We start from the raw sequence: 64,846 nt of genomic DNA on the forward strand, positions 1-64,846 counted from the left end.
AAAAATATATCAGCACAAGCCCCATCAAATGTCAAAGAGACCGTTTTTATTTGCCGTCAAAATAAAGATGTAAATTGGGGGAAAAAAAAAAAAAACAAACCAAAAACCCAAACCAAAAAAAACCAACCGAGGTCAGCTCAAATGAAGGCAGAAGAGATCCATGCGCCATGAACCGCGGGAAGAAAACAAAGAAATATAAAAAAACATAAATCAAAGAGGAGGAGGAGGAGGAAGGCTCCATCCCCTTAAGAGAATGGCTGAGGCTGAAGTGTAGAAAAAATAAAGAGCTGGGGAGGGAGAGCAGAGGAGTCCGGCGCGGGGTCACAGCTCACCCGATGTCTTTATGACGTGGAAGAGTGTGACGTTGTAGATGACCTGGTGACCGTTGTTCCAGGTGTAGAGCACCCTCTCCCGCGGGTTGTAGTCCAGCATGGATATGTGGGAATACTGGTTGTGGAAGGGAATATCCGTGTATTCGTAGCTGGAAGTGTTTGTGTAGTAGGCAAAATAGATCTTGGCACCGGCAAGGTGGGAGTTGGTGACGTAGAGCGTGCCGCAGATCATGAAGGATTCTCCAGCGCTTCGTTTGGGGTAACCCGTGTCCCAGCTCCGCAGGACCTCCAACGTCGTGGGGTCCACCCGGCTCACCACGATGTTGCCGGCGTTTTGGTTGGTGGTGTAGACAGCCCACAGCCCGCTCTCGTCCACCATGAAGTCGATGTCAGAGAAACCACCCCAAGAATAAGGGAAGGTGTTGTTGTAGCCGGCGCCGGCGAGGCTGCGCTGCACCAGCACGCTGCGGGAGCGGAAGTGGTACTTCACCGCGATGTTACTCTGATATTTGTTGTAGTAGAGGGACCCGTTGAAGACCACGTGGCCGGTGCCGGCCCAGGGATGCGGCAGGAGATGCTGCACGAAGTTCTGTCCCGTCACGAAGTCGTTCAAGGTCCGAAACTCCAAGACACGGCGGCCTTTGTAGTAACCGTCCATGTACCACACCTGCAGCGGGCTCAGGTTAGGGATGCCCGGCCAAAACGGGGTCCCCACCCCCACCAAGATTGCCTCCCAGGACAGACGGACGACCCATGTCCTGCACAGCCCCCCCCGCCGCACGTGCAGCCATTTTCACCGCTGCCACGTGCTGGGACACAAAATTTTTCTGGCTTCCCCTTTTAAAGACTTTCTCTGCTCTTTCTGCAGATCAAATCCTTGGATAATTTTTAATAAGAGGGCATGCTTCGTTAGCAACACCCTGTGCGATTGAGTTCCCAGCCTGCAGAGGCTCCGAGGAAGCTCCTGCCCCGTTTCCTTCATTCGCACTTGGCAGAGCTCCGCAGAGGCAGCACGTGCCCCGCGTGCAATGGAGCAGGGGGTTTGCACCCTGGCGAGCGTGCACGAGGGTGCACACACCCTGCGAAGCTTGCACCAGGGTGTATACACCCCAGCAAGTGTGCACCAGGGCACACGCACCCTGTGAAGCTTGCACCAGGGTGTATGCACCCCAATAAGCGTGCCCTGGAAAGAGTGCATGAGGGCACACGCACCCCAGAAAGCTTGCACCAGGGTGTATGCACCCTGGTGAGCATGCACAAGGGCACACGCACCCTGCCAAGCACGCACCAGGGCGTATGAACCCCGGTGAGCATACACGAGGGCACACGCACCCCAGAAAGTGTGCACCCCATGCACCTTGCATCATGGAGATCATGCACCAAGGTGCATGGACCCCAGGAAGCATGCACCCCAGGGTGCGTGCACCCCAGGAAGCGTGCATTAAGGTGCATGGGCGCCTAGCAGCGTGCACAGGTAGCGTGCACCCCCGAGAGCATGCAGCGAGGTGCATGGACCACAGCAGCGTGCAAGCACCCCAGGAAGGGTGGTGCACCAAGGTGCATGGGCGCCTAGCAGCGTGCACGCATAGCATGCACCCCCAAGAGCATGCAGCGAGGTGCATGGACCACAGCAGTGTGCCCGGGCAGGGTGCACCGCAGGGACGTGCCCCCGGGGAGGCACAGCCAGGAGGGGACACGGCAGCACAAACCAGACGGGTTGCAGGGGACATGGTGCCCAAGGAGTGCTGGGGTGTTGCAAAAAATTCAGAGCCTGCCAAGAGAGGAGCTGCCCACCTGCAAAAATCCACCTCTGCTTGGGCCGGGGAGAGTTTTGGGGAAAGCCACCCAGAAAAAAGCCACGCAGGAGCCATGGGAAGCTCAGGCAGGGCTGTCGTGTCCCCCCTGCCCCATCCCCATCCTCATGGGTGCCTGTGCCACTCACCCGGCTGTCGGCGCTGGGCGTCATCGTGTCGGTCATCCACGACCCAAAGCGGGAGCCCGATGCTCGGATGGTGATGGGGTTGCTGACACCCGTCAGCTTCCCACAGCCTGGGGGTGGGGACCGACAGAGTTTGGGGTTAGGGGGTGGGCATCTGGCACCATGACACTGCCCACCTCCCCGCGGTCCCGTGAGCATCATGCTCCAAGCGGAGAGGAACCAGGGCTCCCCTTCACCCCAGGGACCCCCCAGGAGTCTTGGGGGGATGGGGCAGCAGGATGGAAGGCACTGCTGGGCGCCGGCAGCTATTCCTGAGCAAGGAAATGCGGCTCCTGCACGGGGTCCGGGGCCCAGCTGCACCAGCAAACACCCCGTCGGTGCATACTGGAGGATGCTGGGCTGCCAGTATTATTATTATTCGGAAGATATCAGCAGTGCAGCAAAACAGGAGGCCCCGCACATGGGCAGAGCGCACGGCAGCTGCAGGCGGCGGCGGCTCGTGTTCTCTCCAACAGGAAGCATCGGCTGCCTGCGCAGGGAGGGACCCCGCGCTTCCCTGCATGTGCAGGGATGCTGCTGCGAGTGGGGCAACCTGGGTGCCCACCATTCCGGAGCTGAGGTTGGAGGAGGGGGGGGGACGCTGCCGTACCCAGTTTTTGCATGCAGGCGTGCAGCCGTGCCTCCAGCATCAGCACCCGCTGCTGCAGCTCCTCGTAGTCGTAGGCGCCCATCTCCTCCTGGATGGCCAGCAAGCTCCCGGAGAGGTTCCTCACCTCCTCCTTCAGGTGCACGATCAGCCTCGTGTCCGACTTGTACTGATCCAGGACGGGCATCAGAGGCAGCAGCTCCGTCATCTTGTCCTTGAGCTCCTGTTTAAGGGATGCAAGGGGAAAAAAAAAAAAAAAAGCAACACACCACCCCCACCTTAAATTAAGCCCCTTTGCCTGCTGTCCGTCTGTCCATCCCTCCGGGGGGTAGCAAGGAGCTTTCCAGCACAGATCGCGGAGCGCAGCCTCATTAACACGCCAGAGACGAGCCCTATTCCCTGGGTTGGTAATTAATAACAATTACAGGGCTTTGCGTCTTCCAAGAGCTTGGGGAGCTAATGAATCGCCTGCAGCCGGTGCGGTCGCCTCGCCCTGCAGCGCGGGAAGCAGGCAGGATCCAAGAGCAACAGGCAGAGTTATACACCAGGGCCAGGGTTGCAAAATCTCCACTTATTTTAGCACAAGGAGATGGTTAAGAGGTGTTTTGACCTTGGCCTGGAAGCCCCTAGGAAAAGGCTTCAGCCATCCGGCAGGCAAAGGCTGAGCAGATCCCCAGTGTGGGAACGGGGTGCAAGGATGGCACGGGGAGAGAGTGCCAGGGATGGGTGATGGCAACGGGTGCGTGCACACCCAGCACCCTGCATGCTGCAGGGATGCACGGGCCCTGGGACCACATCAGGGATGCTCAGCCACCCGGACCACCGCAGGGATGCTTGCCCCTGGGACCACCACAGGGATGCTCAGCTCTGGGGCCACCACAGGGACACTTGCCCCCAGGACCACCATAGGAATGCTCGGCCACCTGGACCACCACAGGGACACTTGCCCCGGGACCACCACAGGGATGCTCAGCTTCAGGGCCACTGCAGGGATGCTCAGCTCTGGGGCCACCACAGGGACACTTGCCCCTGGGACCACCACAGGGATTCTCGGCCACCTGGACCACTGCAGGGATGCTCAGCTCTGGGGCTACCAAAGGGACGCTTGCCCCTGTGACCACTGCAGGGATGCTCAGCTTCAGGGCCACCACAGGGACGCTTGCCCCCAGGACCACCGCAGGGATGCTCAGCTCTGGGGCCACCACAGGGACACTTGCCCCTGGGACCACCACAGGGATGCTTGGCCACCTGGACCACAGCAGGGATGCTCAGCTCTGGGGCTACCAAAGGGACGCTTGCCCCTGTGACCACTGCAGGGATGCTCAGCTTCAGGGCCACCACAGGGACGCTTGCCCCCAGCACCACTGCAGGGATGCTCAGCTTCAGGGCCACCACAGGGACGCTTGCCCCCAGGACCACCACAGGGACACTTGCCCCCAGGACCACAGCAGGGATGCTCAGCTCTGGGGCCACCACAAGGACGCTTACCCCCGGGACCACCGCAGGGATGCTCAGCTTCAGGGCCACTGCAGGGACACTTGCCCCCAGCACCACCGCAGGGATGCTCAGCCACCCGGACCACCGCAGGGATGCACAGCACGGCACTGGCGTGGCAGGGACACGGTGCGGGGGAAGCACAGCGACGAGCTGGCCCTGGCTGCAAGCCACTCCAACCGCGTCTCCTTCGCTCAAGGACGCTGTAAATCCACATCCAGCACCTCTGTCCCGCTCCAAGGCCCTGGCCCCGCTCGCTGGCCCACGGCTCAGCAGGTTTTCCCGGGAACAAGCCTGGCTCACCAGCACCTTTCCTCCCTCCTCGCCTTTCATTTCAGGGCGGCATTACCGGGCCAGCGTTCTGGGATTGCATCCCGACGGAGGGGCTCAGCACCTCCTGCTGTGATTAAACCAGCCGAGACATTTGCTGCAGCTCAGATGTTTAATCAATGTCTCGTCTCTCCAACTGCCACCCGAGCATCCTCCGGCCCCTTTCAGTGCCAAGAACCAGCTGCTCCCAAACTAGAAACTCTCTTTAGCTGTCAGGATGAAGCCTTGAGGCTCCCAAAATAAACCAGTGCCCTGGCAGGGGGGCAGGTAATGGGATTTCTGGGGGGGTGCAGAGCCGCTGCAGCACGGGCAGTGTTGACTCGCGGGCTGCATCGATCAGCACACGGCGCTGGCGGCTGCCACTCGTCAGGTGGAAATTGTGGCTTTGCCGGGGGAAGAGCTGTGTTTTGTTTAATTAAAGGTGTTGATTCGCAGCCAGATGGGCTAGGAATTGGCCATCTCTGCTGTCCTGTCACCGGCACGGCTCCCCCTGCGGCACCCAGGAGGCAGCAGGATGTGGCCCCTTGCACTGCACCCACCCTGCACTCAGTCGACACAGGGATGCTCAGCCCTTGGACCACTGCAAGGATGCTCAGCCCTTGGACCACTGCAAGGATGCTCAGCCCTTGGACTACCACAGGGATGCTCAGCCCTTGGACCACTGCAGGGATGCTCGGCCCTTGGACTACCACAGGGATGCTCAGCCCTTGGACCACTGCAGGGATGCTCGGCCCTTGGACTACCACAGGGATGCTCAGCCCTTGGACCACTGCAAGGATGCTCAGCCCTTGGACCACCACAGGGATGCTCGGCCCTTGGACCACCACAGGGATGCTCGGCCCTTGGACTACCACAGGGATGCTCAGCCCTTGGACCACTGCAAGGATGCTCAGCCATTGGACCACCACAGGGATGCTCAGCCCTTGGACCACCGCAGGGATGCTCGGCCACCCGAACCACCGCAGGGATGCTTGCTCCCGGGACCACTGTAGGGATGCTCAGCTCTGAGGCCACCACAGGGATGCTTGCCCCCGGGACCACCGCAGGGATGCTCGGCCACCCGGACCACCGCAAGCAGGACCCTTCCCAGGGTGCCCACCCATGTAGTGGCATCACATAGAATAGAATCATGGAATCGTTGAGGTTGGCAAAGACCTTTAAGATCACCCAGTCCAACCATTGACCTGACACTGCCAAGCCCACCACCAAACCAATTAAGGGCAGAGTCATAATTAATTTCATGATCTTGGCTTGGTGGCTGCATTATTTTTTCATGAAAGTCAAAACCAGGAATCATGGAATCGTTGAGGTTGGCAGAGACCTTTAAGATCATCGAGTCCAACCATTAACCTGACACTACCAAGTCCACCACTAAACCAATTAAGGGCAGAGTAATCATTAATTTCATGTTTCCTGGCTTGGTGGCTGGATTATTTTTAATGAAAGTCAAACCAGGAATCATGAAGGTTGGACAGGACCTCTAAGACCACCAGTCCAACCATCAACCCAACACCCCCATGGCCATGAAACCACGGTCCGTGCTTGGGGAGAGCTGCCAAACCCAGCAGCTGGCCCCACGGGGCAGGAGAGTCGTCGAGGGGCATGGGCTCACCTGGAAGCTCTTGGCATTGAGGCTCTTCTGGCTCTCAGCAGCCACTTTGAGCCTGGAGTCCAAGCCCTTCATCAGGGACTCGGTGTTGCGCACGTACTGGAGGTCCCGGTAGGTCCGGAGATCCAGCACCTCCATCGACTGGGAGATGTTCTGCACCTGCGTGGTGGAACGGTGTGGGGAGGGGGCTGATAAAGCCCTCAGTCTAATTAACACAGCCCCCTGCCCCGTCTCTGCCGCTAACGAAGAGGCTCGAGGTGGGGAAATTTGGGGTGCAGAGGCAGAGAGGGGATGCGAGAGCAGCCCCCAAGGCCACCGGTGCTGGTGGGGACACAGCCCCGGGAGACCCCAGCCCTGGGTCCCCGTCCCCAGGGAGCCGCGGGATGAGCAGCTCCCCGCTCCAGCGTTTATGTAAACGCTTGCGAGAAAACTCTTTCCCCTGCAGCTTTAATATATAAAATAATGCATTTTACTCATCCCGCTTTCAGCTGTTATTTGTTTTTTTTAAACCACCCGAGCACACATTTCCCAGCCCTGTCTATGAGCTTTCATTCTTTAATTTCATCTGCCGCAGCCAGCGAAGTTATTTTGTTTCCAACGCTTTCAAATGACGTGAACGTGGCCGTGTTCCTCAAACGGTTATTTATTTATTAGCGCCAGCCCCGCTGGTATTTACGGTGCCGCCACCGCCTCGGAAGGGAGCCGCTTAAGAGGTGTTTTTGCAGCACATTATAATAAAAGTTTAATCGGGTTTGCGGTGCGCCTGCCCATGCGGACGTGTAAAAACCGAGGGGGAAATTAAATGAGCTCTGCTCAGGCACGCGGCTCCCCGCCACGGCGAGGGGAAGGCTAATGGCTTCTGCCGGCATTTCTGCAGAGCCCACGGGGAAGGGGTCGGGAGCGTGGAACCCCCGCCGTGGGAAACCACACGCCCCCCCGTTCTGCACGGGGAAACCACACGGGTTCCACGAAACATCGCTTGGCTCACGGGGCTGCAGGCTAAAGCACACTTGGGATTTCTCGCTGGGCTGATTTCATCCCTGCGGCCCCGTGGCAGGCTCAGTTTATGCCATGAGGGGGTTGCCAGGTGCCGGTGGCACCACGGATGCGTGGCGGCGCGGTGATGCCCTTCCAGCAAAGCTAACGGCAGCGCAGGAGGTGAACGCTCCTCTTTGCAGCGGGGGGAGCGGTAAGGATGCTTGCACCGGCAAACAATTTGCCCGGCGATGGTACGCAGGGAGGGAAGGAGCTGTGGGTGTCCTCGCCGGGACGCGGCCACCAATGTCCCAAGGGAAGGGACGAGCCCGTCGCACCCCACCGCGGGCTGCACCCATGCTGGAAGGGGCTCCCGCACCACGGGGGTCCGCGCTCCTGGGCAAGGCCATCCTCCCACCACACAAATGAAGCGCTTCGTTAGCAGGCTCGGCCGGTAACGCTGATCAGCGCCAGGCCGGCCAACGCTCACCTTCTCCATGAGCTGGCGGAGCTGGTGGCTGCGCAGGTCGCGGGAGCAAGTGCCCTGGACGGGGATGACGGCCGTGCAGAGGCATTTGCCGTCGGGGGCTTGAGCCGAGGTGTAAACCTGCCAGCCTTCGTCGGGGCTCTGGAAAAGGGTCTGCGGGAGAGAGGAGGGGAGATGTCAGGGTCCCAAAGGATGCCAGAGCCGCTCGCCCGCCCGCGCCAGGCTCCCCCCGTGCGTGCCCGGGCTTCCCCAAAACCACAGGGGCTGGGGCAGGGCTGGCAGCACGGCATCACCTTGGCAAGACGCCGGAGAACCCTTCCCTCTTGTCGTTGCCTGGCTGGGGACAAGCCAGCAAGGGAGCAACGTCCTGGGGCCAGGATGAGCCCACCAAACCCTTCCCAACCCATCCCCATCCCTGTGTGCTGCCGGCAAAGCCCGGTGCCGAGCGCATCCTGCCCCGGCGCAGCCGTGCCCGCTGCCACATCCCATGCAGCTCCTCCAAAGCCCGTTCCCATCCCGGGTGGATCTGAGCCGCTTTGCATTTTTCCCTCCTTTTAGATTTTTATCCAGGTCATTTAATTCCCCCCCCCCCCCCCAAGACCCATTTCGCCACAGCGATCTGCTCCAAATATGGAGATTTCAGCTTCCTGGCAGGTCCCGTGCTCCTGGGCCAGCCACGAAACGACAGTGGGATGGGAGGGAACGACGAGGAAATGCTCTTCATCATCTCCCACCAGCCAGCTCCACATCCCTCCTCCTCCTCCCGCGGCCCCAGCCCAGCGTTACTCCCCAGGAATAGAGTTGATGAGGCGGGAATTTCCTCCGCTGCGGCTGGCTTGCCCCTGGAAGGGAGCGGAGCTACAAGTACAAGTTGCTAATTCATTCCCCTTGAATTTCGGGTCCCTTTGACAGTGGTGGGGAAATACCAGGTGGGTCCCCGGGTGCGCACCCAGGCATCCCCAGCCCTGCCACCCTTGGAAAGCCGATTTTTTGCATCCAGCCGCAGCTTTTCCAGGTGAATCCAGGCTCGGGGGTTTTGCTTTTGGTCTCCCAACGCAGCCAAGGACGGGGGTGAGCGCTGCAGGCTGCTGCTGCCCCCTGTTTTTGGCTGGGTCGCATCACGCGCGCCCCGAAAACCAAGCAGACAAACATCCACCACCCGCCGCTTCCTCCCCTTCGCCTGATTTATTCATGCCATAAGCCGGCGTCTTTGCGCTGGGCCATTTAGCATTGCATGGGTAATTCATAATTATTAATTATGAAAATCAAGAGCAAACTCATCGCTCTCCAAGCGCCTGCTGCACCGAGCCAGGCGAAGATAAATGACCCATTCCCTGTAACAAGCCAGGGACGATACTTTACTTTACACGCGGCGGTTTTAACTTCATGTTTCACATCAGAAGGGATTTATTGGATACGGCGGTGGCTAAACACTATTCTCCAACCTCCAGCGCAACGAGGATAAATTAACCGACGGCGGCGTAAAACTTGCCCTTAACCGAGTAAATTCCTGAATTATCGCAGGGGGAGGTAAATAGAGGATTTATTCAGCCCAGCTCCAACGTGCTGGTGGAGATGGAGCCTGCTCAGCCCCAGCTGGTGACAAGCCACACTGCGAGTCCTTAGGAAGGCACCGGCGGTCGGCGTTGTGCCGGCAGACGGCGTCGTGCCGGTGGACGGCGTCGTGCTGGCTGCTTGCTTGCTATGGCAGGTGAATTAATACGACAAACAATTACCGGAGATGCGTGTTGGGAACGACTTAATGCATGGTGTTGTCTGCTCCTACCCACCGAAATTGGGGTCCCCATGGCAGGAGGGGTTCCCCCCCACCCCAGCTGCTCCGGGCACGGCACAGGGCTGGCATCCACGGCACAAACACCCGCAGCCGGCGCAGGTGCCTCCCAATCTCCCACCCCCAGGATCCTGGGAGCTGTGCACCAAAAGCTTCATTTTTATCCCCCCGCCCCCCCCCCCAAAAAAAAAGCTACTGAAATGAAAGAACCCAAAGCAAACGCGGAGCAACCCGGGCAGAGCATCCGCAGTCACCGAGGAACCATTTCCCTTTACCCAGGACCCTTCTGGCCACGGCTGAGCAGCAGGCAGACATAAATACTTTATAGAGGGCTAATGCATAATTAATGCCAGGCAGCAGCCCGTGGCAGGCAGGATGCGTGCAGGCAGCGCTCGGAGCCACCAATTTGGAGGCTGGCAAAAGCTCCTCTGCCTGCCAGATTGGGCTTCACACAGCACGGAAAGCCTGGGGTCCATCCCGAGCGGCCCCGGGATGCGGGCGAGCATCCGTGGGCGAGAGCCAGATCCGGGGAAGATGCAGATCGGCGGCCGCATCCAGTTCCCCCCCCCGCTCCCCACACTCCCTGCGGATAACCCCCAGGGATGGAGGTGGAAGGCAGCCCTGCCCGCGCCTGCCCGCTGCGGCTCCGGGGCCTGGAGGCAGCGGCTGCCACTGCTGCTGGCGGTATTATTAGGTTAAACGCAGCCTGTGCAATCTGTCACCGGGTTATTAATTAGAGCTCCCCGGGAAAGCTGCCTGCTCGCAGCTCGGGAGAGGAGAAACTGCTGACACCCTTGGCCGCGGTGCAGCGAGCTGCCAGGGAGCCGGCGCCCGGCACAGCGGGGCTGTCACAGCACCCCAACCCCTCTCACAGGGGGACACGCGGGTCCCCAAGCTTCCAGGAATCCCCGCTCAGCCCCTTGCTTCGGGCACGGAGATCCGACAAAGCGCCCTTCGAAGCCAGGAGACCCCGAATTGGCACGGGGGGTAAAGGCAGGAGCCCCTCCACGTCTCTGCCTCCTCTTTCTGCAAAGCGACGGTGCCGGGGCAGGTGACGGAGCCGCTGCAGAGGATGCTCCGGTCTCTCCCCATCGCTGGCTGGAGCATGGTGCTGCTTCTCCATGGCACGGCGAGAGCCGTTGCTTGTTCCAGCGCCGGGGTCCACAGCAATGGTGTCCCCAAGAGCCGGCGTCCCGCAAGGCCGAGCTGATGGGAGCACCCGGACCTGAGCTGCGTGAATCCAGCTCTGGACCTCGGAGCGGAAAAGGAACGGCTCTTTTCTAGAAAGGGGCTTCGAGAGGCCCCGAAAAATGGCAAAAGGCCGTGCCGGGCATCACCGTGCCTGGAGCCGAAGCCGGGGAGGCGAGCGCTGACTTTTGGATAAGCCCGGCTCATTTCAGCATCCAGGAAAAAAGCGCTGCCTTGCCAAAGCCAGGTGGGAGATCAACTCCGCAACCTGCGCGCCAGCTCCCCGCCACGGCCGCGCCGGCAGCCCCTCGCTCCCCACGGTCCGGCACGCCATCCCAGCGACTCCTGTGGGTGGTTGCGCCAACCCGTTACGGCCGCATTAGCTGCGCTCCTTCCCGGTGATTAATGATTTTCTGAGGAACACCAAAGAGTGCCTAATGATTAGCCAATTATTGCAGAGCAGTGCCTGCTTTACCCCGAGCGCCGCTAATTGCCTTGCAACACGCTCGCTGATTTGGCGGTGCCCGGTGAGACCTCCCGCCGCAGCTGCAGCGACGAAGGCCACCGCGCTCACCCTCCGCAGGAGCCCGGCTGGGAATGGTCCCCGCCAAAAAAAGATCCCTAGGGATCCCCTATGGAATGGGCCGCAGGGAAAGAGCCTCATGGCTGGGACTTGCACCAGCCCAGGGCAGAGGCAAGGTTGGGGGATCAGCCCGGTGACCCCCAACGGCTCTGCCGGTGACTCCGGGGGGACTGGGGCACTCGCTGCCGGGAGCGGGGGGCACGGGACATTGGTTGGCGACTGCCGGTGGGCAGCACGGCTGCCAGCCCAGCTGCCGGCCGCTTCCAGACGGGCTGTGCCAGCTCCTTCCTCGAACACCCCCAAACCAGATCACCCCCCCAATCCCAGCCCAGATCGGCGCTGGCAACAGCACGAAGCACCCGCGTTGGCAGGATTTCCCACCACGCCCCAAAACAGGGTGCCCGGTCCCACGCGGGAAGGCTCCGGCTACTGGCAGGGTTTTCTCATGATGAAGGACGTGACTCCACATCGTGGCCCCCCCAACCCACCCACCCCGGCGTTACCAGCTACACCTGGGTGCCAGCCAGGCCCCGCGGCACCGACCGGGCAGCCCAGCCCTCCCCGGGGGCTCGCTCGTGCCTGCGGCATCACCCAGAGCCCAGCCCAGCCCTGTCGCTGCCCTTGCAGCTCCCCAAAATACGTCATCGTCGTTCCCCCCCCCGCAGCCCCCCAAAATGTCCCCTGCCACCCGCTCCCAACTTGTTTTCACACCGTGCACCCAGCCCCGCTCCCGCAGGGGTTCGCACCGAAGGGCTGACGCCAGCCGGAGCCTGGAGACTCCCAGAGAAAATTTGGGGGGTCCCTGCTTGGGGAAAGGGGGGGAAGAGCCCAGCCTGGGGACAGCCACCAGCTCCCCAAGGTCCTGTGAATGGAGGGGGGCTCAACCACCTTCCCCAGCCAGGACCCCCCCCCAGGAGCCCCCCTGGAACTGCCCAGTTCAGGGCTACTGGGGGGGGAAACAGGGGGTCAGGAGCCCCCCAAAGCCCCGCAGGGGTCCGCTCCATCGGATGACCCCAGCCCCAGGCTCTCCGGTGAGAGCAGCCCCTGGCGGGGGGGTCCCCAGTGTCCCCTGCCCCGGGGGGGTGGGGGAAGCAGGGAGGGGGGATCCCGGTGTCCCGGGGGGGTCCCCGGTGTGTCCTGCCCGGGCTGGGGGGGAGTGAGGGTCCCCATGGCCGGGGAATCCCCCCCGGGGGGGGGGCATGTCGGGGAGAAGGGGGGTGCCTGGTGCACCCTGCCCGGGAAGAAGGGAGGAAGAGGAGGGTGCCCATGATTGCGGGGGTGGGGGGGGGGGAGGTCCCCGGTGCACCCTGCCCGGGAGGATGAGGAGGGGGGTCCCCGGTGCACCCTGCCCAGGAAGAAGGGAGGATGAGTAGGGTGCCCATGATTGCGGGGGGGGTCCCCGGTGCACCCTGCCCGGGAGGATGAGGAGGGTGCTCATGATGGCGGGGGGCGGGGGGTCCCCGGTGCACCCTGCCCGGGAGGATGAGGAGGGTGCTCATGATGGCGGGGGGCGGGGGGTCCCCGGTGCACCCTGCCCGGGAGGATGAGGAGGGTGCTCATGATGGCGGGGGGCGGGGGGTCCCCGGTGCACCCTGCCCGGGAGGATGAGGAGGGTGCCCACGAGCGGGGGGTGCCCGGGAGGAAGGCGGAGGGGGGTCCCCATGCCCGGGGGAGGAGGAGTGGGGGGGGTCCCGCTGCGCCTCATCCCGGGTGCCGGTACCGGTGGCGCAGCTCCGCGCCACAGCCCGGGCCCCCCCCCAAAACCCCCCAAGCCTTCTCCCGCCGTAGCCGCACCCCCTCCCCGCTGCCCCCCCTCCCCAGTACCGGGCCGACTCACGATCTTCTCGGAGGTACCGGCCCGTGACACGGCGGTACCGTTGAGCCCCACCAGCGAGGGCAACGTCTGGGACATCCAGTTGGTGACCATGGCCATGGTGCTCAGCACGGCCCCGATCTTCAGCAGCGGCACCGTCATGTCGCCGTCGCCGTCGCCGCATGCCCATCACACCCCCCCACCCACCCCCCCGCCCCCGCCGCCGCCACCCCGCTCCCGCTCCCGGTGCCGGTGCCGGTGCCGGTGCCGGTGCCCACCGGGGCGAACGACGAAGCCCCCCGCACCGCGCTCGCCCTTATAACGGGGCCGGAGCCGCTCCGAAGTGACGTCGGCGCCGCTGGCCCCGGGCCAGCCCGGTCCAGCCCCGGTTTAGGGCGGGTCTGCCCGGCACGGTTTGGTAACAGCCTCCGATTTTAGGGGTGGTGTCGGTTTTGGGGGGGGGGGGGGGGGGTGGTTCTTTCCGGTCACGGATGGGGTTTACGGCCCGCCCCCCCCCCTCCCCGGTTGGTCTCACCCGGTACGGCGCGGCACCGTCCAAGCCAGCTGCCTTCGGACGTGGTCTGGGCGAGCGGGACCCCTGGAGACCCCCGGTTTGGGGGAGCAGGGCTCCCAGAGAGCCCTGGTCTGGGGGAGCGGGAACCCTGGAGACCCCCAGTTTGGGGGAGCAGGGCCTCTGGAGACCCCCGGTTTGGGGGAAGAAGACCCCAGAGGCTCCCGGTTTGGGGGAGCAGGACCCTTGGAGACCACTGCTTTGGGGGAGCAGGACCCCCCAAAGAGCCCTGTTTTGGGGAAGCAGGGTCCCTGGAGATCCCCAGTCTGGGGGAGCAGGACCCTTGGAGACCACTGGTGTAGGGGAGCAGGACCCTCAGAGAAACTTGGTCTGAGGGAGCAGGACCCCCAAAGAGCCCTGGTTTGGGCGAGCAGGACCCCTGGAGACCCCCAGTTTGGGGGAGGAGGACCCTAGAGACCCCCGATTTGGGGGAGTGGGACCCCTGGAGACCACCGCTTTGGGGAAGCAGGACCCCCGGAGGCCCCTGGTTTGGGGGAGCGGGACCCCCGGAGCCCCCTGCTCTCCCTTACCCTGGTCCCAGCCTCAGGGACCTCCGCACCCGTCCGGAGGCCGCAGCCACCCCCGAGCACCCATCACCCCGTGCCCAGCCCCCCCAAACCCTCACCACAGCCCCCCCCTCCCAGCGCACCCCCAGCAGCGAGCTCCCTGGGGTCCCCCCGCGACACCCCAAACCCTCTCTGCCAGTGGGTGCCCACCCTGAGCCCCCCCCACGGGCCCTAACCCACGGGGTGCAGCGGGACCCCCCCCCCCCCGAGGCTTTGAGCCTCCTCGCCCTGTTTTGGCCTCCCTGTCCCGAGTGGCGGTCACACAGTGCCACCGCGTGGGGACAGCCACGCACAGCACACGGGCGACCACGGGGAAAGCCCCCCCCCCCCCCCGATACCCCCCCTCTCCCCACCCTAACCCCGCGCCGCGGGTTTCGGGGTGCTCCGGGGCTCCCCCCCCGCAGACACCGGCTCGGCCACCACCGTGGGAGGGGGGGACGGGGCAGCACCCGTGGGGACAACTGTCCCCAACGTCCCCAAAAACAAGGCCCTGGGAGGTGGGGATGGCCAGGAGACCCCGGCAGGGACTGGAGGGTGGGTGCTCCCCTCAGAGACCCCAACGCCAAATGCCCAGGGATCCCCAAAGTGCGGATCTGACCCCCACGGGGGATCCACGCCGGGTGCAGCCGCCACCCGAAACACGTGTGTCCCCATGCTCGGGCCCCCAGCGATGCAGCCGCCGCGTTAAGGACCCATTTTTTGGGGGGGGTGACCCCACAGCCACGGGGCAGGGTTTCCAAACCCCCCCATCTCCCACCCGCCGCGAGCCCTGCGTGCCACGTGCCCCCATGGGGACACCCACGGGGCGAGCGTGTCACCAGCACGCCGGGCGGGCAGCTTCACCCGTGGGGCTTCGCCAGGACAGAGTTGAAAAATGGGGGAAACCCCCCCGCCTTGTGACCTCCAAACCTCCTCCCCACCTCTTCATTCCTCCATCGCGGTTTTTCCCTCCCAGCCCAGGAATCTGCCTGCAAAGAGCTCGTTAACTCTGGCTCGTTAGGTGGGGCTGAGCGCAGCGCTGGGGAACGGGGTGCAGACGCGGCGGGGCCTCAGTGGGGCCATGCTCCCACCCCAAAACCCACCAGGGTGGCGGGAGCAGAGCACCCGCTTAGCCGGGGGGGAAAAAAAGGGAGAAATCCGGATGCGGCTGTGAACCCCAAGGCCCGCCCGGAGCTCCCCGGACCCCAACCATCCCCGGTTGGGTCCCCACATCCCGTCCCTGCCCTGTCACCCCCCGGCTGGGCCCCCCCGGATTGGTGACACCGGGAAGAGGAGGCTGGTTTGGGGTCCCACATCAGCCCCGTCGCCCACAGCTTGGGGACACGCAGGGGACGTGAGCAGGGTGGTGGCAGGGCCACGCTCTGGGTAGCCCGGGGGACAGAATTCCTGCCTGGAATTGGCCCTGGTTCCACCCCAGCATCGCCCCGGCACCCCACAAAAGCACACCCCAGAAAGCGGCCGTGGGGAAAACCCAGCCAGGCCAACGCAGCCTCCAGCCTGGCAACCCCAGCTCATGCATATTCAACAGGCTGCACAACTGCCACTGAATATTCATCGGAGCCAGCTGTTAATAACCAACCGCTTAATTACAAATAACGCCAGGCCCGGCACCCGGCTCCGGCCGCTGACCCACGGGCGCTGCCAGAACCGGTGCGTGGGGCTGCGGGGAGGGACCGGGGCCGCCGCAGGAGCCCCCAAACCAGCCCTGTCCCCGCGGCTGGGGTGCGGCAGCCGCTGCGGGTTGACCCCCCGCAGCCCCAGGGATGGGCCGAGGCGGTTTGGAGGACAGAAGCAGCCCCAAGGTACGGGGACGGATGGACAGAGGGACACGGAGCTACGTCCAGCCTCGCGACCTCACCCCTCGGGACCTTCCCGCCTCGCCACCTCCTCCCCAGCGCAAGGATGCCGCCGGCACGCGGGTGCCGGGACAGTGCCGTCCCGGGTGGCACTAAGCAGAGGGTGGCAGGTGGCAGAGCCGCGCTGGCCCCTGGCCCCGCTGGGACACGACACACGAGCCCGCGACGCCCGCCTCGGTGGGCACCCGCGCAGCTGCCGGCACCCCGGCGGTGCCGGGCACAGCTGGAGCACAGCTGGCTCCGGGGTGCCGCCAGGGAAGCTGGTGCCTCCCGGTGCTGCCGTGGGTGGCTGCTCTCAGGGGACCCCCGTCACCCGTCTGTCCCACCGCGGGCGGCTCCTGGTGCAGAGCCAGCACCGGCTCCAAGCCCTACCGGGGTGCACCCATGGGTGCCTGCTCCCCACCCCGCCAACCCACTCACAAACCCCATGGCGGGGAAAACACCAGGGTGGGGACAGCCGGCACCTCACGCCTACGCCAGTGTCGTGGGCCAGCCCGGGGCACGTGGCACGGCTCGGGCGAGGTGGGCCGGATCCAGGCCGTTGCCTTCCCTCGTCCTCGGTGGCCACGTGCGAAGGAGCTCCCGCACCGGTCCCACCAGAGCCGCCTGTCACCCACGTGTCCCCAGCACCGCGTTGGCACAGGGTGAGGTCCCCAGCGTCCCCCGGTTCAGTCCGGGCACCCACCGGGGGTGTCTGGGGAGGGGACACGCCACTGTCCCCGCACCCAGGTGACCACGGGCAGCCCTCCGAGGCCGGGAGGGTGGGGGGACACCGGGGTGAAGCCCAGCACCCACCCTGGACTTGGGAAGGACCCCAGCACCCGAATGCCACCCGCAACCCACCCCCCCCACCCCGAACGCATCCCTCGGTGGGCATCTTGGGGTGCCTGGGGTCCCCCATCCTGGGGACACACCCGGGGCAGGTCCCTGGGATCCCCACCGGTGCCGGTGCCAAACGGGCATCCCCGGGGGGAAGCTGAGGGCTCGGCCCGGCCCCCCGTGAACCGGCACCCCCCCCCCGCTTCTCCGCGACGCCCCCGCCCGCCCTTACCTGCATCGCGGGGGAACCGGTGGAGAGGAGGAGGAGGAGGCCGGGGAAGAAGCGCATCCTGCAGGCACCGACCCCACCGGGGCCGCCCCGCTGTTACCGGTACCGGGAAGCCCCACCAGGTCGGGTCCGTCCCCGGTCGCTACCGGAGCCGCTCAGCGCCGCCGCAGCCGCATCCCCCGGCCGGGCCCCGCCGCCGCCGCCGCCGCCTTTGTCCGCGCCGCGCCCCCGCCCCGGCCGGGCCCCGCCGCTACCGGCTGCAGCCGCGGCACCGGCCCGGTGCAAGGGGCGGCGCGCCCGGGAACGGGGAAACCGGAGGCTCCGGATCGGACCGAGCCGGACTGGGCGGAACCGAACCGGGCTGAGTTGGGCGGAACCGAACCGGGCTGGACCGGGAGGGAGGGAGGCGACCGAGCAGCCCCGGTGGGTCCCCGCAGCCCGGGCGCGGGGGTTGGGGGGGAGCGGGACCCCCGGTCCCCTCGCCGGGGTGGCCCCCGATGTCTCTCCGGGGTCCCTGGGGATGGAGGTTTGGGGGGTGAGGGGCAGCTGGGGTGCCCCGCTCCCGTGGGCTCGGCTCCGGTTGCCACCGGTGCTCCATGCCCAGGTCCCAACCCCCTTTCCCGGTGCCCCCCAAAACTGCCCCAATGGGGACACAGCGATGGGGCGCCAGGGTGGGGGCAGCTCTCTGGGACTCGGGGGGCCGGGGGGACAGGAGGGGCCCAAGCCAAATCCCGGTGCACGACAGCCTCGCACACCCTCGTGCGAGTGGGGACACAGGGCCGGCAGCCTCCAGGTGCCACGGACCCCAGTTTGGGGTGTGCAGCCCCCCTGCCCCGCAAAGGCTGCCCGTTTCCATGGAAATCGGCAAGGATTTGGGGTGGGAGACGGCTTCGATACAGTCGGTTTATCGTACAGTAACCGCAACGGCACCGGGGCCGAGCCTCGCGCGCGGCCCCCAGCCCCGTCCCAACCTCCCCGTGTCCCCTCTGCCGTGTGGGACGGGCTCTGCCGTGAGCTGGGGCGATCCTCACCCCCCCCCAAAAGGGGCAGGGGGGCTCCCCCCGCCCCCCGCTCCCCCCAAGGGGGGACAGAGCATTGTGGGGGCGAAGGGGGAGGTTTAACACCCACCACCAAGACCCCCCTCCGCCGGGTTGTGTCCTGGCCTGGCACGGGGACACCGCGGCGCGCCGAAAACGGGGCTGAATCTGGGCTCGTCCGCTCCCCGCGGGCATGGGGAGGGGGCTGGCGGCGTTGCTGTGCCGAGGGCACGTCCAGTGCTTCACTAAGGGGGCTCTCGGGGAGCTTTGTAGCACCACGGGGAGGGGGGCTGGCTCGAACCCCCTCCCTCCAGTCCGGGGCACCCTGCCCCAGCTTCCCCCCCACCCAGGGAGCCGGCAGTATAAATAAGGGGGGGGCCGTGCAGGCAGGAGGGGATGGCACTGCGGCGGCTCCGAGTCCTGAGTATGCCAGAGCAGGCCCCGGGTCACTGTCCCTGGCGCGGGGGATGGCAGAGGGAGCGGAGAACCCCCCCCAAACCGTCCCTCCCCGCGTGCTGGCCGGGGCCGCGCTCAGCCCATGAAGCAGACGGGGCCCAGCTCGAAGCCGAATTTCTGGTTGGCGTCTCCGAAGTCGACGACGGCCACGTCCGTCAGGGGCAGCCGCTCGACGCGGGACGAGGTCACCTCCAGCACCGTCCGCTCCTGGCCATGGCGTCCCTGCGGGAAGGCGGTAAACGCGGCGTACGGGGCGCCTGGGTGCTCTGTACGCAGGCTGGGACGCGACGGGGGGGGACGCAGGCGGCGGGGACGGAGATACGGGGTCTGTCATGGCTTTGTGGACTCACCTGGCAGCCGTCGTGGAGGGCACGGATGGGCGCAGCCGGGTGGTCGTGCGCCAGCTCCTCTTCGTTGGCTCCGCGGAAGCGCAGGGCGCGGGCAAAAGTGCCGGCGTGGGCGTCGTACCAGGCGGCCGCGTGCTGGCAGTTCAGCGTAAAGTTCTGGTGAGCGCTGGCACTCAGGAGACGCAGGAAGGTGAGCTGGGTCACGGGTACGGCATTCCCGTCTGCATCCACGTAGGAAAACTGGGGAGAAGGACAGCACAGGGGCTAAGACAAAGACACCTGCACCTGGCGTGCTGGGATGCCGCCACGCAGGGGGTCTGGCTTCCCCCCCCAGCCCAGCCCGGAGCACAAGGACCTCCCATGCTCCCCACCTTCTTCCCCCTTTTGAAGGTGCTGTACCACGTCCCCGGCTTCTCCCTGTTCCAGGCGGCCAGTCGGACCTGGGGGGGGACAGAGACGATGACGGGGTGCAGCCTCTCCGCCCCACAGAGCTCGGGGGAAAAGCGAGTCCCAAACTGCCCCCGGCGCGTCCCCACGGGGAGGGCTGCTGGGGGGGTGTTTTTGGAGAGCCGGATCCTCTCCGCCCTCACTCAGACTCACAGCCTCAAACTTCTTATCGGGGAAAAGACAGGTCTCGCCGCCAGCTGTGAAGTTACAGAAAACCCGGAAGGCATCTCGGGAGCAGCCCTGGTTGGGGTCAATCCAGTACTCACCTGGGAAGGAGGGCGGGAAGGAGGGCAGGAAGGACAGACAGATGGGACAGAAAGTCTGGCTCCTTGCTGGCTCTGGCCAAGCCTTAGCCAGGGACACACCGCACGGGCACTGCCTGGCATGATGTAAAGCGTCCCGTCCCCCACCTCGGAGGGGGTTTTTGTGTCCCCTCTCCCTCCAACTGCCCCCCCCAAAAAACCCTCACCGTCCTGGAGGTGCGGGTGGCAAATCTGCAGCTCCCTGCAGACCCGCGCGGGGCTCTCGGGGGTACCCAGGGGCCGTCTCAGCTGCTCCACCTCCGTGCGCAGGGAGCTGAGCGACGCGTACACCTCCTCCAGCCCCTCATAATCTGGGGGGGGTCCCTGCTCCCCCGGAGTCCCTTCGGTTGCCCGCCGGTGCCTCCTGCTCCGGCTCAAGGGCAGCGGCTCGAGCAGCTCAGCCGGGCGGCCCTGGGACAGACAGGGATGAAGGGGTGAGAGCGGCAGACGTGGGGGCAGGCAGCAGCGTGAACGGACAGTGGAGCCCTCCTGGGAGGGGACGGACATGGAAGTGGTGTCTGTCCAAAGCATCCCTTACTCACCGGTGGTCCCGGGGGGCCGGGGGGGCCTGTGTCACCTCGGGGACCCAGAGCACCCTGCAAAAGAAGAGGACTCAGAACCGCGGTGCTTGCTCCCTGCGACGGGGCCCCCGGGTTTTTCTCTGGGAGCACGTTAGGAACTGCCTTCCCCCGTGCCCATCCCTCCCCAGCACTCACCGGTGAGCCTTTGGAGCCCTTCTGGCCCAAGGGTCCCTGCGGGGAAGAGAAAAGAGGGGCACTGGCCGGGCACGCTGGTGATCCCATGGCAGCTGCCCGCCCCGGACCCTTCCCTGGGGCTTGTGGTCCCCCCTGCCCCTCTCACTCTCCTGGGGACGAAGCCCCCAGGGGTCTGCAGGGGAGTTAAGGGCAGGCAGGAGACCCTTGGTGAACGCACACGGCGCAGGCAGATACTCACCGAGAGCCCGGGGGGGCCGGGGGGTCCAGTGGGGCCAGTGGGTCCAGCCAGACCCTGTGGGTAGAGCCAGCATCAGCCCCGAGCTCGAGGGGGGCTGCACCCCATCAGCCCCCATACCTTGTCTCCCCCCACCTTCACCCAGCCCCTGAGCTCAGGGGAGACACCCAATACTCACAGGGTCTCCTTTGGGTCCCGGGGGGCCCTGGATACCCGGGAGCCCCTGGTCTCCTTTCTCCCCCATCTCTCCTGGTGGTCCGATGAGCCCGATGAGGCCAGCGTGGCCCTGGGGGCGAAGGGCAGCGTCAGGCAGCCCCCTCCCCAGGAGCAGGGGGAGCTCGGGGATGGAGGCTGTGGTGAGGGACCCCCGCTCCTGCACAACCTTCATCTCACCTTATCTCCCTTGTAGCCAGGGTCTCCCTTCAGACCAGGCAAACCCACAGGACCCTGCAAGAGGCCAAGAGGATGTCACGCACCCTGGATGGTGCCCAGCTCACGTCACCCGTGCCCAGGGCTCGCTCATCCTCACTTACCAGGGGGCCAGGTGGTCCTGCTTGTCCCGGAGCCCCCAGCAAACCTTGTTCGCCCTGGAAGAGACTTGGTGTGGGCAAGGGGCCTGAGGCTGAGCCCCTCCAGAAGAGCCCTCCAAGCTGCGATCCCCTCAGGCTGCAGCCATCGTGCCTGAGGGGACGTCCCCCAGTCCCAGCTGGCCGGGACTTTGGGGACACGGGCAGCCCCACATTGGCACGGGAACATCCTCCCCGCAGCCCCCGACTCACAGCAGGGCCGGGGATCCCACGCAGGCCTTCAGAGCCCGGCCGTCCTGGTGGCCCCTGTGCCCCCGTGGGGCCCATCTTCCCGGGTGGCCCCTCTGTGCCAGGCTGTCCCTGGGGACAGAAGGACAGACAGAGCTGAGGCTGGCACCCCTCAGGACCCAGCCCCACCTCTCCGGGCGGTGGGGGGGGGTCTGGTCCTGCCCCAGGCTGGAGGAGGCTTCTGGAGGGGAGAGGATTTGGGGAGCCCTGGGGCGTACCAGCCACCGCTCACCTTGGCACCCTTCTCGCCCTGATGGCCCTCGCGCCCCATCGGTCCCACGGGTCCCTGGAAGAGGGGACAGAGACAGCAGGAGCTGAGCGCTGGCCCGGGGCTGGCCCCACTCGCAGTCCCATTTCACCCCGCGCTGTCCCTCCCCATCTCACCCTCGCCCTTCCCCTACTCACCCTCCGTCCGGGGGGACCTGGGGGACCTGGCTCCCCTGATGCGCCTGGCGGACCCTGAAACGAAGCCAGTGGGATTTTGGAGTGAGGGGAGATTCCCACAGCCGGGACTGGGGGGAATCGTGGAGGGCAAGGAATGTGTAAGAGTCCCAGGAAACAGCACAGCTCAGCTAGAGCCCCTCGAGCCGCCCAGCCCAGGGTGGTCCCACTGGGAATGTGACCCCCCTTTTGCAGCCAGGATACCCCCAGCTGCCCCACTCACCGGCAGACCGGGGTCCCCGCTGTCGCCCTTCTCTCCAGCAGCTCCGTCCAGACCCTGTGACACAGGGGAGGGTGAGCACCCACCTAGCCGAGCCCCCTCCACCCATCCCCAGGCTATTGGGACACCGGGAAGCAGTGGCAAGGCGGAGCAGGTAGAGAATCGTGGCATCCTGGCACCTCCCAACCCCATCACTGCCCCACGGTGACGGCAGTGGGTGACACCGGAGCGCCACGGGGGACGTGGGGGCTGGCTCCAGCCCTTGGGGAAACCTCAGGAGTGGGGGCTGCTTCTGCTCTGTGGCCCCTCTAAGGGGTGAGCAGGGGCTACTCACCGGCACGCCGGGGTCTCCGGGGGGACCGGAATCACCAGGGAAGCCGATGGGACCCTGCAGAGAGAAGAGGACAGGAGCATGGGACGGGGAGGGAGCCCCAGACCTTCTGCGTGCTGGGAAAGCAGAGGCAGGGACAGGGATTAGAGCCTGCAGGGTATCGGGGCGGGGGGATGTGGGGGCTCGGGGCAGCAGCCCCCTGCCTCCCCATGCTCCCTCCTCCCCTTACCAGGTTGCCTTTGGCTCCATCCTCTCCCGGTGGGCCCTTCTTGCCCGGGGGTCCAGCTGCTCCCGACGGCCCCGCATCTCCCTTCTCCCCCACGTCTCCTTTCACACCCTGCGGAGGGACCACATTAGAGCAGGGAAGGAGCAGCTGGGGCAGTAAAAACGTCCACCAGGAATTCTGCCTGCACTTTCCGTGGCCAGCGAGAGCAGGATCTGGCCCTCGCTCTCCTTTCCTTGTCCCCTAAGACACCCCGTTTCCCTCTGCGATACTCACGGGTGGTCCGGGCTCCCCCGGGGCTCCGGGATCTCCTGCTTCACCCGGCTCACCCTGGGTGAGAGAAAAGCAATGGGGCAGATGCTGCCAGGTTGGCGTGGGCAGCTCTGCCCAGCCCCAGCACTCAGACTGAGACCCCCACTGCCCTCCCAAACGTGGGTTTACCTTTTCTCCCACGGCACCCGGTTGTCCCACGCCGCCCGGCATTCCCTGGGGGCCCTTAAAGGCAAGAAGATGGGGGGTACCCACGTTGGGGACAGCCCTGGCATCCAGCAGCCCCCACTGAGCCCCCCAGGGCTGTACTCACCTCGGCACCGCTGGGTCCCTGTGGCCCACGGGGTCCCGGTGCACCGGGGGGGCCCTGTAGGGAGTACAAAAGCGGGGGGGTCAGACTGCAAAAGGTGGCTGAGCCGTGCAGCTCCCACAGGAGAGGGAGATGTGGGAAGCTGGAGACGGGGCAGAAGGAGGTGGAGGGGGAGCGGTGGGTGCGTAGAACGAGATGGCCGCGGGGTTTCCTTACCATGGGGCCAACATCTCCGTTCTCGCCCTTCTCGCCCGGTGGGCCCGGCATGCCCTGCGGGGAGCACGGGTTAGCCCGGCGGGGTCTGGAAGCCCCTCGGGCAAGGCAGAGGGTGTCCTGGCCCAGGCAGGCTGCGCAGAGCCTGGAGTCGTGTGTCCCTTGTCCCTCCTGTCCCGGCAGACCCAAGGCTGCCCCACTCCGCTCCTTACCTGCAGGCCAGGGGGGCCGCTTAGGCCAAGGTGACCCCGTGATCCCTCATCTCCTTTCTGCCCAAACATTCCCTGCTGCCCACGGCGCCCCGGCTCCCCGTCTGCTCCCTAACAAAGGGAGAGGTTGGGGTCAGCACCGCCTGCCCCACAGAAACCCCAACGTGTGGGGTGGAAGGGCAGGGAAGGGAGCCAAGAGGGGAGGTGGGGTTCAGTCGAGGGAATAAATGTGGTGGGAAGGGTGCTTGGCAGCTACTCACCGCGGGGCCAGGGTGCCCGATGGGTCCCTGGATTCCTGTCGGTCCCGGGGGGCCCTGTGGGACAGGAGCACCCACCTAAGGTTAGGGCAGCCCCCAAATGTCTCCCGCCTCGCTGCTGCCATCTCCCCCCTGCTCCTGGAGCTGCTCTACCCCTCGGAGAACTCCCCACCCCAGGCAGAGCAGCCCCTCGGCACTCACCGCCTCGCCCTTGTCGCCTTTGCTGCCCTTCTGTCCGGGAAGCCCCATCTCGCCCTGTCGCAAAGAGAAGACGGTGACAGCCCACGGCCAGCAAAAGACGGCGAGGAGGGAGCGCTGGCAGCCAGGGAAAGCTGCCATGGCTGGGGAGCCACGGCCAAGGAAATCCCAGCACTGGGGAAACCTGCCACCACCTGGGAAGCAGTGCCAAGGAAGCGTGCCAGGGCCAACAGCCCGCTGCCGCCCGGGGAATCCCCACTTCTGGGAAGCCATAGGGAAAACCGGCCCCCTCCCAGAGGTCCCCCAGCCCTGGGACATGCCCTGTGTGAGGGGACTTGTCCCCAGTGCCCGTCCTGGGGTATGTTCCCTGCGCTGTCAGTAGCGAAGTGCGAAGGAGCCACTGCTGGAGATGCTGACTTGCATCCCCCTGACTTACCTTGTCCCCGTCTTCTCCCGCAGGGCCGGGGGGTCCGCCTGGACCTGGCAGCCCCACGGGACCCTGGATCCCATCGTGCCCGGCTGGACCCATGGGACCCCTCTCGCCCTGCAAGGCAGGAAGGGGAAGGGCTGAAAGCAGGACTGGCCGGAACCCACGGGAGACACAGCTTGTCCCAGCGCTGCCCCACACCTCCTGCGTCACCCCACACACCCTCTCGCACCTACCGGGGAGCCCTTCTCGCCAACGGGACCGGGGGGGCCCTGTGCACCCCCCCGACCCGGCAGTCCAATGCCTCCAGCAGCCCCTGTGGGGCCTCGCTCTCCGGGAGAACCCTGGGGAGAAGAGAGAGGTGGGGTGGAGGGAAGAAGACCCCGGCAGTCTTCCTCCTCTCCAAAGAAACCTTTCTCTTTATCAACTAGAATTTTAAGCAGGATGGCAAAATCACTCCCCAAAGAGTACATATGTTCCAAGGGAAACCCCAAAACTGCAGATAACTCCTCAAACGTCATGATGCTTTGTACTCACTGTGGGTCCAGGGGGACCAGGGGGACCTTCCCCACCCTTCAAGCCAGGTGGACCCTGAAGGAGGGCAGGGAAGATGGTTAAAAAGGACCCTACTCCCTTTTTTCCGAGGACCGTAACAGGCTATGTCCAAGCCTGGGACAGCACTGACCATCTCTCCAGGTGCCCCCCGTGTGCCAGGAAAGCCAGGGATGCCTGGGGGGGCCGTTCTTACCGGGGCTGCCAGCGGGGCCAGGGTCTCCCTACAAGGTAGAGAGGAGTAGCAGAGAGCTTTGCTCTGTCCCCACCAAGCTGGGGAGAGCCCTCGTGCCCTGCAGAGCTCAGAAGGGACCCAGCCCCGCTTGGCTCAGGTTTGTGGTGGTCCAGGTGAGTGCTCGGACCCCCGGAGCGGCTCCTACCTTGGCTCCTTCTCGGCCAGCAGCTCCGGGCAGGCCCTGTTCCCCAGGAGGACCGGGGGGGCCTGGGTGCCCCCTCTCTCCCACAGGTCCCGTCTCGCCTGATTTACCCTGTGGGGAGAAAGCAGGGTGAGCATCGGGGGGTCCCTCCACCCCACTGGACTGGCTTCAACGCAAACACCTCCTGCCTCCATCCCCAGCACTCACCTGGGGTCCCACCACCCCTGTGGGGCCGGGGGGGCCGGTTTTTCCATGAAACCCCTGCAAAGGAGAGAGGGAGTTAACGCTGGGTATTGCCAAACATCCCCCCCCGCCCAGGCAAGCGAGGCAGAGGACCCACCGGCTCGCCACGCTGTCCTGGATGTCCTGGCAAGCCATCCTTTCCGGCAGGACCCTGGGCAGGAGCAGAGGTAACGGGGTGGGGGTTACGGGCTGCGTAGCTGGGCTCCCTGCTCCGCTGCCTGCACCCCCGGGGCGCAGCGGGAGGAGGACATGCCAGCCCAACTCTGTCCGCCACCACCATCTCAAGCGCAGGCAGGACCAGGGCAGGACCATGGGCAGACGTCACCACTTACGGGGGGACCTTTCGTGCCTGGGAAGCCGTTGGGTCCCTGCGGACCTTGGGGACCCTGTGGGAGGGAGAGAAAACCCACGATCAGCAGCAGAGGGGCTTTCCCCACGGCCCCGCAGCACCCAGACCCTCTCCCTATGCCCAGCACCCCCGTTTTCCCCATGCTCGGTCCCTTCCTGGGGTGGCTTTGGCAGGGGACACCCCTTCACCATGCATCGACCACCCCGTGCTTACCTTCTCTCCCATCGCGCCGGGGGCCCCGTCATGGCCAGGATCTCCCTGGGGAGACAGAACCAGGCTGAGGGCAGCAGCAAAGACCCCCGCCGTCCCCACTGCCCCACATCAGACCCCGCGGCCAAGGAGCCCTGAGCACAGCGGGGGGACGTGGGGGACAGCAGGGACCCCGTGGCCAAGCTCCCACCTACCTTGGGGCCGGGTTTTCCGTAGGACCGGGCAGACCTCGCTCCCCTGGGAGGCCCTGCGCAGGCAGGAGGCAAAAAGCGGGGTGAGAAGGTGTGGGGCAGGGAGTGGGGCTGGGAATGGGGTGAGGAGAGGGGAGACGGAGCTGGAATTGGGGGATACAGGGCAGGGAGCGGGGCTGGGAGCAGGGTGGGGGAGCTGGGGGAGCAGGATGGGAGCGGGGCAGGGAGCCGGGAGGGACACAGCTGGCCCCAGGATGGTTCCTGTGGGATACAGGCGGAAGTTTGGGATCTGGTTGCTGTGGATTACAGTGGTCCCCAGGGTCTGGTTGCTGTGGGAAACGCCTGGCTCCAGCCTAATTGCCATGGGATACCGGCAGGCTGCGGAGCATGTTGCCGTGGGATACTGCAGACCCCAAGCTCTGTTGCCATGGGTTACAGCCGGCCCTAGGATGGTTGCCGTGGGATACAATCCACCTGGGAATGGTTGTGGTGGGATGCAGCCAGACCCCCAGGATGGTCACGGTGGGATACAGCCGGCCCTGCCACAGCAGACAGGGTGATTCCTGTCACCCCCAGCTCGGGGCCGGGGCTGTGGTTACTCACCGGGGGCCCCTCGCTGTCCCGTCTGCCCAGCCTGGCCGGCCTTGCCCTGTGGGAAGAGAGGAGGTGGTGGGGACAGCAGAGCCATGGGGCAGCCCCCCACTCGCCCATGCTCCCCCCATGTGCCCCCCAAGGGGACGGAGCATGCCCAAGCGCATTTGTGAGAGGGTGTGTAGCACAGGAACGGAATGGGCAACGGGGCTGTGTCCCTTCCCCGCCTTTGAGCTCAGCCCAGCCCCTCCCTGGCTCGCAGAGGGGGTGGCAGAGCAAGATGTGGGGGCACAGGGAACTGCCCGGAGGGATGGGAGAGGGTGATGCAGCGGGACAGGGCCGACTCACCCTCTTGCCTTTTTCTCCTGCCAGCCCCCCATGGGACCCTGGAAGCCAGTGGAGCCCTAAGGAGAGAGAGGATAAAGTGATAACGCAGGGCCAACGAGGCACTTGGGGTCCCAGGGACACCCCAAAGGCTCCTCTGTGCTCACCTTGGGGCCCTGGCGCCCGGATAGCCTGGGAGACCTGGCACTCCCCAGCTTGCCCTGCAAGGGAGAGAGCAGAGTCGAGCTGTGGGCTACGAGGGACGTGGGGACGGGGTCACAGGGACACGGGACTCCCCTCACCTTCTCTCCTGCAGGGCCAGGAGCACCCGGTTCCCCCATGGGACCCGTCTGCCCCTTCAGCCCCTCGGGGCCGTCCTCGCCTCGGGGGCCCAGCACACCCTGGTCACCCTGGAAGAGTAACGCAGAGGGGTGGGGAGCACGCTGCCAGGGGGACAGGGCTGCTCCCTGGGGTCCCCAGCTGTCCCCTCGGATGGAGCTGTCCCCCTACTTGGCTCCATGTCCCCCCCCAACACCCCAAATCCTGCAGCCAGCCAGCAAAACCCCTCAGGGCTTCGTGGCACCTGCAGCCAACTCACACAGCCCTAAGGAAGAGACCCCCACAAATCCCACGCCGGGACCCCCCACTTACCCTGTCGCCCTTGGGGCCCATGTCCCCCTTAAAGCCGGGGAATCCATCTTCTCCCTGAACAGAGGCACATTTTGGGGGGCGGGCTGTGACTGCATCAGCCCTGCTGCAAGCCCCAGATGGGGCCAGGGCGTGGGGCTGAGTCCCAAATCCCAATATAGAGGGGTTGCTCCCAGCTGCACCCCAGGCGTCCCCCCCACCTGCACCTATCTCAGGGCGGGGGTGAGTGTCCCCCAATATCAGGGACCCACGGCTACCGTAGGGCAAGGACCCCTGTCCCCTGCTGTCCCCTCTCCCAGACCCTTCTTACCTTCTCCCCTTTGCTGCCCTTCAGGCCCCGCACGCCAAAAGCTCCCTGCGGAGACACAGAGGGGGCGGAGGGATGACCCCAATGTGGGGGACACCACCTGACCCCCCCCCACTGCACCTCGGCAGAGCCCAGCAGAGCGGGAAGCTGTGCTTACCTTCACCCCACGGGGTCCCGGGTAGCCGACGGGACCAGGGGCACCCACCAGGCCCTGGGGACAGAGAGAAAGTCAGCAAAAATGGGATATCCCCCCTTGGAAAGAGGATCCCTTCCTCCTGCCCGGGGTATGATGGGAGGTGAGCCCCTTACCTGGAGCCCTTCTCTCCGGCTGGCCCTTCTCGGCCGGGGTGACCCTGCAGGGACACACAGGAGCTGAGCCCCAAGCCGGGACGGTGACACTGCCCCGTGGGCCCCGCTTCACCGGGGACCGGAGCGATCCCACAGCCCCCTCGGTACTCACCGGGGGCCCGTCGGCCCCAGCCACACCCTGTATTCCCGGCTTTCCTGGTGGGCCCTGGGTGAGAGAAGGAGGTGTGGGAACGCAGAGGGACTTGGGGTCACCCCTGTGGCTCCCCACCGCCCGCTCAGAGCTGGGGCAGCTCTGGACCCCCCCATCCATGCTGGGTTCGGGCTCACCTTCTCCCCTGGCAGCCCGACGGGACCCTGGGGACCGGGCAGACCCTGAGAGAGAACACACCGGGGTGCTGGGAAGGGACTGAGGGAGCACCCAAGCCCCCAGCCCCGTGGGGACGCCCTGCTGGCCTCCCATCACCTCCACGTACCTGTGGACCAGGGTTCCCTTGCTGTCCCGGGGGTCCCGGTTCCCCCTGGATTCCCTGGAGGGGCAGAGAAAGTCCATCAGCACAGCAGAAAACCCCCTCAGACCCCAGGATGTGCCATCCTGACGCTTGCTGCACCCCTGTGCACCCTCCCGGCCCACGCACCCCACGAGGGCAACGTGGCAGCTCTCGCCCCAGCCCTGCCTCCCCCTCCCTGGAGAATCCCGCTCTCTTGCTGGCTAATTTGGGCTGGGTGCTCCCAGGGGGGCCCCCACTGACACCCACCACGTTGCCTTTGGGACCCGGCGCTCCGTCGATGCCGCTGGCACCCTGTGGAGGAAGGAGGGAGGGTCAGGGCTGAGCTGCACCCCAAGGTGATGCCACAGCCAAGGACGATGCCGTGCCCAGGCTGACAGGTGATGGAGAAAAATCCCCTTGGCCCGAAGTGGGGACAGATGGACAGACAGACAGGCAGGAGCGGTGTCTCATACCGGTGGTCCGGGGAGTCCGGGGGGACCGCGTGAGCCGATCAGGCCTCGCATACCCTAGGGCCGAGGACATAGGGGTCAGTGGGGACTCAGATGGCAGCACTGACCCCAGCACCCCATATTCCCTGGGGTGGGGGAGTCCAGTGCCCAAATCTCTCCTCCAAAAAGCCACAGGGAGAAAGCCAGGAGCCAAGCTTGCCCCGCACCGCTCCCGGGGCTGGGGGAGAAGCCGGGCCAGGCTCCCGGTGCCGGCCGCAGGTACTTACGGGTTCCCCAGGCTGCCCCCGAGGTCCCGGGAGGCCGTCCGAGCCCTAGAGAGGACAGAGCAGAGCTGAGCACGTCCCGCCAACACCAACAGTGCCTGATCCTTCCCCATCCCTCCCCAGGCTCCTCACTTTGGCGCCTTTCTCCCCGGGGGGGCCCGCTGTTCCTGGCTTCCCTATGTCACCCTGCAGAAGAGAAAGGGTGAGGTGGCGTGGGGCCGGCGGTGGCAGGAGGGGCCGCGGCACGGTCCCGCTTACCTTGTGGCCCTTCTCGCCCGTCGAAGCCTCTGTCACCCTGCGGGGTAGGACAGGCGTCAGGCTGAGCTCAACGTCATCCCGTGCCGGGCAAGGACCCGGGTGTCCTGGCTCCCACCCTGCTGCCAGCACCGATGCCACCCCGTGCACAAGACCTTGGGTCCGGTTTCCCCCGGGAGACCCCTGGCACCGTCCGCTCCAGCGCGACCCTGCAAGACAAATCGAGGGAGTGGAAAGGGGCCCTGAGGCTTGGAGCCCCTCGGGACGGCGATGGGAAAGGGGCACCGTGGCATGTGACAGCAGACCAGGACATTTGGGGGAGGCAAAACCCAAACCCCCAGTGCTTACCCGTCTGCCCAGCTTCCCCGGCGGTCCCGGTGGTCCCTGTATTCCCTGGGGACCCTGATGGAGAGGGAGGGGAAGGCGTCAGGGCTGGGCTCACCTGCAGCCTGCCAGACCTCTGCCAGGGGCACAACCCCGCACACCCGCCCCTCGCACAGCCCAGCCAAGCAAGACTCACCCGTGGCCCCATGTCCCCCGCGTCTCCTTTCAGGCCCGGGTGTCCAGGTAGACCCTACAAAAACAGGAGAGACCCCACCCTGAGGGTTTGCTCGATGCAGAGATGTGCCCGACAAGGTGCATCTTAGTGGGGTGGGCACCCCGTAGCGGCCCCCACACCAGCTGTACTCACCAGTGGCCCCGGGCGGCCAGTCAGCCCCATGGGACCTGGGGGACCCTTCATGGCAAGCTGGGGAGAGAAGGGAGGAGAGGGGTGAGGGGGAGCGGGAAGGCTGGGCAGCGGGGCTGGTCACAGGGGTCCTTACCTTCGCCTGCTGCAGGATCGCTTGGGCTTGGGCTTCTTGGAAAGAGACGGTGGGACCCTTGAGGGAGTCTCCGCCAAACTGGAACTGGGGGGAAGGAACAGGGTGAGGGACAGGGGAAGCCACCGGCCCCCAGCCCTGGGGATGACCAGCTCTGTGTCATCTAGAGAGCTGTCCCCCACCAGACTCCGAGGGGAGCAGGTGGGAAGGTCCCCAAGGGTCCCAATCCTGCCCCCCAGCACTTACTGGCAACATAATCATGGTCCCTGCTGGGCCGCGGATCCCATCAGCTCCCGGCAGCCCCGGCCGTCCCGCGGGACCCTGGCAGAGGGGAAACGGGGAATAAGCTGTCATCGTGCCGGCAGAAGCCAGGCTGTCAGGTCAGGGCTTGCAGCTCCATCGCCCTGCGTGCACGCCGGCATGCACCGACAGGACCACTGGGACGCCTGCGGCCCCAGCCCTGCCGTGGGGCAGCTCCGGCCCCGTCACAGCCCTCCCTGTTTGCTCTGTACCTGATCTCCGGGGTCCCCGGGCAGCCCTGGGAGCCCCGGGGGTCCCAGGGGACCTGTTTCCCCCTGTGGAGAACACGGATGCACGTTAATGCTTTGTCATCTCCAATCCTTCCCCATAGCAGCCCCTCGCTCCTCACCGCAGGGCCTGGGGGTCCCGGCAGCCCCTCGAATCGCCGACCCTAAAGAAGAGAGCAAGCCCCGTGCTGCGAACCGTCTCGGATGGGTGGCCCTGGGGTGCCGCAGAGGGCTGGGGGCCACATGTCCCCAGGGGGGGCCGTGCCCCACTCACCGGCTCCACGATAGCTGGCTCACCCTTCTCCCCCTTCAAGCTGGGCTCCTGCAAAACACTGGGGTGAGGAGAAATGGCCGAGAGCTGGGCTGGGGTGAAGGGTTCCAAACTGCCTATGCGGCCCCCAGACCCTGTACGGTGGCCCCAGCTCAGCTGGCCGTAGCGGGGGGTGGGCCCTGGTCCTCATCCCCAGCGTTACCTGAGGAGCCTGGATCCCCATCTCCTCCCGCTTAGCAGGGCCGAACCGCTCCCGGCTCGCAGGGTCCCCCTCGTAGTAGTCCTCATAGCCCGGCAGCTCCGTGCTGTCAGCCCCAGCAACTCCGTCCTCCTCAAGTTCAAGCGCAAGCTCCTCACCGGTGCCCTAAGGGACAGGGAGATGCTGGGGGTGCAAAGCCGGGGCACCTCCCCTGCCTGCCCCAGCCGCCAGCCCTGGTGCTACCTCGAAGGGGTCGGTGCCATTCAGGGTGACGCTCACGGTGGTGGCAAGGCTGGTGGGGACCGGCGGCGGGGAGCTCTCCTCCGCGGACGGCGTCGGTGTGGGCACGCTGGCCTTGGGCGATGCAGAAAGGGCACAGGGTGAGGAAGGGAGCGCTGCGGCAGAGGGAGGTGCTGGCCCATGACCCTTGTGGGGTCCCGCAGGCCAGCAGGGCCAGGGGATGCCCTGCTTTTGGGGGAGTCACGGTTGGACTCAGGACGTCCCCAGCCCACCACAGTCCCTGCCTGGCTTTGGGACAGTGGAGCTGTTCCCCTTTTGGGATAAGGCACCGGGAGTCCGGCTCCTTGGGGACCACCGGCTGGCAGCGATGGCGGGGCAGAGGGGAAGGCGAAGCAGGGCTCGGCAGCTGCTGCTCCCAGGCGCGGGGGCGGCCGCTCCCCCTTACGCCGGGGCCGCACGGCCCCTGGCTCCAAGCAGCACCTGGAGCACAGCCACCCCTCGCCGGGTCTCTCCAGCCCGGCTCAGCCAAGGCTGACTCATCGGCAGGAGGGGCCACCGGCCCCGGGCCGCCCTTGGCCAGCGCTGCCGTCCCCAGCTGCAGTCATGACCCATTTCCAGAGCCAAAGGGGCCGAAGGCAGAGGTGGAGGGCTGCCTCCTACCCTGCCCCGGCGTCTCCACCCAGGGGATCCCCACACCAGCTCCTGGGACACGTTCTGCAAGGCCAGAAGCTATGGGAATGGCTCAGCCCCAGGTACCAGTAGGATCGGCATCCTTGTGGGGATGCACTGGCCGCCCGGGCTCCCCCAGATCCTGGGGAGGAGCTGTTCTGGCCAGAGCCCTGCAGTCATGTCCAACAGACCCAAAGGTCCAGCTCCACGGGGGCCAGAGCGGCTGGAGCCGGCCTGCTTTGTCCCAGACATTGCAAAGAGGAGGCTGGGAGCCGCTCTGGATGCAAGAGGCCATGTGTGACATGGCACAAGCTCTGTGCACAGGCACCGTCAGCTCTGGGATGCATCTGGGTCCACCTCAGGCCATGCACACCTGGAGCTGTTCTGCATTTAAGCCGAATTTGGGTGCCGGCTGCCCCGTCTCGGCACGAGGAGCCAAGCCGCAGGCACGGCGCTGGCGAGCTGCGGAGCGGGCATGCCGCAGCCAAGTGCAAGCAGCAGGTTAGCAGAGCTGGGTTAACCGGGGTAGGTTAAGCAGCCGCAGAGGTGTGTTAGTTATGCTCTCTACCTGGCTGGCTGTGACAGAGGGCACGGAAGCTTCATGCTGCTCCAGCAGCTCCTTGTTCCTCCTCTTCTTGCCCTTGCCCTTGCGCTTGCCTTTCCCCTTTCCCTTCTTGCCCTTCCTACGTGGGGCAGCGGTGGGCTCCAGGCTGCTCTGCAAGGGGCAGTGCAGACGCCGGTGGGGAGAGAAACACGGGCATCAGGGGCCCTGGCAGCTCCCCCGACGTCGACACCAAGCCTGGCAACATCGCTGCAGGCTGCCTGGCAGGGCAGGGGCTCCCAAGGGTCCCCCCACCCTTTCCCCTTCCCAGCCTGGGTGCTTACCTCCTCCGGGAAGGGGGCTAGGAGGGGGTAGAGCAGGGGCTGGTCGCAGTCCGGCATGTAAAGCTGGCAGTAGGAGTGGGCGGCCTTGGGGTCGGCCACGATCAGCAGCTGCTGGACGTCACCCTGCGGCAAAGGAGAAGGGGGGAGCGTGAGGGAGTGGGTTTTCCGTCCCCCCCGTAGCTGCACGCCGGGCCGGTTAAGTGCCCGTGCACACCCCAGACGTGCGTGTGAGAGCCGGCGCTTGTGGCTAGCCCCGTCCCTGCGGTAGCCGGCTGGTCTGTGGGCAGCTTGGAGCAGCCAGCATGGACACCCCCTCGGCCGGGCGGAGGGTGCAGCGGGCGGACAAAGGGACCCTTGTCTGCCTGCTGGGGACAAAACGAGCCGGGGGGGGGCCAGCCCCGCTCGCCTTGCTGCCTCAATGCGGCCTCTTTGCCCGTGGCCCCTGACATTTGCAGCGGGCAGGAATGCAGGGAGGGGACCCAGGTCACCCCATGGGGACAGGGACACCCCCACAGGGACAGAGAGCAACCCCCAGCGCAACTGGGGCCTCTACCGACCGTGGCAACTGGGACCCCCCCCCTTCCCTGGACCCCTCACTACCAGGGTAAGGGTGCTGCGGGACAGCCAAGGGCTCTGGCAGAAGGATTTAGGGAGGGACCCACCTCAAACACCTCCTCGTCCAGGAGGCGGGCCCCAAAAATCGTCACCCCCTCGGTGCTAACGAGGGGCTGAGGTCCCCGCTCCAGCGGCAGCGTGGCGAGGAGGTGGCAATCCACCAGCAAGGAGACGTTGGTGCCCTCCACGGCCAGCGCCACACGGTGCCACCTGCAGAGACGGGACTCGGGACTCGGTTGTAGCGAGAGGGGGGCCAGAGAGACCCCCCGTTGCCCCCCCCCCAAACTCACCTGCCATCAGCCAGGTTGACCCTGCGGAAGACAGGGTACCGCTCGTGGGGCCCGGCTGCCCCTCCTGGTCCTCGTAGAGGAAAACGGGCGAGAGTCCGATCTCCATGCCCAGCTGCTGCACGCCTCGCTCGTCGTAGATGGAGAGCAGGAAGGCTTGTCCTCCGCGCTGGGCACGCACCGTGGCCAGGAGGGAGAAGTCCTTGGGGAAGGAGCCATCTGCAGCAGGGAGGAAGCGGGGCAGGCATCAGGCTACAGCCCCCCACAATGCACCCCAAGGGGCGGCTCCGCACCCCGAAAGGGGATGCTCGCCCTTGGAGCAGTTCGGTTTGCACCCCACGATGGGCTCGGCGGCCCCACGGACGCACGGTGCCGTACCGGGGAAGAGCTGCCGGGTGGGTGCGCTGAGCTGGGTGCGGTTGTCCACGCGAAAAGCAAAATCGGGGTCTTCGGTCCCCGGGCGCTGCGGACAGATCCCAGCAGTGACGGAGACCACCGTCCCGGCCATCCTGCATACCCAACGTCTGCAGCACGTCCACGGGCACCGCTGCGGGGCGAGCGGGGACCCTTCAGGGGGTGGGGGACCCACCAGAGACACCCCAGCCGTTCTCTATGCTTCCAGCTGGGGACCACGGCCGCGTCCCCATCCCCCTGCCTGCCTCCTGCCAAGCCGGGGCCGGCCCCGGTGCCAGGCAGCTGTGTGGGCCCAAGGTCCGGTCCCGCGGCCCGCCTGATTCCTTTACCGCATTCCTCCGCCCCCGGCCCTGCTCTGCACCCCACGGCACGGGTGCACCCCGCGGGGCGGGAGGGCTCTGTCACCCATGGCAAACCCCCATCACTGCTAAGCGCAGCCCGGCTGCACCCATCTCAGGGTGTGGGGAGAAGGGTTGGGGTGCTGCCCTCTCTCCGCAGGGAGCCGGACCCCAATCACGGGCCGCGCCTGGGTGCGTGGAGGGTTAATCCAGCACAACAGGTGTGCATGGAGCAGGGGGGGTGCGGGCTGGGGGCGATGACTGCAGCCACATCAGAGAGCACCGGGCCCCCCGCCCGGGGCAGCAGCCACCCTCCCTGCCAGAGAGGCCTGTCCGGGCAGGCCAGGCAGGGGGATTGGGGTGGGGGGGCAACTCCTCTGGGGCACCCCAAGCTGCCCCCAGCCCCCCCAGCCCAGCTGGGGCACCCCAAGCTGCCCCCCAGCCCCCCCGGGGCACCCCAAGCATGAGCGGGGATGTGGTAGGAGAGGGCCAGGCTGGGAACAGGCTGACCCCATTCCGGCTGAGCCGTCTCTCAGGCCCTCCTGACCCTGGCACATGGGTCCGGCTTCCTGCCGGTGCTCCCCGGGGAGAGCCGTCACCGGCCCCCGTGGCCCCCGTGGCGTGCCGGGGTTGCGGGAGGGTCCTGTCCCCCCTCCCTGGGCTGGGAAGCCCTGGTACAAGGCTGGTGGGTGGCCCTGGAGCGGTTTGTACCGGCCAAGCCCCTCCAGATGCCAGACCCGGGCGTGTGCGGCGTGGGGGGCTTGGGGAGGAGGACGGGGGTGCCAGCGGCTCGGCACCGCTTTTGGTAAAGCCAAAGGGTAGGGGTGCGGTGAAGCTGGGGCGAGGGGGGCCCCCCTCCAGCCTCTGGGAGCCCGTGCCAGCGCTGATCCCTGTTATTCCCACTTCAGGTGCTCCCCCCAAACCCCCCCGCTGCCCCCTAAGCAGCCAGGGGACCCAGGCGCCCGGTTCCCCATCCCGCCTGCACCCCTGCCCCAGAGGCAGCACCCCTGCCAAGGGACCTGGGGGGTGCACCCCTGCCCTGGGGTGCGAGCACCCCTACGAAGGGACCTGGGGGGGTGCACCCCTGCACTGGGGGAGCACCCTTGTCCCACAGGGAGCACCCCCTTCCCAGGGGGAGCACCCCCACCAAGGGATACGGGGGGAGCACCCCAAGGGACCCACGGGGGGAGCACCCCAAGGGACCCACGGGGAACACACACGCCGTGGGGTGAGGGGGGGTGGGTCCCTGTCACCAGCCATGCCATCCCACGGCGGGAGCCACGGGGGGCCCCCAGAGCCCCATCCTGGCGGGTCCCCCCCCGGGGGTGCCCGGACCCCCACCCCGGACACCGTGGGGCCCCCCCCCGGCCCTGTCCGTGGTGCTGAAGGCGGCGGAGCCCCCGGGGAGGGGGGGGGGGGCCACGCGTGACAGCCCCGGGAATCCCACGGGGACTCCCGCGTCCCCCCGGTCCCCACGCCGGTTGCCGGGGGGTTCAGCCCTCCGGTGCCCCCCACCTCCGCACGGACCCGGGGGGGTGGGGTAGAGGGGTGTCAAGCGGGGAGACGCGTGGGCGTGGGGTGTGTCCCCCCCCCACCCGGTGCGCGTTACCTGCCCTGGCCGTGGGCAGCCCCTGGAACACGGCGAGGAGAGCGGCGAGGAGCGCGGCGGGGACCGGGCGACCCTCCATGCCCGGCCCGGCCGGTGCCCGGTGCCCGGTGCCCGGTACCGGAGCTCGGAGCCCGCCCTGCCCGCTCCAGGCTCGTCGGGGCTGCGGAGAGGGAGGGGAGGGGAGGGGAGGGGAGGGGAAGGGAAGGGAGGGGAGGGGAGGGAGGGGAGGGGAGGGGAGGGGAGGGGAGGGGAGGGGAGGGGAAGGGAAGGGGAAGGGAAGGGGAAGGAGGGGAGGGGAAGGGAGGGGAGGGGGAGGGGAGGCGAAGGGAAGGGGAAGGAGGGGAGGGGAGGGGAGGGGAGGGGAAGGGGAGGGAGGGGAGGACCGGCCCGCCGGGATCCCCCGCCTCCCGCCCGGCCCGGCCCACGGGCGGGCCCCGGGACCGACCCTGGGGGGTCCCGGCTGCGAGTTCCCAGCGCCCCGAACGGTGCCGGGGGCCGTGGAGGGTGCCCAGCCCCACAGAGGAGGTTTAGGGGTGCAGAGCCCCCCCCCCCCAGCCTGCTCCCTGCCCCGCAGCGAGGTTTAGGGGTGCAGGGTCCCCCCCAGCCAGCTCCCAGCCCCACAGCAAGGATGGGGGATTTTGGGGTGCAAAGCCCCCAACCCCACTCCCAGCCCCACAGCAAGGATGGGGGGTTTTGGGGTGCAGAGTCCCCCACCCCACTCAGCCCCACAGCAAGGACAGGGAGTTTTGGGGTGCAAAGCCCCTTACACTGCTCCCAGCCCCACAGCAAGGATGGGGGCTTTTGGGGTGCAAAGCCCCTTACACTGCTCCCAGCCCCACAGCAAGGATGGGGGCTTTTGGGGTGCAGAGTCCCCCACCCCACTCAGCCCCACAGCAAGGACGGGGGGGTTTGGGGTGCAAAGTCCCCCAGCCCACTCCCATCCCCACACCCAAGGCAGGGGATTTTGGAGCGCCCAGCCCCACGGCAAAGGCTGGGGGGCTTGGGGGACCCCCCCCCCACCCCACGGTGCAGCTGCAGCTCAGCCTGGTGGCCCCCGGGGCCCGGCTGGCCGGAGTCGCCCCATTGCCTCATCGCCTGAGTCACGGCCGCTCGGCTCCGCTCCCCCGGTTTTCCATTTCCCGGCAAATATTTACCGTCGTCTCTGCAGTAACAAGCCCCCCGCAGATGCCCCCGGCCCCCCGAACCGAGCCCCTGTCCCCTCCCCCGGCTCCTGGGGGGCAACACAACCCCCTCCCCAACCCTCACCCACTTTGTTGCACCTCCCCCACGGACCCCCATGCCAGGTTGGGGGGGCTGCGGGGACCCCGACTGGCCCAGGGTGCGGGGTAGGCCCTCGCTGCAGAGCCGCAGCCACGCGTGCCATCGCCTGTCACCGTCCCACCTCGCCCCGCCGCGGGGTCCCTGAGGGCTGCGTGCCCGGTGCTGGTGGGCAGGGGAAGGGGTCACGGGGTCAGCGGACCCCTCGTTGCCCTCCCCAGGGCTGCCCTGGGGAGGTTGATCCTGCTCCCACGTGACAGCGCAACACCGGTTCCTAATCTCATAAGAACCTTTGGACCAGAGGCCAGCGCAGCCATGGCCACCCCTGCGCCCCGCACCGTCCTCGTCACCGGCTGCTCCTCCGGCATCGGCCTCGCTGTCGCCGTGAGGTTGGCGCAGGACCCCCAGCAACGCTTCCAGGGTGAGGAGCAATGAGGGGACCCTTCCACGTTGTCCCAGGAGGGGACCCACAGCCCCACACCTGCCCTGGCAAGGAGGGGACAGGAGCCCTCCGGGATGGGGCAGCGGGCTGGGGAGGGTGTGGGTTTTGGGGTCCCACCGCTCCACGCTCACCCCATCCATCCAGCCCCGGAGCTTCTTTCTCCTCGCAGCCCCCAGGACTTGAAGTCCCATGGCCCCAAGCTCGCAGACCCCCCCACTCAGCACGCCGAGGCGTCCCTGTGTCCCCCACCCACCGCCCTGCCAGGCAGAGCGGAGCCGGAGCCGTGCGGCAGCCCCACAGTGACACAGACAGCCTGAGCAGCGCACGGCTGCAAGCACACATGCACACGTGTAACCGGGGCCGGCAGCACGCTCCCACCCGGCTGGACGCACACGCGTGCGGTCCCCCCTCGTTCCTGTGCCACCCGCTGTCGCGCACACACACACGCATGTGTGTCCCCACGACTCCACTGCCCCACCACCGACCCCGTGCCAGGGCTGGGGATTAGTCCCGGGGTAGGATTAAAGGCTGTGTTACCAAAGCAGCTTTAGCGAACGTCGTTCTGGCTTGACCCTCCGATCCTGGCTGGCATCTGGGGTCCCCCTGATCAGGGCTGGGGCTCCCCACAGTCATCGCCACCATGCGGGACCTGCGGAAGAAGGAGAAGTTGGAGGAGGCGGCAGGCCCGGCGCTGGGAAAGACGTTGAGCATCCAACGCTTGGATGTCTGCAGCGACAGCTCGGTGGCAGAGTGCATGGGGAGCATCCCCGGGGGACGGGTGGATGTGCTGGGTGAGCGGGGTGCTGGGTGGGGGGCCAGACGGGGCAGCCAGAGGGGGTCTCTGAGCCCCCCACACCATGCCGCAGTGAATAACGCCGGCGTGGGGCATGTCGGTCCTGTGGAGAGTATCAGCGTGGAGGAGATGAAGCGCATCTTCGAGACCAACTTCTTCGGGGCTGTGAGGATGATCAAGGCCGTTCTCCCCGACATGAAGCGGCGGCAGAGCGGTCACATCGTGGTCATCAGCAGCGTCATGGGGCTGCAGGGTGAGGCGGGAGGGGGTCCCGCTGCAGGGGTGGGGGTCTCGCTCCAGGGAGGGGTTCACCGAGCTCAGCCCCTCTCCGCCCGCAGGGATCGTCTTCAACGATGTCTACGCCGCCTCCAAGTTTGCCGTGGAGGGATTCTGCGAGAGCTTGGCTGTGCAGCTGCTGCAGTTCAACGTCTTGTGAGTGTGAGGGGGCACTGGGGGGACCCCAAAGGGCCCAAGGGTGGCTCTGAGCACCCACCCCGGCCCCGCAGTGTCTCCATGGTGGAACCGGGCCCCGTGAACACGGATTTTGAGCTGAAGCTGATGGAGGAGGTTTCACGCTCTGAGTTTCCCGGCACCGACCCAGCCACCGTGCGGTACTTCAAGGACGTTTACCTGCCAGCTTCCCACGAGATATTCACCACACTGGGGCAGAGCCCCACTGCCGTGGCCGAGGTGTGGGGCTGGGAGGAGTTTGGGGGGGCTTCTGGGGGGGTTCTGGGGGCCGTTCCCAGCCCCGTGCCGGCCCTGATAACCCCCTTCCGCTGGCAGGCGATTGTGAACGTGATCAGAGCCAGGCGTCCGGCCTTCCGGACACAAACCAACCGCCTCTACACACCATTGGTGGCCCTGAAGTACGCGGATCCCTCTGGGGACCTGTCTGTGAGGACCTACTACCGCCTGCTCTTCAACTACGGCACCCTCTTCCACCTCAGCATGGGCGCCCTGCGGTGCCTCACCTGCGGCTGCTTCCGACGCAGGGTCACCCCGCTCTGAGCGGGGAACCCCGGGGAGGGGCTCAGTCCCTTGATGGTGGGGAGGGGGCTACGGCAGCAGCCCCACACCCCCGGCATTGCTCACGGCAGGCTGTACGGATGGCACCGGTGGCTGAACGTGTCCCCCGGGGTCCCCTGGTGCTGGAGACGGAGAGGGGGGGTTCCCTCTCTGGGAGCGGGATGGGGTCTGGGTGGGGCTGAGCCTTCCGCTGGGTGGGGAGGAGGGTGGGGAGCCTTGGGGAAGCAGGGGGGAGCCCAGGGGGTGTTGAGGGGCCTTGGGGGAGCTGTGGGGGGAAGAGTCTTGAGGGTTGGGGGAGCCTTGGGGGGGGTTTGGGGAACCTTAAGGGGCTAGGGAGCCTGAGGGGCTTTGGGGAGCCTGGAGGGTGGGGAGTGTGGGGGTCTCTGGGGGACCTGGGGGTGTTGGGGAGCCTGGGGGGGGTCCAGGGGAGGCTCTGGGGAACCTGGGGGGGCTCTGGGGGGACCTGAAGGTGTTGGGGAGACTGGGGGGCGGGTGTCTGAGGAGCCTGGAGGGGGGCTTTGGGGGACCTGGTGGGGCTCTGGAGGTGTTGGGAAGCCTGGGGGGGGATCTGCAGAGCCCGGAGGGGGGCTTTGGGGGCCCTGGTGGGGCTCTGGAGGTGTTGGGGAGCCTGCGAGGGGGGATCTGGGGGAGCTGAGGGCGTTGGAGGGGGGCTCAGAGGGACCTGGGGGGGGCTCTGGAGGTGTTGGGAAGCCTGTGGGGAGGGATCTGGGGGAGCTGAGGGTGTTGGAAGGGGGCTAAGAGGGACCTGGGGGGTTCTGGGGGCCCTGGGGAGGCCCAGTGGGGCTCTGGGGGTGTTGATGAGCCGAGGGTGGGAGGTTCTGGGGGTCTCCAGTAAAGCGTGTGACATCACCCCCACAGCTGGCCCCTCGCACTGACCTTGGCGGCGGCAGCGATACGGGACAGCGGAGGCGGGTGAGGCGGCCCTGGCCCCTCAGGCTTCGTGCCCTGCCATGGTGGGAGCACGGCTGGCCGGGTTGGGCCGGGGATAGAGCCTGGGGCTGCGGCTCACCTGTGCTGCCTAGGCCCCGACGTATGAGGCACGCTCGGGTGGCGTTTTTTGCCCGAAACCGGCACGGGGCTTGCGAACGTCCGGGGATTTCTCCCACGCCAAAGGGGCCAGCCCCGAAAGCTGCGGCCAGCCCTCGGCCCCCACTGCCGCCGCTTCCACGGCACCACAGAGCCTGGGGCTGCGGGCTCACATGTGCTGCCTATGCCCCGACGTATGAGGCACGCTCGGTGGCGTTTTTTGCCCGAAGCCGGCACTGGGCTTGCGAACGTCTGGGGATTTCTCCCACGCCAAAGGGGCCAGCCCCCAAAGCTGTGGCCAGCCCTCGGCCTGCACTGCCACCACTTCAACGGCCAAACACAGAATGTATGTTGGGAGTGCTGGGAGGCAAGGGAAGTGCAGATCACCGTTGTGGGTTTCGCTGTGAAAGCACTGCCCAGGAAAGTTAAGGAGCAGCGAGAGCTTCCCGTGCTGGCACCTTCGCGGTGGGAGAAATCGCGGCCTGCTCGCAGAGTCAGAGCAGCGCTCTGCCGACCCTGAGAGTGACATGGGTGTTTGCCGCGTAAGGAGCTAAGCAAGCGCAGAACGCCACTGCTTGCAATCGGCAGAGCCGTGCTCCCACACCGCAAACGTCCAGCGATTTTTGCCACAGCACACTGCCAGCACTCAAAGCTCTTGCTGCTCATCATCTTTCGCTGTGTGTTGTTTCACAGCCAAACACACAGTGGCGCTCCGCGCTTGCTTATTTCCTTACCCTGCCAACACTGTCTCACTCTCCCGATCAGCAGAACCCTGCTCGACACTGCGAACGTCCAGCGATTTGTCCCACAGCAAAGATGAGAGATAGCACTGAAATATTTCATTGCCCCAGGCACGGGGCTTGCGAACGTCCGGGGATTTCTCCCACGCCAAGGGGCCCAGCCCCCAAAGCTGTGGCCAGCCCTCGGCCCCCACTGCCGCCGCTTCCACGGTGCTGCGGGACCGGACCGGGCCGCGGGGATCGGCGGGACCGAGGGTGTGGGGGGGGGTGGGGGGGTGGGGGGGGGAGAGAAAGGCCGCGTAACCACGACAAAGGCGGGTGGAACGCGGAGCTGCGGCACGGGGCACGCCGGGCAGTGACCAAACGGAAGTGACGCAGAGGAAGTAGCCGGAGAGCGCGGGAGGTTGCGCGCCGGAAGTGCCCGTGGCCGCATGGTGGCATCGGCGGCGGGATGGGGCGGCCGAGCAAAGTACGGGCCGGGGGGGGGCAGGGCGGGCGGGAGCGGGCCGGGCCTCGGCCGAGGGGGGGCCGGGGACGCGGCGGGGCGGGAGGCCGGGCTGGCCGGGGGAGCGCGGCAGCGGCCTGGTCCTCCCGGGGATCGGGTGCTCCCGGGAGGGAAAGGAGGGGACGGAGGGACCCGGCTGTCCCAGGGAGCGGGGGATCGGGCCCTCCTGGGGGACAGGAGAGGATGAGGGGCCGGGCTGTACACGGATCGGGCCCTCCCGGGGGGGACAGAATGCGACAGGGGTTCTACTGTCCCGGGGATCGGGCCCTCCCGGCGGGGGAAAGGAGGGAACGGGGGCCCGGGTCCTCCTGAGGGACAGGAGGGGACGAGGGGCTGGGCTGTACCGGGGATCGGGCCCTCCCTGGGGGGCAGAAGGGGACGGGGGGCCCGGCTGTACAAGCGATCGGGTGCTCGGGCCCTCCCGGGGGGAAAAGGAGGGGACGGGGGGACCCAGCTGTCCCTGGGATCAGGGGATTGGGTCCTCCTGAGGGACAGGATGGGACGGGGGGCCCGGCTGTACCGGGGATTGGGGGCTCCGGCCCTCCTGGAGCAGGACAGAAGGGGACGGGGGGCCTGGTTGTCCCAGGGATCGGGCCCTCCCGGGGAGACAGGAGGGGTCCGGGGGCCCAGCTGTCCCGGGGATTGGGCCCTTCCGGGGGGTAAAGGAGGGGACGGGGGGCCCAGGTCCTCCTGAGGGACAGGAGGGGATGAGGGGATGAGGGGCTGGGCTGTACCACAGATCGGGCCCTCCCAGGGGAGGCGGAGGGGATGCGTGCTACCCCTCTCCCCGCCGAGGGCTGCCCACCCTGGCAGCCCCCAGCTCTGACCACCCACACCCCCCCGGGTAGAGCAAGAACCAGAAGAAGGAGCGGGCAGCGGCGGTGCAACAAGCCCAGCAGGAATTCGGCACCGTCCCCCACTCCTTCGTCTTCCACCGCGGCCGCGTCGGCAAGAACGTGCGGCAGCTCATCACTGACATGCGGAAGGTGATGGAGCCCTACACTGCCAGGGCCCTCAAGGTGAGCTCGGGGACGATCCTCCTCTACCTGGGGCACAGGCCGGATCCTGCGCCATCCCCAGGCTAAAGCGGAGCCCTCCAGCCATTTGGCATGGTGGGGATCTCAAGGGCTTGGCCGCTCTGCGTCGCAGGTGCGGAAGAACAACTCCCTGAAGGATTTCGTGGCCGTGGCCGGGCCGCTGGGGGTGACGCATTTCTTGGTCTTCAGCAAATCGTCCTCCAGCATCAACTTTGTGAGTAGTGCAATCCCCCACTGCCTCTGCCTCTGCTCACCCCAAAGCTCCTGGGGTTTGGGGGGCCCCTCCGCAGCGGCCGTGCTCCCCCTTGCCGCCTCACCCAGGGCACCGGCACCTTTTGGGGGGTGTTTCCACCCCCTCTGTGGACGCAGATGATGACAAAATCCTGTTGAGTTCATGCTGTGATTCTATCCAAAGTAAACGCACTGATGCGTCTGTGCCCGGGGCGGGGGGAAGTCGGTCCTGGTGGCGGCAGTGGTGGCACCGCCGACGGCTTCCCCCGGTGCTGAGCACCGCTCCTCTCACCCCCACAGAAGCTTTTCCGGCTGCCGGGTGGCCCAACGCTGACATTCAAGGTGATGCAGGTGGGTGCTCACGAAAGCCCACCCTTCCCCGCTGGCGCGAGGGGGAGCATCTCACCCCCTCCTCATCCTCGTGTGTGTCCCCCCCTCGCCGCCAGTACTCGCTGATCAAGGACGTGGTCTCGTCCCTCAAGCGGCACCGCATGCACGAGCAGCAGTTCACCCACCACCCGCTGCTGGTCCTCAGCAATTTCGGTCTCCAGCAGATCCAGGTCAAGCTGATGGCCAGCATGTTCCAGAACATGTTCCCCTCCATCAACGTCCACAGGGTAAGCGGAGAGGGGAGGCTCTCCCCTGTCCCACCTCCTCCTGCGTTGCTCAGGATTAAATTCTGGGGCCAGTTCCGTTCAATGTATTTATCAATGATCTGGACAAAGGAGTTGAATGCACCATGAGCAAGTTTGCCGACGATACCAAACCGGGAGGTGCCGTTGGCTCATCTTAAGGGACAAGTTGCCTTGCAGAGGGATCTAGACAGATGGGAGCACTGGGCATTGATTAGCGGGATGAAATTTAGTGAGTCCAAATGCCGGATTCTGCACCTGGACAATGCCCTTAACGACGTGCTTTAACTTTTGGTCAGCCCTGAATTGGTCAGGCAGTTGGACTAGATGATCATTGTAGGTTCCTTCCAACTGAAGTCCTCTCTTCTCTTTTCTCTTCTCCTCTTCCCCCTCCTTCCACAGGTCAACCTCAACAGCATCAAGAGGTGTTTACTCATCAGCTATGACACAGAGACACAGCTCCTCAATTTCAGGCATTAGTGAGTGTTGCGTCCCTGATTTTAAGGAGGGCCCCTGCACCCCGTGTCCCAGCGCTGACCTCTTTCTCCTCCTCCTCCTCGCAGCAGTGTGAAGGTTGTGCCCGTGGGCGTGAGCAAAGGCCTGAAGAAGCTGCTGCAGGAGAAGTTCCCCAATATGAGCCGCCTGGAAGACATCAGCGAGCTGCTGGTGAAGTGTGTGGCGGGTCACCGAGGGGGACAAGGGTCCCAGAGGTGCCTTCCGCCCTGTCCCCAAATGCGTTCCTCTCCCCTGGCAGAGACGTAAACCTCTCGGAGAGCGAGGCCGAGCAGGACGGGACCCATAATGTCCTGGAGCTGCCGCAGGCGTACGCTGGCCGAGGCAACATGAAGGCACAGCAGAGTGCCGTGCGCCTCACCGAGGTCTGTGACAGCAGCAACGCCGCCATCGCCCCGGGGATGCGATCAAGCCTGACTGGTGCTCTCCGCATCCCCTCTTTCCCATAGATTGGACCCCGCATGACCCTGCAGCTCATCAAGGTGGAGGAGGGCCTAGCGCAGGGCAACGTGCTCTACCACAGCTTCAGTAAGTGCCGCAAAACGCCGTCTGCGGTAACCTGCCGGCATAGGGGTGAGGGCTGGGGCGTTTCATCCCTTTCCCCGTGTGTTTTAAGTCCACAAGACGGAGGCGGAGGTGAAGGAGATCCTGGTGCGGAAGGAGGCGAAGCTGCAGCTGAAGGCGGAGCGGCGGCAGAAGCAGGAGGCAGACGTGGAGTGCAAGCGGCAGCAGCGTGAGGCTCACAGGTGAGGGCACCGTGGCAGCGGCGGGGTCCGGCAGCGGCAGGGCAGCGGCTGACACCATGGTGGCACCGCAGGAAGAAGAGCCTGGTGGGGATCCGGAGGAAACGGCAGCAGGACGGTGACAGCGACGCCGAGGATCCTGGTGCGCCAGAGCAGCAGGATGCAGCCGAGCAGTCAGAGGAGAGCGATGCTGAGTATTATCGGCAGGAGGTGGGCGAGGAGCCGGACAAAGGTGAGTCTGGAGGCAACTGAGCCCACCCTGTCCCCTCCTCCCACTGATTGTGGCTGATGATGCAAAAACCTTGAGCTCTCCGTGATCTCGGTTCAAAGTAAACGCACTGACACGTCCGTCAGCCCCAACGCTGCGTCCCCGTCACCCCTTTTTCGCTGAATCCCTTTTTATCTATTTCACCCCCAAGATCTGTTCCCTGACCGCACCAAGAGGAAGCGAAGCTCCTCAGGCGCTGCCCCGCTACGAAAGCGACGACGGCAAAGCCGGCTGGAGCATCCCGCCACCCCCAGCCCTCGCCCCACGGCGCTGGGGAAGCGGCAGAAGGGAGAGCCGGTGCCGAGGGACTCACGGCACCATGGTGGGGCCAGGCAGGGGGTGGCCGGCCGAAAGCTGCACCGAGGAACCAAGCACCCAGCCCGGGAGGGGACCGGTGCCAGCTCCGGCCGTGCTACCTCGAGGCTGAAGGGGCGAGGGAAGCTGCTGACAAAGGGGAAGACGATTTTCCAGCAACCCAGACGTGCCAAGAAGGGGAAGCGCTGAGGCACCAGCTGCCAGCCACGCACCGAGACTGTGGGGGGAAGAGGAAACGGCCCGTCCCCCATTCCTGGCTCCTGTGCAATACAGTGCTTAGAACAACCCTCTGTGGCTCTGCTGGGTTTTGGGGGTGGAAAATCATAGAATCATAGAATCGTTTAGGTTGGAAAAGACCTTTAAGATCATCCAGTCCAACCATTAACGTACACTACCAAGTCTACTCTAAGCCAATCGATGGTAGACTAAAGACTAAAATGGGGTCCCCTGGGCTCTAACGGCGTCCCCCAACCCAGGGTGGCTCTGTGCCACCCCCATGTCAGGCAGAGCAAGCAGCCCCTGCCCGACGCAGCAGGAAGGAGGCAGGAATGTGCAGTTCCTTCCCCCTTCGTGGCCAAGACAGAAAGCAGCTGCCAGGTTGCTGCCCTTCAGAAGAGGAAGTGCCGTTCCCTGCCTGCAACCGCCCCTGCCAGGCTCTTGCCCCCACTGTCCCCAAAACCGGGCAGGATGTGACTCTCTGGTGACCCCGTGACTGCCACCAAGAAGGGAGGGACAAGAGAGGAGGGAGGTGAGCGCGGACCCCGAGGACAGGGTGAGTGGGAGGTGCGGCGGGGCTGCAGGCAGAAGCGTGGACCCCTGCCTGCACCCTGGGAGCTGGGCAGAGGGGAAGGACAGACGGGGGGACACATTTTGTCCCCAACGTGGGACCACAAGGCCTCCTGGGTCCCGGTGCAAGGCCAACGGGGCTCACCAACCCTCGCTACCTCCCCGCACGACCATTTGCCAGCAGCCACGCCTCATGGCCGCGCTCTGCCTCGTCGCTGCCTGCAACCTAAACTGCACCCCTGCCTGCAACCACCAAAAAGCCGGGGGGATAGCGGGAGGAACCCCCGCCACAGTCACCCATCTCAGTCACTGCGGTAACTTCAGCAGCTTCCAGGAGTCGCTGTGGCTGGTGCTGGCGATACAATTCCCGCCGGCGCTGGTGGGGAACGGCATGGCTGTCTACCGTTTCGTCGCCCATGAGCGCTCCTGGCACAGCAGCATCATCTACGCCTTCCACTTGGCCGTCAGCGGGATGCTCTACTCCCTCTCGCTGCCATTTCTGGCAGCATATTACTACCCGCCCAAGGACTGGCGCTACGGACCGGTGCTGTGCAAGCTGGAACGTTTCCTTTTCAACTGCAACCTCTACTGCAGCATCTTCTTCGTCACCTGCATCAGCCTCAACCGCTACTTCGGCATCGTTTACCCCGCTGCGGGTCCATGGGCGGTTGCAGCCACGCCATGCCAAGGTGCTGAGCGCCATCATTTGGGTGCTGGCCGGGGCGCTCTCAGCACCCACCTTTTCTTTTTCAGAGCTGCAAGAAGCGCAGGGTGTGATCGAGTGTTTGGGGAGCGCGGCCCCACAGCGGCTCCAGGATTTTTATCCCTACAGCCTGCTGCTGGCCGGGCTGGGCTGCGGGCTGCCCTTCCTGCTCACCGCCTTCTGCTATGCCGCCATTATCCGCACCGTTTTCCGTAATCCTAACCTCAGCCGGCTGGAAAAACGGAAGGTGGGAGTGCTGGTGGGGGCGGGAGTAGCTCTCTACGCCTTTTCCTACCTGCCCTACCACATTTTCCGTAACCTCAACTTGTGGCGTCGCCTGCCACGACCAGGCACGGAGGACTGTGCCGTCTCCAGAGCCATCCACGCCACCGCTCAGGTCTGCAAGATTCTCGTTAACATCTGCCTGCACCCGCTGCTCTACGCCGCCCTGGCCAACAGCATGCAGAGCTGCTGCGGCACTGGCTGCAGCACCCGCACTGCCGACGGGGAGCGGGCTGAGCACGTGGAGCTGCAGCCGGCAGCCTAAGAGCCCCCGGGATGGCTCCCGGTGCAGCCGTAGAGGGCTTGGTGCAACCCTTGGGCGCGCGTTTCTCTCCCAGAAAGGGTGGCAGTAAGATGGGAGAAGGGGAATTAAAGCCAAAACTGCAAGCGTGGTCTCGTGTCGCATCTTCCTGGCAGAAATCCCTCTTTTTCCTAGCTGAAAAGCTAAATAACGAGGAACGGTGGCGCCATGCCCTTCCCTGCGTCGTTGGCTCGGGCGCTGCCATCCCCACCGTGTGCCTGGGGCACGGGTGAGTCGGGGACAGCCCCGGCTCCGCCACGGGACAGTACAGTGACAGGGACAGTGTGGGGACAGGGACGGGGCTGCTCCCTGCCCAGTAAACCTCCCCCCCCAGCTCAGATCGACACCTTAGTGCATACCAGACCATGCATCTTTATTTAGAAGCGCCGACTACTCTCACCTGGAGCCGGCGCGGCACCGGCGCAGCAGGTTCAGTTGGTAGAGGGTCTGCAGAGGAGGAGGAGAAGGCGGTAAGGAGACGGGAGCCCGTGGTAAAGAGAGGGGCGGCCACACGCAGACGCCCACCACCCAGCAGGGACGGAGCACGCACCACTCCCCAATCCTCCAAGCCACCTCCCAGCACTTACTTGGCCCATTCCACGTTGAGGATCAGGTGGTCGTAGCCGAATCCGGAGACCCCGGCAATAGCCCGGGCCGCATCCTCCCGGCGGTGGAAGCTGATGAAGGCGAAACCCTGGGGTGGGCGGAAAGTGAGAGGGTGAGGAGAAGCAGAGGAGGGTCTCCTCCTCAGCCGCCCGAAAGGGGAAAAATCCCACCTTGGACTGCCCAGTGGTCTTGTCCTTGGCTAAATAGATCCTAGAGATGGTGCCGAAGGGCCGGAACAGCTCCTGGAGATCAGTCTCACGCGTGTCCTCGGACAGATTGGTGACACGGATGGTGGCGTTGTCGTCGGCTGGGGAGCGAGCATAATTTGATATGGCACGTGCCGTACACGGCACCGCGGAGGCCCAGTTTCATGCGCAGCCGAGGCCTGGAGCAGGTGGGGAGCGGGGAAGTTGCGCCTACCCCCCGAGGACAGGCCTGACTTACCCCTGCGGTTGGGCTGCATGGACTCCCCGCGGCGGCTGGCTCCGTCTCTCAGGCTGGGGGGGACGTACTTGCCCGTCTTGCTCTGCTGAGCCTGCACTGGTTCCGGCTCTGAGGGCAGGAAAGGCGACAAGCAGGAGGTGAGGCTGCCCGCAGCCACAGGCAGACAGCAACTCTCCCTTGCTCCCCAGTTTCAGGATAAAGGGGTGCCGTACCTCCGGGCAGCTTCTCCTTCTCGCCTGTGGACAGCCCCAACTGCTCGGCCAACTCCTTCTGCATCGGCCCCAAGGTGTCCTTGTAGGGACAGCGGGTGGTCCAGTGGTCGCCCTTGCAGATACGGCACGAAACAATCTTCTGCCCCTTCAGCTTGTTCATGGGATCCTCCTCCTCCTGGCAGTTCAGGTCCTGGGGGACAGGGAGACTCCTGAGTCCCACAGGATCCACCACGTGCCCAGGCACGGCCTCACTGGGGGCTCCCCACCGGCCCGTGAGCTCCCACCATGCCCGACCCACCTCCTTGCTGGTGATGAAGGTCATGAAGACGTCATCGCTCACGGTGGTGGTGGCCACGTTCGGTCCGGGAGCGTCGAACTCCGAGTTGCCAAATTTCTTCCAGTTCTGGGGAGAAAACGGGGGGTGGAAAGCGGGGCTCACTCGCACAGCATATCCCCAAGCAATCGCTGAACGCAGAGCAAGAGCAGCCAGCAGGAAGGTAAATGCTCCCCACCGAGGGGTCGTTGGGAGATTGAGAAGGAACAGACAGAAGCAGAGGGCTGGGAAATCATAGAATAGAATCGTTGAGGTTGGCAAAGACCTTTAAGATCATCCAGTCCAGCCGTTAACCTAACGCTACCAAGTCAACCACTAAACCAATTAAGGGGAGAGTAGCAATTTCATGTTTCCTAGCTTGGTGGCTGGATTATTTTTAATGAAAGTAAAAACTAGGAATCATTAAGATTGGAAAGGATCTCTAAGATCATCAGTCCAACCGTCAACCCAACACCCCCATGGCCACTAAACCATGGCCCAAAGTGCCATCTCTGCCCTTTTTTTGAACACTTCCAGGCATGGTGACTCCCCCACCCCTCTGGGCAGCCTGTTCCAATGCTTGACTACTCTTTCCGTGAAGAAACTTTTCCAAAACAGAGCCCTGGAGAACACCGACAGAGCCCTGGGGAACACGGATGAAGCAGTTCCTGCTGGAGGGCAGCTTTCCCTCCCAGCAGAAGGAATGCTGTCCCCTCCTCGCCCTTCCTGCAGAAGACGCTCACCTTCCGACGGGCCACCGCCTTAGAGGCCTTCCTGGTTTCGATGCGGAAGGTGCGGATGATCTGGAAAGGCGCAAAAGAACCGATCAACGCAAGAGGAGAGACGGCGGACACGCCTCCGCCCTATGCGTGCCAAGTTTGGGGCTGCCCAAAGCAGCAGAGTCGAAACGGGGCTGCGACGGGACGTCCCGGCTGACGCAGGACTGCCTGGCGCTGTCCGACCACGCAGGCAGGGATCAGCCGCTGCACCCGGGCAGAGCTGGGGGCTCTGGAAGGGGAGAAGGGGAGGTTGGCAGCAGGGAGAAGCCAAAATGGCAGCCCAGGACGCATCGCTCACCTTCACCTTGCGCCCATCCTCCTCCTCGCGATACTCCGTGATGGTTTTGATGTTCCCATTGATGAGCTCTTTTGGGGAAGGGAGCGGGCCTGCGGAGAAGGAGGACAGCGTCTGATTTGGGAGAGGTGGCAGGAAAAGAGCCCCCCAGCCTCTCGCCCAGCTCTCACCTCCCTTCAGCAGCTCGGCCTCAGCGCTCAGGCTGCCGCCCAGCACCCCGGGCAGGGGGATGTCCTTCAGCAGCTCGCTGGTGATGCATTTGTCTGCAGGAAGGGAAGGGGAAAGTCACTCCCTCGCCTGGGGAGAGCCCAGCAGAACGGGAAGGAGCCCCGTGCCCCAGTACTGCCTCTCCCCACAGGGAGGAGGTGCCTTGCTCTCTCCCCTGAGCACAGGAAAAGGCCAAAAAGCCAAGGAAAAGGCCAAAAATCTTAGCTGCTCCAACCCCCTGGGTTTCCTCAGCCCCTGAAATGGGTGGAGCAAGGATGGCCAGAGGGCTCCTGCTCCTTGTCCCAGGTGAGGCACGCTCTGCTCACAAGGATTGGCCTCAGAGAAGAGCCTGAGAGCCTGTTTTGAGCCCTGGATGAAGAGTAGGCGCATCTCTGGGCTGTTTTAGGAACAACAGCTGCTCTTTTTCTCCAGAAAAATTCTCCAGTTACCAGCAGGAGGAGCAACAGGAGAAAAAGAGGGAAGGAACTGGCCTGCAGCAAGTGAGGCAGGAGTCACTCACCATCCTCTCCACCCTCCTCTTCCACCTGGTCCGCCCAGCTGGGCTTTGAGCTGTGGAGAAAGCAGAGCTCTAGACCCGCTGTCCCCCGCCGGGTCCCCTGCTCCTTCGCTCGGGGACCCTGTTGTCCCCTCAGCTCCGGGCTCCGGCACCCGGCCAGGCCACTGTCCCCTTCACCCCGGGCCCCGGCACCCCCTACGCTCCCCCTCGCCGCTCCTGCCGCGCTCAGGCCCCAGCACCGCCGCCCCCTTCACCTCGCCCATCACAGCCACAGCCCCGCCCGAAGCCCCCCAGGCCCCAACCCGGGGCCCGCCAGGCCTCACACCCGGGGTCCGCCGGCTGTTGCCAGGCCCCAGCCCCGCTCCCCTCCTCCCCTGCGGCCCCGCTCCCTGGACCAAGCCCAGGCTCAATGCTCGGTGCCCCGGAACCCCCCCGGGCCCCGGCCCAGGTCCCCGTCCCCTCACTCGTAGTCGCCTGTCGGCATCGCACTCCCACCGTCCTCACGCACGGCAACCGGAAGGAGGCACCACACTTCCGGCGGCGCTGCGCCACTTCCGGCGTCAGGGAGGCGGAAGGGGCGGGGCAGGCTGCATGCCGGGAGGCGGTTGCTAGGCAACACCGCAGTGGTCCCCCCCCCGCGGGGCCGGGGCCTACACCAGGCCCGGAGAAACGAAGCGGGCTGGGGTAGCGAAGGGATTATAATTTATAGGAGAGATTTATTTGAAGAAATATTACAACATATAAAAACTACATAAAGTATCAATTCCCACTTGTACAAAGCGGCCGATTATTTTCAATACAATGCGGCATAAAAACAGGGAGCAGGGCTCCAGGGCAGGGCCGGGACTGGGGGGTCCCACAGGGCGCTGCCGGGGCCCGGTGGGGGTCCCGGGGTGGTAGTGGAGTTCGACCATCACAGACAGCGGCGGAGGGCAGCCGGGAGACAGACACGAGCGGGGCCGGGGCCGGGCCATGGCGGGTCCCCACAGGCCAGGAATTTCAAAAAAAAAAAAAAAAAACAAAACAAACAAACAAAAAACAAAAAAAACCCAACCCAAAACAAAACCAAAAACCAAACAACCCCCCCCCAAAAAAACCAAACAAAAAAAGGGGGTTAAAATAAATCAGTGCATGTTTGGGAGTCCTGGTGCCAGAGGAGAGGCCGTGCGTCAGTTGGCAGTTTCCATGTTCTCCATCTTCTCCGGGGCGCTGGTCTCTGGGGAGAGAGGAGGGGGTGATGCCACTGTACCCCAACCCAGGGGGGCAGGATGGGCCCCGTGGCCCCCAGCCCTAAACTGGGACCCCCCCCCCAGGGAGGGCTGAGCCCGGGGACGGTGTTTCCGCCTCCCCTGCCTCCAGCGCAGCTTGGGGACGGTGGCGGCTGCCGGCGCAGCACCTACCCGCTGTGTCTTCTCTCAGCTTCGCCAACACACACGACTTGATCTCCAGCCCGATGGCTTTGGCTAGAGGAGGAGGCACTGCGTTACCGACCTGCGACAGAGGGAGGGTTACGCTGGGCACCGGCTCTGCCACGCCACCGGCAAGGGGACGGCACCGGTGAGGGGGGTTGCTGCCGGCAAGCAGCCACCGCTCACCTGTCTGTGCTTATCGAGGATGTTCCCGAAGAGGCGATAGGTATCGGGGAAGCCCTGGGAGCGGGCACACTCCCTCACGCTCACCACCCGGTGCTGCTCCGGGTGCAGCACCCGACCCTACGGCAGCAAATAAAGCCAAGGGTTGGGACCGCAGCAGCCATTTGGTGCGGCCGCCGGCGCTGCCTGCCCTTCCTGGCGGAGGGGACGGATCCGATGGCACGCACCTGCTTGCCCATGGGCTCAGGGTTGGTGACGGTGGTGCTGAAGAAGCCGTCCCACTCCAGGCGCCCGTAGAGCCCAGCCCAGTGGTTGTGCCGGTTGCCGGTATGGGGCAGGCACCAGGGGATGAGAGTGTTGAATTGCCGGTCCGCGGGGTCGCAGGGCTTGCCTGGGGAGATGGAGAGGGTAAGGCGGGGATGGAGAGGCAGCCACGGCCGTTTTTGGGGAGCCAGCACCTACCTTCGGCACAGGAGCAGACCCCCCGCAGCGCCCCGGAGCTGCTGCGGCCGTTCTTCTTCTCGTGGTGCGTGTACCGCAGCTTGCGCGTGGTCGTGCCGTCCGACAGCCGCACCTCGATGTTGGGCAGGTCGCGCCAATCGGAACCAGGGGCCAAGGGGATGTGTCTCATCCGGGCTGCGACCAGGGCGCTCATGTCCTGCCAATGACAAGCCCACCGTCACCGCAGGGGACGCAAAGGGACACTGGCCACCCCAAGAGCCCCGGTCCTCTCTCCGGGGAAGGCTGGGGGAGAGGGATAAGTCCTAGCAGCTCTGCCAGCCTCATCTTTGGGACAGTTAACCAGGGAGAGCTTGGGGATGGTCCCTCTCACCCCACCTTGCATCCAACCTGCCCTTGACCCCCATCTTGGTTTGGGTCTGGGGGGTCTGAGCGCAGCCCAGCCCCCCCATTGAGACCCCAGCATCCACACCTTGCAGATATGGTCCCTGAGGATGGGCTGATACTGGGAGCCCCGGATCTGCCGCTGGAACCAGGACTGGGGCTCCCCGTTGTAGGAGATCTCCAAGGCGGAAGCACCGTTCCTGATCTCCGGCAGGTCAGACATGGTGTCCCGCACGGTGATGGTGCGGAAGGGGCCGGAATACGTCCTGGGAGGAAGGAGGGAGCCATGAGCGGTCAAAACCTCGCCCTCATCAGCCCTGGCGTGGCTCCGAAGGCTCACCGGGTGATATTGCTAACGAACTTCTTGTCGTCCACCACGACGCTCAGCTGGCAGGCACGGGGCGCGAACACGTGCAAAGGCTCGGGGAACATGGGCAGCTTCTCGCCAGGAGCTGCAGCCAGGACGATGGCTCTCCGCCGCGTCTGGGCCACGCCGTACTGGCCAGCCTGGGAAGGAAGGGACAACTCCTGAAGGCGCTGGAGCTTCCCCATCCAGTCTGTGCCCTCGAAGAGCTGGGAACGTCCCCCAAGCCACCAAGGGAAGCCAAGGAGCAACACAGCCAACTGCCCCTTCGGAGGGGACGGTTCACGGCAGAGCCGGGTGAGAGGAGAAGGGTTTTCACCCCAGTTAACTGTCTTGGGGTCACCCAACACCCTACCTGTAGGACCCCAAAGGTGCACTGGTAACCCATGCGGACAAGGCAGCGCAGGGTGAGCTTCAGCACCATGGAACGCTTGAAGGACACAAAGTTCCTGACGTTCTCCAGAAGGAAGAACCGCGGTCTGTAGTAGTCGCAGTAGCTGCGAGGAGGGAGAGGGACACGTGAGCAAGGACAGAACATTTGAGGTGAGGGTCCACGCCCGCAGCCCAATGCAGCTCCTTGCCATCTCCCCCGCTCACCTGAGGAAGGAGACCACCAGGGAGTTCTTGAACTTGGAGTAGGTGCGGGAGTTGAAGCGGTTCATGCCACTGAAGCCCTGGCACGGGGGACCACCACACAGCATCTCCACATCCCCCTTCTGCGGCAGCTTCTGCCCCAGCGAGTTGGTCTTCTCGCCGGACATGACCAGCTTCAGCAGGACGTTGCAATCCTCTGTGAAGACGGTAGTGCCGGGATTGTTCAGTCGGAAAGCCTGGGCAGCCGGTTCCCACATCTCGATGGCCCAGAGCGTCTCTGACACGCCTGGGGAGACAAAGCGGAGGGTCTTGAGCCTGTGCGGAGGAGCAGAGCACTGGCTCGCACTCCCTGATCCGGCACGTGCCGAGCACAACCGACAGCTCAGAGGAACCGAGCGGCCAGCACCGATGCCCGTCTCCCCGTGGGCTCTGCTCATCGCCCCGCTGCTCTTTCCGCTCTGCTGCTCACCTGCCTGGTGGAAGCCCTCGGACAGCCCTCCGCAGCCAGAGAAGACGTCCAAGGTCCGCAGCTTGGGGAGCTTCAGCTCGGCCGGCTCCTGCTCACTCTGCTCGCAGCTCACCGACGACTTCCCTTTGCCTTTGCCTGTGAACAGAGCCCCGCTCACATCAAAAGGCAAAGTCATTTCCTCTTCTTAGTGCTTACGAGGCAAATTCTTCTCCCCCTCCTCCGCAGCAGTTAAAACATCAGCTTCGAGCACCTTTCTGCCCCTTAATTGTTTCACCGCCGCTGCCAGAATACGCCCTTGCATTTGGAAGGGAAGCCTCTCGTCTTTCCCTCCATGCGATCCCTTTCCATCCAACAGCCCGTGGGCGCAGGCAGAGCCTTTCTGAGGGTCAGACGGGTGCAGCCTGGGAGCAGGGTACAAAGCCCTACGCTACGGAGCGGCCAGCCCCTGGCTGAGGGTTGGCAAGTGAAAAGCTTTGAGATCTCTCGGGGACCAGGTGCTCTCGCTGCAAGGTTTATTTTGAAAAGATTAGGTGCCTTAAAAACAGAGCGGCAGACCACATTGCTGCATCCTGCCAGAGCATCGGAGCAAGGAGGAGAGCACAGAAAACATCTGGTCGGCTGCACGTCTTATCTCTGCTCGGCAGCACGTAACGGCAGACACGAACCGGTTCACCCACCCGAGACTTCTCCCCGCAAGCAGACTTACCTTTCCCTTTCCCCTTCCCCTTCCCTTTATTGCCAGAGCTCCGAGCGTGGTTGGGAGGATCTTCAAAGCTCTTAGTTTTTGCATTGTAAGCCTGAGGAAGAGAAAGGGTTCAGGACACTTGAACACAGAGAGCTTTTCTAGCTTGGGAACAGCCAAGGCATTGCCAACGCCCCATCGGAGCTGCGAAACCAAAGGGCAGGACACAGGCACAGCACTGGGGCCTGCAGAAGGTCCATCACCTCCCTCTCCATTGCCTTGGAGAGCTGGGGCGGCCGCCCAAGGGTCTGAATTTCTCCCCTCAGCTCCATAGGGAGCAACTGCTCCAGCCAGCTCCTGGTGCCACTAAGATTAAAGCTTCCTTTGCATCTGAGACTTAGTCCCCAGGAGGTTGCAACCAGCTACAAATCCTTTCTCTGCACGACAGCTCCTCTGTGCAAAACACACCCAGAGAGGCAAGACAGCCTGCGCCAACAGGCAGAGGTCGATGCTCCTGCTCTGCTTGGTCCCCAAGGACTCAGCATGCCCAGGGACACAGCCAGACCCCTCAAACCCCGGCTCCCTCACCTCTAAGAAGTAGAAGCGGTCGAGCCCACCAGCGGAGTAGTCCTGGATGCTCTCCGTCAGATCCTCCCCGTACACCACCGTGCAACGGCCCTGCACGGCGCGGAAGTCGACCGTCGCCTCCTCGTCGCTCCAGTACAGGAGGTTGATGTCTGCGTGGTAGCTGGCTTTCATGGACTTGTGCGTATTCTCGGGTCTGCAGGAAAGAAAAGCACCTGGATCGGGGAAATGTTTTCGGCAACATCCTCACCCCGGTCCAGCCTCCGGCACTCGCACCGCTCCGTCTCCCCAGAGAGAGGAGGGTTTATTTCCTCCAGCTGCGCATGTTCACTGGCATGGCCTGGGCACAGCACCAAAGGGATGATTTGTTTCATACCAAAGGGAGTTTTTGGGGGGTTCTCTTCAGAGGAAGGAGGGGGAATTGGCACCAGAGCTGGTAAGCGAATTTAAAGGCAAAGAGATCTGAAGGGAGGAGAGCTGTTAGGCTCGAAACACACAGAGCCTGAGCGTCAGCACGTTCCTCTCCCGCTGCCAAGGCTCTTCGCACACATCCCTCCGCGGTGCAAGGGAGATGACTAAGAGCCTGCAAATGTTTGGGTAAACACCCATGCCCTGGGACGGCGCTGGCGGTGCGGCTCGGCACCGGGGTCTGAGCCCAGACTGCTGCGGCGGTAAGCCCCTTCGAGCAGTGCCCACACTGTATCGCCCGACCGCACCGCGGTGCTTGAGGCACCTGGCTCCGCAGCAACCTTGACCTGATGGTGCAGAGCTTTTCCCAGCACCCGAGATCTCAGGCAGGGGGCTCTGCACCCCCATAACGCAGACCCCAGCAGCGCCGCTCACCTGTAAAACTTGCAGATGCGCAGCTTGATGTCGGCCTCGTTGGGTTTGCCGTTGCTGCGGATGTTGCAGAAGATCTCTTTGATGCGGCCCACGCGGTAAGGGTCGGGGGCGTCCAGGTTGCTGCCCTTGATGTACTCCGAGTACTTGCGGTAGTGCTCCGGGTGCAGCTCCTCATCCACCGCCTCCTTTTTGGGGCGCTTGGCCGGGCTGGCGGGTTTCATGCTGGGGAGAAGGGGAGGGAAGGAGGTTGGGGTATCCCTTCCCCCCGCCAAAAAAAACCTAGCAGCACAGAGCATCCTCCTCCCATGTTGCTGCCCAGCCTGCCTGCTTCCTCCTCTTCTGCTCTCCTTGGTGCAGGGTGGGCACCAAGCCTCCTGCTCTGCAGCACAGGCATTTTACAGCCAGACCATCACATAACCGTGCACAGCTGCAAACCAAGGTGCCTATATGTTGCTGCCCCAGCCCTCTTCCCAAAGAGATCTGCCATTTCTCCTCCCGTAATTACAGGCAGCAGGTATGGTCTTGTTTCACCTTTCATCTACCCAGGCTCGCTCTTTTGAAGAAAAAGCCATGCACAAAAGGATTCCGATTCATCTGCCAAAACACGGCAGCTCTCGGCGATCGGGATTGTCTGATCAGAGAGAAGTCGCTCAGTTTAATGACGGGAGGTGAAACTGTGGTTAAAGGCACCTTTTTTTCTAAGCTAAGCTTTTGGAAATTAGGGTGATAGGTGCTTCATTTACAGGTGGGATTCACTACCTAGAGACTATGTCCTCTGCTACCAAAAGCTTGACCAAATAGCATCCCGAGAAGTGCTTACAGCCCCCTGCAAGCACCAACCTGAAGGAAAAGGCTTCCGGCAGGAGGTAGACGCCATCTCCCACCCTGTACTGCACTCCGTTCTTGGTGGCCATGGCGTAGAACACCTTCCCATCCCCTTCTTCCAGGGGTTCAGCCACTTTGGGTATCTCCTTGTGCCTTACCTCGTCCAGGCGCGTGCAGCTCATGCAGAACCTGCGGGAAAGGGGAACAGCAGAGCGCGATGATGGGGACCCTGCCAAGGCCGGCTGCGGTGCTGCCGAGAGGCTCCTGCTGCCCATTTTGGGCAGAGCGGATCCCAAGAGCCTCTGCCCTGTGCGCGCTCACTTGTATTTGTTGTCTTCTGTGGGCTGAGTTTTCGGTGGGGACTCAAATCGAGCGTACTCCTGGTCGTACCACATCTGATAAAAGTAAGTTCTCCCGTCGTCTTCCACCATCTTGATCTCCATGTCCAGCCCGCCCTGCTAGGAGAGAGGTGTTCACAGGGATCGGTGCCACTGCCCGCACCGTGCCTGGCCTGGACCAGCCGAGGTTTGCAGGGCTGTCACCCACCTCCATGGACCAGTTCTCCGAGGGCGCTTTGTAGATCACTTTGACCTTGCCGTGGATGTAGGAGAGCTGCATGTCCTCGCACTCATCCACCAAGAAGAGCTCCAGGGGGTCAGAGGTGGCCCCCAGGACAGTGTCGGAGCCGGGGCAGAACCAGTGCGCGTGGAACATCTGGCCACTGCTGTCCTCCCACATGGCTGTCACCCTGAGGGGGAAGGAGCCAGGGTTATGGGGCACCAGGAAAGGGCTGAGCCGCTCTGAGCTTTGCCAGAGCTGGAGAGTCCCCAGACATCAGCACAGCCAAGCGGGGAGAGCAATTAGGATTCCCCCACGCATGTCCGCCCCAGCAGGAGCAGAGACTCATCCCCTTCAGCACCGTGGCACCGACCTGGCGAGGTAGAGGGGCTTGGTGGGATCATCGGGGCTGACGGAGACACAATCTCCCACTTCCAGGGTCTCCGAGTCAATGCAGACCCTCTGGTAGTAGTCTTTCTTCCCATCGCTCTGCAGAAGCAGGGGGACAGCAGAGAGCACTGTTAAATACTGCGACGCAGCCCCCGTCGCAGCCCAAGCGCCCGCCCCAGCCCCGACAGCAGGAGGGGAGCAGGCTCCTGCCCAGCCTCACCTTGATGGGCTCGCCCACCCAGGAGATACGGCTCTTGTTCTGCTTCTTCTTCCTGCCCTGCAGCATCTTCTTGGGCGATGGCATCTCAGGGATATTGTCATCTACCTCCTCATCCTCATCAGCTTCCCGGACGGCCAGGTTGGGACACCTGGGGACACAGGGACCGTCACTGCAGCAGGGCACAGCATGGGGACCACGTCCCCTCTCTCCAGAGGTGGAGAGGACTTTGGCAGGAGATATCGCTGCCCGGGGGGACGCACCTCCTCTGCAAACAAGCCTGCTTACTCCGTCCGCTGCCCCCAAACTTCACCATGTTCTGGCAAGCCTTGCACTTCCCACACTCGGGCTGCTGGCAGACCTGGAGCAGGGAGAGGGGACAGGCTGAGCACGGGCGGATGCAGCAGAGATGCCCCAAGGCAGGAGTGACAGGGACCGAGGGGACCTCAGCGGCCTCGGGAAATCGCTCCCTTGCCCCAAGGGAGCAACCCCAGAAGCGGTCATTCAGGTAGGATTCGGGGGACGCGGAGGATCAGGTTAGATCGGCTCTACGCCAGCCCCCTGTTACCTCGCAAACGCCGCAGCGCCGGCGCTTCATGGCGTTCTCCTTGTCATCTTCTTTCTCATCCTTTTCGATCTGCTCCGAGAAGAAGGTGTCGAAGATGAGGTACACCAGCTTGGTGGTGGTAGCTTTGGTGGGACCCTTGTCCTTGTCTATTTTGGTGGGGTGCCGGATGGCCTGCCGCCTGACAGCTCGCCTGCGACCAAGGTGAGAGCGGTGAGAGGGGACTGTGTGCCTTGTACGGCTGACAGCTACAGCCACAACGAGCAGCCTGGCACCCAAGGAGGGTCCCCAGGGAACAGAGCTCTCCCCAGGGCACCCAACTGCCAAGGACCACGGCAGGATACCCCAACAGGCACCCAGGTACGTCCCGTGGCTGGCACGGGGTTCCGAAAGGATGCTACCGCAGGACAAGGAGCAAAGCCAGGCTCCGGGGACCCAACCCAGTGCCTTTTCTCCCTCGGGGCAGCACTAGGCAGAGGGTTTTCCCAGTTTTGAGAGGATTTCTACCCCAATCTCCCCATGCTGCTCATACCACTGAGCCTAAATCCTCAGGTCACACCAGCAAAAGGGTTTTTCTGGAAGGACTCTCTGTGCAAAGCCGATGGGGAACCAACCCACCGGGCTCCTCGCAGGATGCTGCAAACCCAAGTGCCCCCCAAAGAGAGCGTCTACACGGGGACCCGGGCTCACCTCTTCCCCAGGGTGACTCCAGCCAGCTTGATCAAGTCCCTCATGCAGGGTGTGATGAGGACGGGGGGTTCGTCGCTGTCCCCAGCTTCGTCATAGCTTTCCACCTGCTCCACCACGAACTGGGCATGTCGCAGGAGCGAGTCCTCTGTGAAGCGGTTGAAGTTCAGCCCCGCGGGAGGTACGGTGGTCTGCGAGGAGGGCGGGGGGGTCGGTTAGGGAAAGGGTAGCAGAGCAACACCCGCCCCTGGATACTGCCACCATCCCATTTGCACCTCGATTTTGTTGAGCAGATCCTCGTAGCTGACGTCGCGGTTGTTCTGCAGGAACTCGACGACTATTTTGCTCATGTAGATCTTCTCTTGCATGAGGGCGAAGATGGGAGCATACTCCTCGCTGGGCTCCATCAGGATGTAATCCGCGAAGGCTGCGGCGGAGAGATCGCGGCGGGCGGTTAAATACCGGGGAATTTGGCAGCATTTAAGGATGAGCTACGACTGTGGCAAGTGGGTCCTGGGGAGGGGAAGACCAGCCCGTCTGCGCTGCTACAGCACCAGGACCTAAGCGTGCGGGGAAGCTCTACCACAAGCCAGGACCCACGGTCACTCAGCTATCACCACCAAAGCAAGGGGGCAGTGGGGACGTGAGGTGGGGCACGCTATCCACGTGCTAGCCTTTTATTTTTTGCTGTTACCTAAGTAGAAAGCAAAGACAATCCAGGTTTGGGTTTTTTTTGTCACTACAAACTCCATTTGCTGATGCACAGGAGAGTTAAGTCCTCCTCTGATATCACCAGGTTATTGGAAGGGTTCCTTGCAGAAACGGTGAAGGGAAAAAGCTTTTAAACCCCCAAATATCAGCTTCTTCCCCCAATTCAGCTAGAGCAAAAAAGCCAGCTGGGACACAGGGCCGAGGGCTGGCTGGGACTGGGCGTTCCTCCAAGACCTTTCTCAACACAAACCTGTCCAAAAAGCCCGGGGAGTAGAGCAAGAAAGCAACAGAGCCCTGCAACGGGGGCCAAGAGGTCAAAAGCAAAGAGAAAACTCCCTCCAAGAGCACCCCGACCCTTCCCTGTGTTGTGCCAGCCGCTTCCTACAGAGGAGGAACGGGAGAACGGATCCTGCCTGGGAAGGGCTGGCAGGGAGACACTCCCGCATCCAGCCACCTTGCTTGTCCCAGCTCCGTGCAGGCCACTGCTGGCAGCTGCCAGCTCGGCAGGAGGTTTTATATGCATTTAACACAAGCCTGGGTGCTGCTGAGCTCAATAAACCCAGACCCGAGCTTCGGCACGGTCCTCCACCTCGCCACATGCTTGATGATGCAAGTTCCCAGCAGCAGCAAAATCCACAAACCCAAATAAAACTCCTTCACCAGCCGGGCGCGCGGCAGAGGCTTAAATCCCAAGCCAGGCGCGCTCCCCGAGCCCAACCTCCCCCATCCTCGCTCACCCACCTGTGGTGAAGCCGATCAAAGCCTTCTCCCCTCCATCGAATCCCGTGATCCACCAGGCGTTTATGGGTCCTAACTTCTTGGCTCTTACCCCACCTGAAAGTGAGAAAACACAAATTTCAGTCCTCAGTGCCCAAAAAAACCCACGCAGCTGTGGGTAACAAAGCACCACCCAGACCCAACTTCATTTTGCACGTGGTGTTGAGTTGAAACTGAAGGTGACAAACTAGCGTCCGTGCAGCCCTCAAGGCTGCTCTGCGTCCGACTCACCGTCCAGACAAGGGTTATCGTCGTAGATGGGCTTTACAGCACCACTGAAGTACAGCTCAATGTTCCTCTCGATCAGGCCGGTGTCAAAGGGGCACAAGTGACCTCGCTTGTCGTAGACGCTAGCAAGGGACAGAGTTTGATGCTTGATGCATTGGCCTGCAGGGTTTGCAAATCCAGCAGGTTTTTATAGCCTGCTTGCCCAAATCTCACCTAAAAGAGGTGACTTTGTGCTGCGGCAGGTCCTCGTAGCTCTCAAAGCCATCTTCATTAGCATCGAAGAGGGACAAGCGCTCATCCGTCAGCATTTCTGGCTCCTCCAGCTGAGCAAGGGAAAGAGAAGGATGTTTAGCGAGTGTTCCCATTAGCGCAACAGCTCTCCCCGGACCCGGAGAACGAGCATTAAATCCCTTACGGCATCATCAGGATCCCCTTGGAAGAATTTGAGGTCGGGATCATCGAGGTACTGTCTGCAGTCAACGCACTTGGGAGGGGTGGTCTGCAAGACAGGCGAGACAGCGTCGGCTTTTCTCTCCGCCTGTGAGCTTCAGCCCCGCAATCAGGCTCAAAGCTCCTTCCCCAAACAGTCCAGTTCGTTAGCGCAACCCTCATTTTTAAAACATCCAGGCAGCGAAACAGCGGCCGCTGTGCTTGCTTCGAAAGCGGCCCAAGCTCATACAGGCCGTGCTGCTCCCCACCTTCCTCGAGGGGGTTGATTTTTGGAAGCTGCACAGGCTGGAAATGGTTTTGTCTTTCCTTTAGGGAAGTCCAGCCACTCTTTGGAAGAGTTAAAAGCATTAAAAAAAGCTCCCAAAATGCCAAGATGCAGGAAAAGGAACTTACTTTAGCAGGTGTTGTAGTTTTAACCTGAGTAATTTCATCTTTTATCTCCAACCTGGGTGTAAGAAAAGAAAAATACAAAGGGATGAAGACACAGAGCAGCGTAACATCATCGACCCCGCGCTAAGGAGGCCACAGCGAAGGGAAATGGGCACCGCCGCGCACCGCCCCAAAGCAGGGAACGCTCTCCTTCCTCCTTACCCTTCTTTGGTTTCGATTTTAATCCTTTTCTCATCTTGTTCCTTGAGGGAGAAACAAAGGGGTGTAAGGGGAGGCTGGAGAGCACGACGCTCGCCAGGACAACACGCTCAAACCCAGCGTGGCAGCGGCCCGGCAAAGCAGCTGGCCAAGACCTCGGCTGCCAATGGTGCCGGCACACACCTTCTCCTCCAGCTCCTCTTCCTCCTTCTCCATGCTCACCACCTCCTGCTTCACTTCCCCGTTCACCTCCTCCGATTTCCGTTTGTTGGACCTGCCGGTTTTTAAACACAACGGATCAATCCGAGGGTCCAACGCCACGAGGGTTTGGGCGAGGACGAGGGGCTCTCCCGGCACCGGCAGGAGCGGGGCTCCCCGGGGAAGCACCCGGCAGGTCCCCAAGGCCACTCCTGTTGGAAACCACAAGTTTTGGGATCGAACCCATCAGCCCTGGACAGCGGAGAGAGGAAGAAGAGGGTGAAGGCTCCTGGGGGACGCGGTAAAGGAGGTGCAGGTCCCAGCCCTGCCACCGCACTGACCCTTTGGAGAACATGCTCAGGATGGTCGGCTGCCGGCCGGAGCTCCGAGTGACCCGGGAACTGGCGGGAGACTCTGTTAGGAAGAGGGCGAGGGACTGCGTTAATGGCGGGGACCCACTGCCCTTCCCTTCCAACAACACCCCACAGAGCCAGGACCACCGTGGGTGACAGCACCCTTCTCCCTGC

The 64,846-nt window shown here is 64.4% G+C and overlaps 6 protein-coding genes across 9 annotated transcripts in view; 2 read left to right on the forward strand and 4 right to left on the reverse strand.

Moving 5' to 3' along the window:
• Window positions 1-321: 321 nt before the first annotated feature.
• On the reverse strand, window positions 322-17,289 carry OLFM2 (olfactomedin 2). Of its 4 annotated transcripts, none has more exons than XM_075725191.1 (6): window positions 17,233-17,289; window positions 7,816-7,965; window positions 6,354-6,509; window positions 2,921-3,140; window positions 2,275-2,381; window positions 322-999 (listed from the first exon to the last, which is right to left on the reverse strand). In XM_075725191.1, exons 1-6 carry the CDS (start codon window positions 17,287-17,289, stop codon window positions 322-324), a joined length of 1,368 nt encoding a protein of 455 aa, XP_075581306.1. The 4 variants fall into 4 exon arrangements, with proteins under 4 accessions (XP_075581306.1, XP_075581305.1, XP_075581304.1 ...); XM_075725190.1 differs by lacking the exon at window positions 17,233-17,289 and adding an exon at window positions 13,213-13,350 and having other exon boundaries at window positions 7,816-7,953; XM_075725189.1 differs by lacking the exon at window positions 17,233-17,289 and adding an exon at window positions 13,213-13,350.
• A 1,508-nt stretch (window positions 17,290-18,797) lies between these two features.
• COL5A3 (collagen type V alpha 3 chain) lies at window positions 18,798-37,214 on the reverse strand. Its single transcript, XM_075725138.1, is given in 71 exon segments — window positions 18,798-18,944; window positions 19,073-19,309; window positions 19,441-19,509; window positions 19,670-19,782; window positions 19,986-20,229; window positions 20,361-20,414; window positions 20,535-20,570; window positions 20,773-20,826; window positions 20,948-21,055; window positions 21,163-21,216; window positions 21,303-21,356; window positions 21,549-21,656; window positions 21,817-21,870; window positions 21,990-22,043; window positions 22,249-22,302; window positions 22,580-22,633; window positions 22,806-22,913; window positions 23,076-23,129; window positions 23,241-23,294; window positions 23,383-23,436; window positions 23,596-23,649; window positions 23,805-23,912; window positions 24,062-24,115; window positions 24,260-24,313; window positions 24,693-24,800; window positions 24,920-25,027; window positions 25,221-25,274; window positions 25,369-25,419; window positions 25,421-25,459; window positions 25,616-25,723; window positions 25,820-25,873; window positions 25,953-26,006; window positions 26,188-26,241; window positions 26,418-26,462; window positions 26,605-26,662; window positions 27,211-27,254; window positions 27,545-27,571; window positions 27,574-27,600; window positions 27,688-27,741; window positions 27,823-27,930; window positions 28,172-28,225; window positions 28,479-28,523; window positions 28,633-28,691; window positions 28,789-28,828; window positions 28,936-28,989; window positions 29,112-29,156; window positions 29,258-29,311; window positions 29,540-29,584; window positions 29,746-29,799; window positions 30,009-30,053; window positions 30,138-30,191; window positions 30,247-30,300; window positions 30,416-30,469; window positions 30,609-30,662; window positions 30,781-30,834; window positions 30,952-31,008; window positions 31,085-31,168; window positions 31,328-31,402; window positions 31,594-31,656; window positions 31,731-31,772; window positions 31,883-31,930; window positions 32,091-32,243; window positions 32,322-32,432; window positions 33,556-33,702; window positions 33,873-33,995; window positions 34,535-34,697; window positions 34,778-34,827; window positions 34,830-34,993; window positions 35,153-35,267; window positions 35,269-35,321; window positions 37,136-37,214. Coding segments are annotated over 71 exon segments (5,319 nt in total).
• Window positions 37,215-38,728: 1,514 nt separating this feature from the next.
• On the forward strand, window positions 38,729-40,659 carry RDH8 (retinol dehydrogenase 8). Its single transcript, XM_075725221.1, has 6 exons — window positions 38,729-38,834; window positions 39,485-39,646; window positions 39,722-39,901; window positions 39,987-40,080; window positions 40,155-40,338; window positions 40,435-40,659. The coding sequence occupies exons 1-6, from the start codon at window positions 38,729-38,731 to the stop codon at window positions 40,657-40,659; spliced, it is 951 nt and encodes a 316-aa protein (XP_075581336.1).
• Window positions 40,660-43,934: 3,275 nt separating this feature from the next.
• LOC104026613 (peter pan homolog) lies at window positions 43,935-48,744 on the forward strand. The gene is given in 13 exon segments (XM_075725140.1): window positions 43,935-43,988; window positions 44,119-44,220; window positions 44,538-44,588; window positions 44,684-44,854; window positions 45,272-45,348; window positions 45,433-45,540; window positions 45,624-45,747; window positions 45,832-45,910; window positions 45,999-46,128; window positions 46,200-46,357; window positions 46,545-46,690; window positions 47,679-48,140; window positions 48,142-48,744. Coding segments are annotated over 13 exon segments (2,253 nt in total). The 5' UTR covers window positions 43,935-43,946.
• Window positions 48,745-49,132: 388 nt separating this feature from the next.
• EIF3G (eukaryotic translation initiation factor 3 subunit G) lies at window positions 49,133-52,683 on the reverse strand. The gene is made up of 11 exons (XM_075725165.1): window positions 52,618-52,683; window positions 52,157-52,206; window positions 51,600-51,692; window positions 51,433-51,521; window positions 51,099-51,158; window positions 50,341-50,445; window positions 50,043-50,232; window positions 49,831-49,938; window positions 49,557-49,693; window positions 49,368-49,474; window positions 49,133-49,227 (listed from the first exon to the last, which is right to left on the reverse strand). Exons 1-11 carry the CDS (start codon window positions 52,635-52,637, stop codon window positions 49,212-49,214), a joined length of 975 nt encoding a protein of 324 aa, XP_075581280.1. The 5' UTR covers window positions 52,638-52,683; the 3' UTR covers window positions 49,133-49,211.
• Window positions 52,684-53,322: 639 nt separating this feature from the next.
• Window positions 53,323-64,846, reverse strand: part of DNMT1 (DNA methyltransferase 1) — a 13,711-nt gene continuing 2,187 nt past the window's right edge. The window contains exons 6-35 of the mRNA XM_075725183.1: window positions 64,661-64,733; window positions 64,305-64,395; window positions 64,125-64,165; window positions 63,927-63,978; window positions 63,499-63,621; window positions 63,297-63,406; window positions 63,087-63,205; window positions 62,820-62,912; window positions 61,643-61,794; window positions 61,371-61,558; window positions 60,684-60,873; window positions 60,379-60,476; window positions 60,119-60,266; window positions 59,882-59,997; window positions 59,497-59,698; window positions 59,272-59,408; window positions 58,966-59,139; window positions 58,126-58,347; window positions 57,286-57,478; window positions 56,722-56,812; window positions 56,016-56,150; window positions 55,550-55,832; window positions 55,308-55,449; window positions 54,929-55,095; window positions 54,677-54,854; window positions 54,208-54,403; window positions 53,973-54,136; window positions 53,749-53,865; window positions 53,554-53,644; window positions 53,323-53,369 (exon numbers count right to left, since the gene is read on the reverse strand). Coding sequence (XP_075581298.1) covers window positions 53,323-53,369; window positions 53,554-53,644; window positions 53,749-53,865; window positions 53,973-54,136; window positions 54,208-54,403; window positions 54,677-54,854; window positions 54,929-55,095; window positions 55,308-55,449; window positions 55,550-55,832; window positions 56,016-56,150; window positions 56,722-56,812; window positions 57,286-57,478; window positions 58,126-58,347; window positions 58,966-59,139; window positions 59,272-59,408; window positions 59,497-59,698; window positions 59,882-59,997; window positions 60,119-60,266; window positions 60,379-60,476; window positions 60,684-60,873; window positions 61,371-61,558; window positions 61,643-61,794; window positions 62,820-62,912; window positions 63,087-63,205; window positions 63,297-63,406; window positions 63,499-63,621; window positions 63,927-63,978; window positions 64,125-64,165; window positions 64,305-64,395; window positions 64,661-64,733 — 4,133 coding nt within the window. The remainder of the gene's footprint in view (window positions 53,370-53,553; window positions 53,645-53,748; window positions 53,866-53,972; window positions 54,137-54,207; window positions 54,404-54,676; window positions 54,855-54,928; window positions 55,096-55,307; window positions 55,450-55,549; window positions 55,833-56,015; window positions 56,151-56,721; window positions 56,813-57,285; window positions 57,479-58,125; window positions 58,348-58,965; window positions 59,140-59,271; window positions 59,409-59,496; window positions 59,699-59,881; window positions 59,998-60,118; window positions 60,267-60,378; window positions 60,477-60,683; window positions 60,874-61,370; window positions 61,559-61,642; window positions 61,795-62,819; window positions 62,913-63,086; window positions 63,206-63,296; window positions 63,407-63,498; window positions 63,622-63,926; window positions 63,979-64,124; window positions 64,166-64,304; window positions 64,396-64,660; window positions 64,734-64,846) is intronic.

This window comes from Pelecanus crispus, chromosome 27 (assembly GCF_030463565.1).
Source record: "Pelecanus crispus isolate bPelCri1 chromosome 27, bPelCri1.pri, whole genome shotgun sequence".
In the NCBI taxonomy this organism is placed as follows: Eukaryota; Metazoa; Chordata; class Aves; order Pelecaniformes; family Pelecanidae; genus Pelecanus; species Pelecanus crispus.

Excerpts from the sequence above, each read along its gene's own strand:
- OLFM2 (XM_075725189.1), bottom strand. The coding sequence starts at position 13,350 with ATGACGGTGCCGCTGCTGAAGATCGGGGCCGTGCTGAGCACCATGGCC. Across the intron at positions 6,510-7,815 it reads TCCGCCAGCTCATGGAGAAG|GTGCAGAACATCTCCCAGTC; the intron begins GTGAGCGTTGGC and ends TCCACCACGCAG. Across the intron at positions 3,141-6,353 it reads TCAATGCCAAGAGCTTCCAG|GAGCTCAAGGACAAGATGAC; the intron begins GTGAGCCCATGC and ends TCCCTTAAACAG.
- RDH8 (XM_075725221.1), top strand. The coding sequence starts at position 38,729 with ATGGCCACCCCTGCGCCCCGCACCGTCCTCGTCACCGGCTGCTCCTCC. Across the intron at positions 38,835-39,484 it reads CCCCCAGCAACGCTTCCAGG|TCATCGCCACCATGCGGGAC; the intron begins GTGAGGAGCAAT and ends GGCTCCCCACAG. Across the intron at positions 39,902-39,986 it reads CAGCGTCATGGGGCTGCAGG|GGATCGTCTTCAACGATGTC; the intron begins GTGAGGCGGGAG and ends CTCCGCCCGCAG.
- EIF3G (XM_075725165.1), bottom strand. The coding sequence starts at position 52,637 with ATGCCGACAGGCGACTACGA. Across the intron at positions 51,693-52,156 it reads AGAGGAGGGTGGAGAGGATG|ACAAATGCATCACCAGCGAG; the intron begins GTGAGTGACTCC and ends CCCTTCCTGCAG. Across the intron at positions 50,233-50,340 it reads CCTTCATCACCAGCAAGGAG|GACCTGAACTGCCAGGAGGA; the intron begins GTGGGTCGGGCA and ends CCTGTCCCCCAG.